Source organism: Akebia trifoliata, chromosome 11 (assembly GCF_017979445.1).
Source record: "Akebia trifoliata isolate Shusen 1 chromosome 11, ASM1797944v1, whole genome shotgun sequence".
Taxonomy (NCBI): Eukaryota; Viridiplantae; Streptophyta; class Magnoliopsida; order Ranunculales; family Lardizabalaceae; genus Akebia; species Akebia trifoliata.
The window spans coordinates 16,046,377-16,118,465 of NC_141385.1; the positions used below are offsets into that span (position 1 = coordinate 16,046,377).

General features: G+C 33.6%; 1 protein-coding gene across 3 annotated transcripts; it reads left to right on the forward strand.

The window, feature by feature from the left end:
- Window positions 1-15,866: 15,866 nt before the first annotated feature.
- LOC147391046 (golgin candidate 3-like) lies at window positions 15,867-47,778 on the forward strand. 3 transcript variants are annotated; one of them, XM_086459579.1, is made up of 15 exons: window positions 15,867-16,246; window positions 18,616-18,714; window positions 20,282-20,410; window positions 25,010-25,207; window positions 25,525-25,663; window positions 25,759-25,823; window positions 26,312-26,482; window positions 26,662-26,775; window positions 29,405-29,548; window positions 31,400-31,696; window positions 31,815-31,880; window positions 34,819-35,017; window positions 37,302-37,360; window positions 46,660-46,839; window positions 47,354-47,778. In XM_086459579.1, the coding sequence occupies exons 1-15, from the start codon at window positions 16,037-16,039 to the stop codon at window positions 47,666-47,668; spliced, it is 2,385 nt and encodes a 794-aa protein (XP_086315705.1). In that variant the 5' UTR covers window positions 15,867-16,036; the 3' UTR covers window positions 47,669-47,778. The 3 variants fall into 3 exon arrangements, with proteins under 3 accessions (XP_086315705.1, XP_086315703.1, XP_086315704.1); XM_086459577.1 differs by lacking the exons at window positions 46,660-46,839; window positions 47,354-47,778 and having other exon boundaries at window positions 15,868-16,246; window positions 26,306-26,482; window positions 34,819-35,037; window positions 37,306-37,360; XM_086459578.1 differs by lacking the exons at window positions 46,660-46,839; window positions 47,354-47,778 and having other exon boundaries at window positions 15,869-16,246; window positions 34,819-35,037; window positions 37,306-37,360.
- The last annotated feature ends 24,311 nt before the right edge of the window (window positions 47,779-72,089 follow it).

Genomic DNA, 72,089 nt, shown 5'->3' on the forward strand with positions numbered 1-72,089 from the left:
TGTGGTAAATTGGGATATAAAGGAGAACAATGTTTGGGTCAACGTCAGTTGACTAAGGATGTGTGTCTCAAAAAGATGCTAGACAAACCAATTGAAGGAACAATACGGCCATCAGGTTTAAATAAAGTTGATAACGTATTCGTGCCATCCCGAACAGACAAGACTAGCGATCGGAAGTAAGAGATGGTACAAGATTTACCACGATTGTAAGACACGCCACTAAATCCAAGAAATGAGGAAGCGTTGGACTTCTTCGCAAAAGGGAAATACTATTTCACCTTAGAGACCATTACCACAAGGTCGTGCCTTTGAAGAATAAGAGAATTCCCTAGCCCAAAGGACAGGTAAATCCAATGATGTGGTTGTAGAATTTTTAACGATTACGTCTATCAAGATTTGGGGACTTTTTCGATCTGATTGAGGTCAATAAGTGGATTTTGAAGACTTGAGAGACTTTGAGTGTCATGTAGTGCCAAGAGATCAGTGGGTGACGGTGATTACATTCTAGTTGGACGAGGATGCTAATCATTAGTAACATTTTGAGATGAATGTATTGGGAGATGGATCGTTTGAGTGGGTAAACTTCGAGAGGATATTTCTCGATAGATTTATATTCGAGATTACTCGAGAAATCAAGAACTAGGAGTTTTTGAGATTAGTGCAGGGTAATCTATCGATTACCGAATATAATATGATGTTCACTAGGTTGTCACGATGTGCGTCCGAGCTTATCTTGACAAATCTGTAAAAGGCCCGTAGATTATTTAGAAGACTATAACCCTACCTAAGGGCCAAGAGATCGATGATTAAGACTACCAATTATAGAAATACGGTAAATCGAGCTTAAAGGATAAAACGAGAGGAGATAGAGTTTCAGACCTTCAAGGGGTAAATGAGTTGACCTTAGATTTCTTTTCTTCCCAGATCAGATCCGGCCAAGAGGTCGATGTATTCGAGGCTAATCTTCCCCGGATCAGTGTATCCACAATATAGAACTCCTCCACTATCAAGTTGTAGAGTTTTCCCATCACTAAGTTAGAGAGCAGTTGAAGCTCCAATGATGCCAACAAGGCCAAAGGAATCAACAAGGTAGGTTCAGAGCCTACAGACCCTAGTCTTCCAACTACCTACTCCACAGAGATCTATGAAGACAAGATCATTGACATTGTTACGCGTTTGATCAGGTGGGACATATCAAGAAAGAATGTCCTCTATCACAGGCGCAAGTAAGAGCTATAACCAGGAGAAAGTACCTATCTCCAACGAAGTTTTGGAAGACAATTTCTAATTATAATGTTAGAACGTGGAGTTTTCCCTTTGATCAATTAGATTTGTATAAAAAGATAATGTTATAGTGAGTACTGCTGATCGATGTAATGTGAGTTTTAAAATGTTTAGTTGTTCATCCCTGGCTATATGTACCAGTTAATCGTAATTTCTTATGTAAAACTTTGACTATTTTAAAATGATTCAGTATGCTTATTCGTTCATGTTAGGAGGGGTTATTGGCAGAAATTGTTTGTTTCCCTACTGGGTAACCTTTGTTACTCACCCTTTCTTTCTCCATTTTTTTAGTTTCAGATCCGAAGTTTGACGAGGCAGATATAGAGCACAAGTGAGAATCATCTAGTTGGTCAGATAGACAACTAGAGTCCGTCACCTGGTAAGTACTAGGACTATACCCCCTAGTGGTGTCAGTTTCTCCAAGTAGTCTTATGAATTTGTCTTGAGTGTTAGGAATTCTGTTAGAGTGAGGAATTTTGTATAATCCTGTATATAATTTTTCTTCTTCCGCACTCTGATCTATCGAACAGTATTAGACGTATATAGGCTTCCGCTAGTATTATATTTTGTTTGTTATATGCAGGATTGTATGTCGTTTATCAGGTGCAGGTTGAATCGCCTTGGAATGCTAACATAAACAGAGAAGACCATGCCGAAATTTCGAGGTGCCACCTCGTACCTTGAAATCTGACATGGGGATTTGTGTTAGTGTTCGGCGGGGCGCCACAGTTTCCTTGTTTAAAATGAAGACTGAAAATCAAATGGATAGAGGTAAGAAAACAAGTATCTAGGAAGACACATTAATTAATGATCAGTCAATGTAGTGAGTTGTAGTTTTTAGATGGCAAAAATAAATTTTTTAACTGTATTTGAAAATTTATTTTTTCCTATTTTAGTATAAACATGAATCTTAATTCAGTGACAAACCATAACCCAATTTTAGCAGGTTCAGATTAAATAGGGGAGATACATTAATACATAACATAATTTTTGAATGTACATGAGCGAGCTTCAATCCTCACTGCCATCCACCCTGCCATCATCACTGACATCTATCCTATCCTCATTATTACTTTAAATAAAAATTACAAAAAGTAAAAATGTCTATTCTAGTCCTCAATTTCTAATTTATCTAATTTTTCTTTCAAATTATTGCAAAGTTTTACAATATTGTCACAAAGGTCTTCGATCTTTTTTTCCCTTTTGTAATTTCGTCACCTGTTTCTATGTTTGTTGATGCATTAGTCTTCAACTTCTCATCCCACATGAAAAAATCAAAACCATTTTTTTTAACTGAAAAAGAACTCACATAAGACATAATTTGAGAAAAAAATTTCACTTTAAACTACATGTTGATTTAGTACAAATAAAAAATCACTTACAGTTGATTTAGGACAACAATAAATTTTTTTTCTCTTTATTGTCATTTTTATTTGATGTGGTAGTTATTAATTTGCAAAGTCTACACCCACATCTACACCATTTTAATTTATCAATCAAAATCCAATATTCACAACTATTGTCATTTCCAACCTGAAAGAGACAAACAAAAAAATTCATAAAGTTTTTAATTATTTCTTACCAAAGCGTATGTTTAATAATTAAAGCTTACCGCATTTGAAAATTTAAGATAATGATGATTATGATTTTTGAAGTTTCAGAAATAAATACTTGACAAATTCCTTTTCCAAAAATACATGAAATTTTTATTTCCATCGATATCCTAAACTCTTGAGAAGATAATATGAAAAGAAAGAAAAAAAAAACAAAGAGAGTTGGGTAAGCATCATAAAACACTAATCAATATGAAAAATTAAAATGAAATATTACAACTACTAAAATTAATTTATAACATACAAAGCAAGAGTATAACCACCCTAAAAATATAAATCTAGTAAAAAAAAGTAATAATAAAAGTTGAGGTGCCAATAGCAACTTTCAAATATAATAGTGTAAATCGAAATAATGCAACGCACCTAATGAACTTATATTGGAATCAAAGCATTCAACAAGTTTCAATATAAAAACTATCATTAAAATATAACATTGAGTCATTGACATCTACTAAGATCAACAAAAAAAAAAACCCAATGTCCTTATTTTTTAATTGACACGTACGAAGAATTTACATGAACAAGTTATTTTCAAGATTCTAACAAACAATTCAAAATAGATTACGTTTTATTATTGAACATTTATGCTTCAGTTGGTGTATGGGAAAAGATGACAGATTTAAGGAGGTTTATGAAGGAAAAAGGATTCCAAACATCACCCAGTTGTAGTACAATTGAGTTGAAGGGTGAAGTCCATGAGTTTGTTATGTATGAACTAAAGCTATATATATATCTTTCGCCTCTTTAGCATTCAAAACCACATCGATCAATAATTTTTATTTTTAGAATCACATCTAAATTGAAGATAGAACTCAAACATTAGAATCTAAAGTCTATCAAATTAACAACAATATAAACAAAAAAATGAGATTCTAAAATTCAATTTTAGTTTTAATTCGATGATCATCATTATGAAATGTAATTCGTAATTTAAAGAAACTGAAATTGAATTAATATTTAATATCAGAGATTTTTTTTTTGTTTACTAATAATTTTAGTTAAATTTGAGTAAAATTAATAATACAACAGAAAGAACCCTAATTAAATCACATGAGAGATGAGGGTTTGTCGAGATGAAAAATTTATTACCAACAAAGAAATGAAAAAGACAAAGTTGAGAAATGAGGGTTTGAAAGAAATGAAAATTTTCTTACCAGCAGCGGAACGATGAAGACGATCAAAGTTCTATCAAGTCACCATCGCCCAAATCAAGTTGCAAAGAAATGAAGAAGACAATTGAAGAGTCGAAATGAGTCACCGTCTGTTGTCAAAAGAGATAGGGAATGCGAGTTAAAGAGATAGAGGGGTGAAGAAGAAACTACCTTCTTTGTTTCCAACAGATAGAAATGAGAAGAGGAAGAGAGTATATACGGGGAGGTAAAAATAAATTTACAAATTTTATTTCTTAAGAATCAATTGTAAGAAAGAGATCGATCTTGATGAGGAAGAAGTTGTCTTCATCTTCGAAATGAGAAGAAGAAGAGAGTGTGTATGGGGAGGTAGAAATAATTTAACAAAATTTATTTCTTTAGAAACAATTGTAAGTGTACAATCAATCTCGACCATAGATCTAAGTTTAATCTGATGGCCTACATGAGTTGTAGAGATATAAGTCAAAATGTATGTATACGGAACGCGACCATATATATATATATATATATATATATATATATATATATATATTCAAATAAAATTATTTTTGTTCATTAGAAAAATGGTCATAGAAAACCTATAAAGAGTAATTTATTGTTATATTTTTGGAAGCAACAAATCAATTTAGGATAACATTTGATGTCCTATTCTCTTTAATATTATGAGATACCTTAGAGAGTAACATAGCTTGTAAGACTAAGAATTTCTCCTTTTATTTCTTAGAAAACAGTTGTGTGTGTAAAGACGATTTTTGTATAGAGTAAAGATAGTCGATGTTCATATGTGTTGCTTCTTGATAGGCTTAACCGCAAGGAGTTTGTTCCTAGACTAGTTAGTAATCATTAAAAGTCTGTAGTCGTCAAACGAATGATCAACATAATTGGTTTAAATGTTTCAACCTTGGTTAATGGCCAATTCTGAGCAAGATAAATGATTACCCAATTGTGGTAGCAGTGACTGTCCACAAAATCAATAACAAATGATGAGATGCCACATTGCAAGGAGTTTGAAATATCGATTAGTCATGTCGAGATTGTCGTATCAGCGTGTTCCTTAATCCTTTTATCAATTCAACGCTATGTGTGTATCATGTATATTTTAATTATATGCTGATAGATAGATGTTTATATTTTGAAAGCTTGTTAAAAATGATAACAATATATTTGATAGAATTGATAGATTGATAATTATCTAAATTGATTTACATTTTCTTTTATCCTTATTTGAATTCTATGTTATATCCAAACTTCCATGATTTAAATTTCAGTATGTTTATTCGTCGCATGTTGTAACTAGTTATCAGAATGGTAGATATCATGCCGAGTAGCTCCCATTACCCATCCTACTATTCACATTTGGATCATAAAACCTTAGGGGAGTTAGTATTTGAGGAGAAGATTTACAAGGAGACACTAGAATAGACTATATGGATAAGCAGTTGCCTCCGTCAGTTTGAATAGTTTTAGAGTTTAGTAGTTGTTTCCTTTTCGTGTTTCAGTTTGAGACACTTATGTTAGGGTACTGTGTGCCATTTTATTTAAGTATTTCTTATTAGTTATTTTTATATGTCAGACTTAGAGTCATCAATTTATGATATCACCAGATTGAGGATCATTGATTATTAATTGATTGTTAACTTTTTCGCAAACTATTATTTATTGATTTTAATTAATATTTTTGCTGCGTTATAACTATTAAATGAAATTTATTTTGTTATTATTATATGTTATTATAGGATGGGTTGGTTAATCATACCTCTAGATTCTAACACTTATTGATGGGAATTTGTGTTAGGATTTTGGGGTGTGACAAGTTCTTGGTATCAAATCAATCGTAAAGTTTATTTTCTTACGATGAGGCAATCATAACAATTCATTTAGAAACACATCGGAAAAATCTTAAACTACTAGAATATCTTGAACAATAACTAACAACTCTTTGTCTGCTTTAACATTGACTAGTCAACTTCGCAATCATTCTTAGATTTTTTCAATTCCTAAAAATTGAACCATATGATTATTAAATCCATTAAATTTAAATTTTATTGATCCAACGCACTGAACGTGACTGTTTTAACATGATAATCTACATGTATATGACATGCCGCTAATCAATCCATACCCAATATAAAATCTCTTAATTTCAATACTATCAAACTTAATATCATTTCTTGGTCTTTTATCCTCATTATACAATCTGTGCAAACTCTATATGTGTGACGCCCCGCCAAACGCTAACACAAATCTCAATGCCAAAACTCAAGGTAGTAGGTGACACCTCGAAATTTTGACATGTTAGCATTTCATGAAACTCAAAACCTAATAAACCAATAGATAACAAATCCTATATATAAAATTACGAAAATGAGATAACGGCGGAAGACTAAATATAACTAACACGTAAGTGGATCAGAGTGCGGAAGTTTAACAATATACAGGATTACAAAAATATTCTCACTCTAACATAAACCTAACACTCGACCCCAAAATCTATATACCTCCTAGACGAAATTGACAACACTAAAGGGTATATCCCTAGTGCTTACCATGCAACAGACTCTGATTGTCGATCTGACCGACTAGGCACTCCTTACTTACTGACTCTACACCTGCCTCGATAATTGTAAGTACTGAAACTAAAAAAAATGAAGAAGGAAAGGGTGAGTAACAATGGTTACCCAGTAAAGAAGCAAGCAATTTCTGTCAATAACCTCTCCTAACATGAACGAATAAATATACTGAATCATTTTAGCATATGCAAATTTTTATAAAAGAAATTACGATTAACTGGTACATATAGTCAGAGATTAGCAACTAAATATTTTAAAACTGATATTACATCAACTAACAGTCTCACTATAGCATTTTCTTTTTATACAAATCTAATTGATCAAATGAAAATATTAAACTTGCATTTCATTTTATATATTAAAATAAGGCAATATATACATAATACACATGGTGGAGTAGTGGAATTAGAGAGTTGAGATTCACGACTGGGTCGCTCCTAGTCGGGACATGATGTTACAATTCTTTATTGACTTTTAATTCTTGATTTTCTGACCGGTTGCTGCATTTACCACGTTTGATTAACCATTTATCCAACTCAGGCTGGTCGTTTGACGTAACCATAAGCAATGGGTCTCTTTTCGATGTGTCAGAACGTTCGACTACTATAAATTATTAGTAATCACTGACTAATCATCTTCATCTATGCCTATCAGACGTGCATGTGATTCCCAAATATACAAATCATTTGTATACGACCACCTTTACATTACAAGTTTACTAATAAAGATAGAGAGAAATAAACCCGGATTCCAGTTGTGACTCCACTCTCATACGCGTCCCATACCACTTATAAGCTTAGTGGTCCCTATAGTACATCCCAGGATAGTACATCACTCCGAATGATATGACACACTATCCCTTCAGGCATTTATAGACTCTTTAACAGCTCACAAAATAGTTACAGATATATATATATATATACATATATAATTTTTATTTGAAAACAAAAGAGAAATTAACAATACAAGATTGAGAATGGATATCTAGTTTCCTACCATGCAAGTATGACCACCGGCTTAAAATAAATAACAGAACGGAAAGGTAAACAGCGCCTCACTCTAACAGAAAGTAAATAAACATCCAACCAGTAACATTATCCCTAGATATCCGGTTACCAACCTACACACAATACAACAACGTAAAATGCAAACATCACCCCTCGGGTGTGACTCTGACATTTTACCGTTTCATACATTTTTTTCTCTTTTTTTGAGTTTTTACCATTTTCAATATTTCAAACAAAATATCCACTTTCTGATATTCATCAACTCAATTTGAGTTCATTAAATATTAAAATTATTTTTTCAACTATGAAATTCATTTTTATCAATAACATTGAAAAAAAATATCAAAATTTAGATCAAAACGAGGTCCGAGTAGTGCATAGGACCAACTGACGGAAATAACCTAGTTAAATATCCTACCCACATATATTTTTATTATAAAATACAGTTAAACATATCAAACATGCAAGTTCTAGCATGAATTTAAATTAACAAAAAAAATTCTATATTTTTGAAAATTTACCACCAATTTTTAATAAAATCCTAAATGCAATTTTCACAATTTACGATTACTAATAGAAATTTAGAGTTCCTTACTATTTCTATATAAAAGGATAGAAGCGCGTGCGCAAAAATTGAGGGGAATGGCACGAAAATCGAGACGGTTGATTTTTAAATCTAACCCAATGATTTTAAAGATCTCGACATCGTCGTCTTTTCTCCATTCTGCGATAGAAGACGGTTTAACCCTGAAATGGATGAAATCTGAGGTCGAAGTTACGAAATCCCCGTATATATATATATATATATATATATATACACGATTATTTTTTGACGATACATGGTGAAAAAGACGAGAAAACGGAAGGAATTTGAGTGGATTTTATAGATGTCAAGGCTGCGAACGTTTCTCCCTTCTGTGTCGAAAGTCAACGGCGAGCCATTTGTGAGAGATTTGAGTTTGAAGATCGGTTAAAAAAAAAATCGTTAATGTTGCGGTTGTTTGGAGGAGTTGGGGAAGAAGATGATTAAAAAAAAAAAAAAAAAAAATTATTTATATAAAATTTGGGACGAAATCGGTATTTTGCTTATTGTTTTGATCAACGATAACTTGACCGTCCGGACTCCAAAAGTGACGAATGAATGCTTTATTTTACCTAATTTTTCATTCCGGATCTAATGGTGTAGTCAATTTCTATAAATTCTATCTCTAACAAAAGTTTACATTTTTTGCCTGAAGTGACCCCTAAAATTAACGTCATTTTTATTTTTGATGATAATTCGACTTCCTGATCTCCAAAAATGATAAATAAATAGTCCATTTTCTATAATTTCTCGTTATGAATCCAATGGTATGATCTAATTTTAAAATTTTTTACTCTAGCAAAAAATTATTATTTTAGCCTGATCCGACTCGATAATCGAGGATTTTACAACTTCTCTGTTCGGATTCGCATTTGAGCGTGCTTATAGGTATGTTTTTCGATCATTTTGAATCCAATGGTGAGGTCAGATTCCATTCATGATCAGAAACATCCTAAAATTTTATCCTAAGTCCCACTTTCAAGATTTTCTCGAATTTTCACTATTTATTTTTTCTCGATATACGAATAAAAAATTTGGGATTTTACAATATGGTATTATTTTACTTTCCAACGGTGTAGATAAAGATAAAATTTTTCTTGATTATGATATTTTCAATCCTAGTCTTTCTACCACATGTGCAACAATAAACGAATGTGTGAAACTAGGATCTATCAAAACATGCATAAAGAAATTATACAACATGATCATACTTTCAACTACATCCTCGGATGATAAAGCATCATGTTGGGTAATAGCGTATACCCTGGCTTGAAGATGTGTCTTTCTACTCTGTTATTGCAACTTAGGACATTGACCTTTATATGCTACTCCCCTTATCTATGACATCTGATTGCTTCTGTGGCGCCCCGCCAAACGCTAACACAAATCCCCATGTCAGATCTCGAGGTACTAGGTGGCACCTCAAAATTTCGACATGGTCTCCTCTGTTTATGTTAGCATTCCAAGGCGTTCAACCTGCACCTGATAAACGACATACATTTCTACATATATAAATCAAAATATAATACAAGCAGAAGTCTATATACATCTAATAACATACGATAGATCAGAGTACGGAAGAAGAAATTTATATACAGGATTATACAGAAATTTCTCACTCTAATAAAAGTTCTAACACTCAGAACAAAATCTACAATACTTTTAGTCTAACTGACACCATTAAGGGTAATAACCCCAGTACTCACCAGGTAATAGACTCTGATCGTCTATCCGACCTATACCCGCCTCACCTACTGCAAACTCTGAAACTAAAAAAAATAGGAAGGAAAGGGTGAGTAACAATGATTACCCAGTAGGAAACAAACAATTTCTGTCAATAACCCATCTTAGCATGAACGAATAAGCATACTAAATCATTTTAACAATACAAAGTTTTACAGAATAAACTACGATTAACTAGTACATATAGCTAGGGATGAGCAACTAAACATTTTAAAACTGACATTACATCAATCAATAGTGCTCACTATAACATTTTCTTTATATACAAATCTAATTGACCAAATAGAAATACTAAACATGCATTTCATTTTATATATCAAAGTAAGACAATAGATACATAATACACTATAGAGGAGTATTGGAATTAGAGAGTTGGGATTCACGACTGGATCGCTCCCAATAGGGACATGATGTTACAATTCTTCTCTGACTTTTATTTCTTGATTTTGTGGTCGGTCGTTGCACTTACCACACTTGTTTGACTATTTATCCAGCTCAGACTGGCCATTTGAATTTATCGTAAGCAATTGGTCTCTTTTCGATGTGTCAGAACATTCGACTACTATAAATTGTTAGTGATCATTGACTAATCATCTTTGTATATGCCTATCAAGTGTGTATGTGATTCTCAAATATACAAACCATTCATATACGACCACATTTAAATTACAAGTTTACTGGTAAAGATAGAGAGGAATAACCGGGATTCCAGTTGTGACTCCACTCTCATACGCGTCCCATACTACGTATGAGCTTGGTGGTCCCTACCGTACATCCTACGATAGTACACCACTCTAGATGATATGACGCACTATCCCTTTAAGCATTCACAGATTCTTTAACAGCTCACAAAATAGCTACATATATATTATTTTCATTTAAAAATAAAAGAGAAATTAACAATACAAGGTCGAGAATAGATATCCAATTTCCTACCATGCAACTGTGGCCACCCGGCTTAAAATAAATAACTGAACGAAAAAGTAAACAGCGCCTTGCGCTAATAGAAAGTAAATAAACATGCAACCAGTAATATTATCCCTGGATATCCGTTCACCAACCTACACATAATACAACAATGTAAAATGGAAACATCACCCTCAGGTGTAACTCTGACATTTTACTATTTCATACCCTTTTTCTCTTTTTTCGATTTTTACACTTTTCAATCTCTTAAATAAAATATTCATTTTCTAATATTCATCAACTCAATATGAGTTCATTGAATATTAAATTATTTTTTCAATTATGAAATTCATTTTTATCAATAATATTGAAAAAATACAAAATTTATATCAAAATGGGGTCCAAAAGAACACAATTGTGGACGTTTCTCCCTTCTGCGTCGGTCGACGACGACGAGTTGTTTGTTGTGAATCTGAGGTTGAAGTTAAAAAAAAAAAATTTCTTTTTAAAATTTCATTGGCTGTTTTGGATGGGTTGGAGAAGACGAAGGATAAAAAAAAATTTAAAAATTTATTTATATAAAATTTGGGACGAAATCGATATTTTGCATATTGTTTTGATCGACGATAACTTGACCATCCAGACTCCAAAACTGACAAATAAATACTCTATTTTATCTAATTTTTTTATTCCGGATCTAATAGTATGGTCAATTTTTATAAATTCTATATCTAACAAAAATTTATATTTTTATCCTGAGGTGACCCCTAAAATTGACGTCGTTTTCATTTTTGACAATAATTCGACTTTCTGATATCTAAAAATGATAAATAAATAATCCATGTTCAATAATTTTTCGTTACGAACCCAATGGTATAATCAAATCTTAATAATTATTACTCTAGCAAAAAGTCACTATTTTAATTTGGTCCGACTCAGAAATCGAGGATTTTGTAACTTTTCTATTTGAACTCGCACTTGAGCGTGCTTACATTTTAAAGTATGTTTTTGATCATTTTGAATCTAATGGTAAGATCAAATTTCCTTAAAAATGATTAGAAACCTCCTAAAGTTTTACCCTTAAGTCCCACTTTCATGATTTTCTCAAAATTCTATTATTTATTTTTTCCAGAAGATACAAATTGAAAACTCGAGGTTTTACAGCTTCTTTATGTGACTATGATTTTTGTTGTTATTGTTGTGACCTAACCATTTCCCCCTAAGGTCTCCATGCATGTCCCTAGGGTCTTCCTGCTTCAACTCAAGGTCTTCCTTGTTAATTCTACAATGGAAATATTCTCGCATTACTTAATAACTTTCAATGACTCTATCGAAACTATACATTCTATTTTTAGCGCCTAACTAGACTGACATCCTATGTCTATTAAAATAACATAGCATTTGATATCTTCAAAAATCATGAAGATCTAATGTTATGCTCTGATACTACGTCTGTCACACCCCAAAACCTATCTTTGATCCCCATGACTCCATGATAGATCCCGAGCATGAAATATTAAAATTCCATTTATAAATTTGATAAATATAATTAATTTGACAATAGTTCAATTCTATGGTAATAATAGGGGAAACAACTCAACCTTATATATATCAAAGTGAAAAAATCAACTCAAGAAGAGATGATCATTTATATATCAAAAGTCCAAGTACAATATCATTTACTCTCCATAATTGACATGTACAACAAAAAGAATAAGGATAATTATAGTGCAAATATATACAACTATAACTAAAGATGATACAAAATCTCTCATCATACTAACAACTATTACTCATATTTAATAAAACTCTAGATTGACATCACCACAAATATCACCCTCTTCGAGCATCTATGAGACAAGTTTCTTATAAATCTTTGATTTAGGGGCATTTGAAATTGGTAATTTGGAGGGTGATTAATTGGGATTATTTAGTAGAAAACTTAGAATTTCTATTATATAATTTTATCATGCTTGACTAATCATATTAAACAATTTATAAATTGTGTAGGTTTAAAATAAATATTAATCAACGATAAGAAAATATGCTAAACATCTTGACATATACTAAACTTGGTAATTTTTACCAAGTGTTTAAGATAGTTTACTACATAACTCAATAGTTAAACAATATAATAACATTTACATGAAATTCAAATTATTACATAATAGAGTGGCAATTTAGAGGTTAAGGAATAAAACTAACTTTTATGATCGATCATACCTATTATCCCTACATTGTTATAACCATCACTTGAACAATCAATATTCATCGTTAATGACTAAAATAAATATTTTGAATCTCAGTAGTGATATTATTCTCTAGTGCTTCCCATACCATAAAGGAGAATATATACCGCTACGGCTATCCTAGCTTAACTTATTACTCTAGAATATCAAGTTAAGTTTTAGGTATTTACTTATTCTTTAATTATGTACAAACAATATATATATATATATATATATATATATATATAGGGTCCCGTTCAGCACCCTAAGTTTTACCACACACTTTAACAAACGTGTTTTGTCTTACATGGGTTAGAAGTTTTGGAGTGAGCTGATTTTTGGTGAGGATGATCTCTATGGTGAGGAGATTATCCTCACCAAAAATCAGCTCATTCCAAAACTTCTAACCCCATCAAAAATGGTTTACAAAAAATGGACGGTCCACGAATTTTCATCGTGTAAACATGGGGCTAAACATTTCGGAATGGGCTGATTTTTGGGGAGGATGATCTTCTAATCATAGAGATCATCCTCACCAAAAATCAGCCCATTCCAAAACTTATAACCCATGTAGGACAAAAAACGTTTGTTAAAGTGTGTGGTAAAAGTTAGGGTGCTGAACATTTCCCATATATATATATATATATATATATATACACTATTTTCTTTTATTTAAAAATAAAATTATAATGCATACCAAATATGTGTGATGAAACCCAGATGTCTCACATTCATGTGTGATCACTTGCATGGCCTAGCCCTTTTGCATATTAATTAAATAATCACACAACTATGTTTTACATGGCAGTGTCCTTTGTATAGATAACGACCTCACAACATGACTTATATGGCAACACCCTTTGCATAAATACTCAAGCTGGGTTTCCTCAACACATATACATACAAATGAGAAGCTCGTTCTTATTATCAATTAACAATACATATATATAGTTTTTTTAAGACTATGTTTTAAAAAAAAAAAAAAAAAAATTCTAAATAGAAAATTGAATAAAAAACAATATATGTATGCATATAGCTAGTAATTAAAGAATTCGAAGTCATCTTAAAGTATACTTGATTAGTGTAGGATATTATTTGCTTAGTATAATCATTATACACAATCTATAAAGTATTTATGTGTCTATATATAACATTTTAACAACTATTTCCACAGATTTTAAACTACTTAGCAAAATGAAAGAAATATGCATAATTTTTCAACATATGATAATTTAAAATTAATTTTTAACTGTAAAACTGAAATAATTATATGAAAAAAGAATATGTCTTTTTACCTTTGGTCACTTTCTGATCCAATCTTAATAAAACTCTACACCTTCCTTAACTTCCTCTGAGGACTCAATTTGATCAAACTGCTTTTTTTTTTTTTTTTTTTCTAAAATCAAAGTTAAAATCATCTTTTTCTTTTAAATCTTCTTATTTAGTTCTAATTTTCTCTTTGAATTTCAATTACTAAATTTCTTGTTTTATAGATTTTATTTCAAATTTGTAGATTAGTTGTTGTTGATTGTTAAAATCAAAAGAAAAAAGTTGTTGAAATTTCCTTAAAAGAAAAGAAAATTGTTATAGAAACATCAATTATCGATGTAAATAGATTGTAACTACATTAAATAGATTGATCATTTTAAACAGATGACATGTCTTACAACATTAAGTTATGAATCATACATGTGTCACATTAAGTTATGAATCATACATGTGTCACATTAAGTTATGAATCATACATGTGTCACATTGAGTTGTGAGTCATTTAACTCAACCCTTTTAACTGATTTGACTTTTTTAGTTCAATTATGAGTCATTTAACTCATCTCATTTACTGAGTTGACTCACTTGAGTTGGATCAAAGATCTTAATTACATTAAAGCTTTCCTTCTTGATATTCAAACTTTTGATTTTGGTGTTTAGATAACCAATTATTGATAATCAAGATCTAAGTGCTTAGTTTACTAGTTTTTTCAAAATATTACTCTATAAAAATCTCAAATTTTGATTCTTAACATGAATCTCGAGTTTTTTGGGTTTTGTGCTGAACTTAGATTTGGCCATGTGTTACAATTGAACCTATGTTTTTCAACTATTCTGAAACTAATTGAGGAATGAGATTATGTCAAAAACATTTCTAAAATAATTTAGGCATTACATCATTATATAATTACATTTAATCTTCAGAATTTGTGATGATCCATTAGATCATCACATTATATGTGAATTTTGATTTATTTAAAAGATTTCTAAAAATAAAATATGAATGAAATTGATATTTTAATATTTTTTTTAAAGATTAAGTCGTAACTTCTAATTGAGTGTCTGTTTCGCAACTATGATATATATGCATTTTGAAGTAAAAAAAAAAAAAAAAAAGGAAATTTGATTACATTTATAGTGTCAAGTTCAACAATTTTATTGTCTTGTTCAACATTTTATCATTATGTTTAGTAATTTTTATTTAGAAAAAGAAACTCATCACAAAGGATCTATCAAGTAGTTTTCCCTAATTTTTTTAATAGCAATCAGGTAGTAATTTTACATTTTAAACCTCGGGATTTGTTCCAAGCCACATGTGTTCACAACTGCACATACTAGAGGTTAATATAAATAAAATAAAATAAAAAAAACTGAGCGCATTTTAACGTCTTAAAGTAGTTATTTGTTTTAATTACACATAATTTATATATGAAAAACCTTCTTTAAGTTTTCTGTCTTATTATTATTTTCAGATCTACCAATATATATATATATATATATATATATATATATATATATATTTTGAAGTTTATTCCCCAAAGAACCTCCACCTTCACTTAATTTCTGAGATTCAATCCAGGTTTTCTACAAAGTTTGGAGAATCTTTTTAAATTGGAGTATAATTTAGCAGGATATCTCTCCGGGAAAGATTTGATCTCACTCGAGTTGAAGGAGATCGAACGATGTGGAACACAATCGCTAATTTCAAAGAGAACCTCAATCAGATCGCGCTTGAGGTTCAGGATGCAGCGGAGGAGCTTGAGATCTATCGATCTGGTTCTGGACAAGATTCTTCGATTTCTGATCGACGGATTTCTCATCGGTTCGCTCAAGCGAAATCTCCTTTGCGTTCCCCAATCGCAAATGGGATCGATTCTGGCTTTAAGGCTGAGGTATTCTTTTTCGCATTTGTTGATTTTATATGATCAAGTTCTTAGGGAGAATTCTGATGTTTTTGGGTCTTTAGATTGGTTAATGTTATATTGTTTGGCATTTGAAATGGTTTGGATTCGAAATTTTCTAATTTGAATGTTTGCATGCGAATTATGTTGAAATATCTGGTTATATGCGTAATTCTGTGAAAAATTGGAGAATAATTATTTATAAAGTAGAATAATTATCTTAATATGCTTGGAAGTTTCTTTTCCAATTAATCGGACACCTAAACCCCATTAATTTTATGATATGAACCCAACCAATACACCAGAATTATCCTGGAACCAAGATCGAGTCCTAGGCAGGCGGACTCAGGTGCCTCAATGCTCCTCCAATGAGTTACTATAAAGGATCATGTCATCGAGGTTTGGAGCTCCAAACTGGTCAAGGTAAGGGTTTGACTTCATCATTGTATTCCAAGCTCAGCATAAGATTTGGGTTCCCATGACACCTAAGGAATCCCCTATGTTTAAAAGGCTAAGCGCAGAGTTGAATTTGAAAAAGAGTAAGAAGAAATGGTTATCTCTATTCTACAAAAGTTGTTATGAAAGTTGAGCGTAAGGTTTCAACTCATAGTGTAGTATGTCCAAAGTTAAGCCCATATCTCTTTAGGGTTGTAACATACAACCACGCCTTGCAACTGACATCTGTGGTGGTGGTTCATTCTCTGGCGGCTTTCACTCTGATACCCTTCTTTAGGTCCCCAGGTAGCCTTTTCCCCAAGTCTCTCCTCATGAGGTTTTAACTCAAGATGTGGTGTTGGCTCTAATATCAAATGGTTCGATACACAAAAAATACCTAAGTGTTAGTGCTGCGAAAAGTATTCCATAACTCAAATACCCAACAAAATGGTTCTAAGTTGGAAAATTAAATTCCTTAGGTAAAATTAACAGGGGTTTTATGGACCCAAAGATATATGGGCTTAACTTTTCGCAAAACATAGAGGGGTGTCTAAATTACTCAAAAAATTAATGATGTGGGGGTGGGGGCAAACAATTTAATGGGGCATGTCTTCAGTTTGAAAACAAAGGGGTACCTCAAATAATCATCAAAACATAGAAGGGCATCTAAATTACTCAAATATTGATTTGGGGGGTGGAGGGTAATTGGAGGGAGCACCACAGGGGGTATGTCATCCGTTTGAAAAAAAATGGTATCTCAAATAATCATCAACAGATTGAGGCGCATCAACATTACTCAAATAATTGGGCTGCAAGTGGGGTGGAGTGGGGAAGCCCCTTCGTGGCTCCCTTGATGATGAGTAGCTCACATTGTTAAATACTTTTATCCTTAATTGTATTTGAAAATAATTCCTTTAATCTGGATTGAGTATGATATAATTAAGGGAGATGCAAGAGAATCCTTTATAGTAATAGAACTGAATGGCTAAATGTTAATGGATGATGAGGGCAGTTAGGGGCCTTATGGATGATTTTAAAAGTCTCTCCATATGTACAATTAGATTAATACTTGATGAGTTTGACCATATATTTGCACAAAAGTTTGATGGCCGGAATGGGCTTTTTGGGTGATCATTAAAGCAGCAATCTCATTGGTGATTTAGCTCTGTGCTAGATGGTTTTACTCTTTCTATTAGGAAAGTTGGGTCCAAAGGGAGGATCTTTTGGGGATGATTTCTGATCCCTGACTATGCGGTCATTTTATTTATACAAAAGAATTGCAATGCTTCTGATGACATGCCAGCTTGCACCATATTCTCAAGGTATTCCTTTCTCATGGTCAAATTCATTACATGATTAAAAGTTGACATTAGGAGTCAATGTCCTGAATTTCCAATCAACCAGATGCATGACATTGTTCTTAGTATTAATAGCCTACTTATTTTAATGGTCTAATCTCCACAGAGCTTCAAGGTTTGTTTTAGGTGGGATCGCTTTATTTTGAGAGATAGGTACTATTGTGTGTGTGTGTGCCTGCAAGTGTGTTTCTTTTGCTCTTGTAAAGGCCTTGATGGATTTTTTCCTTGGTAGGTCCTCCCATCCTCTGTGTCCTGTAATCTTTTTTTATTTTAAGTTAAATTTTATACTAGAAGAGATGGTTCTAAGGGAGCTATGGCGCTGTCTAAATTGTACCGGAACTCATGTGGTTTTGTGGATCCCATTACACTCAAGGATCAGGTAGTTTGTCAGTGGGAGTCTGGGATTTATCTTTGTATTCTAACATGTTGGTGGTTTTGAATAGGGTTGGCTTGCTTGGAATTCCAAACCATTGCATATATTCTTTAGTTATCTGTGCATGCTAGTTTTTTTTTGTTTGGCATGTTAAGGTAAGTGACATTTTTCTTTCGAATCTATATTTCTTATAGATTGAAAAATACCAAGCAGAAATTCAGAGGCTCCAGGCATCTGAGGCTGAAATTAAGGCATTATCAGTTAACTATGCAGCTATATTGAAGGAGAAAGAGGTAGGTTAGTGGAAGTATTTGGTTGATTACTATTGTTTCTACAATTCAGTATGTTCAGGTTCTGTTTAAAATTGTTGACAGATTCTGAATGCCAGTATGTCTTTTTCAGAAGCTTTCTTTCTTTTGATTACGTTAGCATGATGGTTTCGTTTTAGTCGTAGAGTTCAATAAGACATGGATGCCTATTAATTATTAAATGTTTAGTACGTACATATAACAATCATACATGCTCTAGTTTGTTGAATATTTTAGTTTTTTTTTGCTAGGCAAGCGAGATTAGTGGTTAGCATAGTGTTAAATTTTAACATATTTCCACGAAATATTCCCATTTCCACAAATTCGGACACAAAATTTAACGGACAATTTATTTTTGTATATATTAAGGTGGAAATCACCATTCATTTCGCGAAATATTTCGATGAATAGTGAATTTCGACCAATATATTTAACCGACGATTTCTTTTTGTATATATTTCAATGGAAATCACTATTCATTCCGCGAAATATTTTGATGAATAGTGAATTTCAACCAAAATATCAATTTTAAGTATAAGAATGCAATATTTCTGTGGAAATATTTCAAGGAATAGTAAACTTCGACCAAATTATTTAAATAAAAAAAAATTATAATTGCTTTTAGAAAGAACTTGTAAATTACACATTGTATTTACTTCTAAAATATTGCACATAACATTTCATCCATTGCTATATATGAATTATGATTAGGTAGTTATCTTATCTATATTTTAATGTATTCTAAGCTTATTAGTACATCTATATAAGCACATACGCAATTAGCCATGTTTTAATTAGTTGGATACATTAGTAACTTATTCAAAAAATAAGAAATATAATAACACATGAATACAATTTAATAGTTTCTTCATTTCAATGTCTTACATATTAAGTTGTATGTGGTTAACGCAACTTATTATTCTTATTTCCATGTAGCAAAATGTTGTTGTTCTTCAATTTCACACTCCATATGGTTCTTTATTGTATCTTGTTGACTTAATGGGTATGTTTTAATGCCTATTTTATCATTTCCTATAGGGTCAATGAACATATCTTGAATATTTCTATAATTTCCAAAAATTGTATTAATTTCCACACTAATCGAAATATTTCCATTTCAAGACTAACAAAAATAAAAAATAGACACCGAAATCGAAATTTAATACCTTGGTGGTTAGTAACTTGTAGGTGAAGGAGGGTGTTGAACCCAGGACATAGTATCAACACACACAAACTTTAATCAACTTAGTAAGTTGGCATCTTCTGGGTATATTAGGAATTTATTCGTACATATAAAATATAACAATGCATTAATGTAACACTTAATAGTTTGTTCATTAAGAAAATATTTTACATGTTAAGATGCATGTAGTTAATGTGATACTATTATTCTTACATACATGTTGAATATTGTTTGTTTTCACTTTCGGGCTCTCAAGTAATTGCATTTAAGTGGTAGAAAATTGTGCCATCTATAGTTTATAATAATACTATTTAATCTTTTTTAATAAGTTTTTAACATCTTATTTATTATTATTATTTTTTTTAATAGGAACACCTTTCCAGATTGCATGGAGAAAATAGCTCGTTGAGAAAAAATTTGGAGGCAACAAATGTTGTTCGGAATGCATCTAGAAATGAAAGCCTCAAAACGTCGATGAGTAACCCAAATGTTCTCAGGGTAGTCTTTCAAGTGTACTTTATTTTATTAAACTCAAAGAGTTTAGTAGAAAAGTTTTGAAATAAAATGCAGTGAATTTTGTACTCCTTTTGTACTTTGTGCTCTAGGAGAGACTCCTACAGGTTTGTAGGGCAATCAAGCATTAGAAAAATTAGAAAATAAAGTAGACACAGATAAGAGAGTAGAGAGGGAGATTTTCTCAAAATATAATCCTTCAATCACTAGTACTTATCCGCTTTCTTAACTCTTCTGTATCACATGATTTACAATCATATCAAATTTTATAGCTATGTGCAAATATCAGTATATATGGAACTCAAAACCGAAAAAGCCTCGCACTTTGCTATGGTTTTTTGTATATACAGGTTCTGTTGTCTTCCAAGTTCCAACCCATGCCATACGCTAGTGAAAATTCGTTAAAATGACAACATTAGTGTTGATTTGAGTAAAGAAACTCCCATAACAGTGAATCAAAGAAGTGTCCAAGCTTAGTTTCCCCACATTCATAAGAACGACCTTTTTGTTTCCCCAACATAGCCTCAATTTTCATTACGCGTTCATAGGTCCATTGATTTCCTATTAAATCCGTCAATCTTAAATTGATTTTGGGTGAGATTTGATTTTTAGAGTTTTCTGGGGAAAATTGAGATTTTCATAAAATCAATACCTCTCAAATAAACAAAATTTATGGTATTTAACCTTTTCTAAATTTTTTATTAACTTTCACCGAATCTCAAATTATCTAAAATTTATGTGATTGTTTAGCTTAGGTCTATAGATGTCTGTCTGCATGGGATAATCCTAAGAAAAAACAACAAATAAATTTCTTTCCCGACAAGAAAATCATTTCCAAGGTGCACAGGATCATGGTCTGTAGGAAAATGGTTTCCTTGTGTAGTGCACAGTTAAACGCGTAGTGAATTTGAATGGGGGTTTGGGCATTCGTAATTTTGGATTGATGAATTCGGCTTTATTGGGGAAGTGGCTCTGGAGGTTTGGGGAGGAGGGGGAAAGTCTTTGAAGGAAAGTAATCGTCGATAAATATGGGGTGAAGGGGAATGGGTGGGAGAGTGGTCCAGCAAAAAACGCGATGGGATGTAGAGTGTGGAAGGGTATTCTTAAAAGACTTCAGTGCTTTAAGAAAAAAGTGAAATACAAGGTTGGGAGTGGGACTAAGGTGAGATTTTGGGGGGATTGATGGTGTGGGAGTGGTCCCCTTAGAGATGAATTTCCAGATCTTTATGAGTTGTCGTTGAAAAAAAATCAAGTTATCTCGGCATTTAAGACTTGTGAGAACGGTATGACAAACTGGGATTTTGATTTTAGAAGAACTTTCAATGATTGGGAGGTGGATATGTTAGTAAGGTTAATTGTGGCGGTGGAGAATAACTACATACAAAATTTATCAGAAGATAAGAGATTGTGGGCAGGTACGAGGGATGGGAGGTTCACGGTTAAATCTTTGTATGATGGTATTGCATCAAGTAGTGGTATAAAGTTTCCTCAATCTTTTGTATGGGGTGGTAAGATCCCTCCTAAGATATCTTTTTTCCTCTGGTCGGTGGCATTAGGGAGACTCACAACGTTGGATCAGTTAATTAAAAGAGGGTTTATTTCCCCGAATCAGTGTTCTATGTGTGGTTCTTAGGCGGAAACAGTGGATTATCTTTTCATTCATTGTCGGGTGGCACATCACATTTGGTCTCATTTCTTATCTTTATTTGGTACAGTGGGTTGTCTCACTTGTTCCGTTAAATCAGTATTGGAATCTTGGTTGTCTTGGGGAGGTTGTTTCTTGTCTTCCAAGCGGACTCTTTGGTTCTTGGTTCCGTTTGCAATCTGCTGGGGTATTTGGAAAGATCGCAACCGGTGCATTTTTAAAGGGAAATCCCCGATGTTGGAAGGACTAGTTTTTTTTATTTTTGAGTTCATGTTCTCTTGGAGCAAGTTTTACAAGGAATTCAAGGGGGTCTTCTTTGAAGATTTTGTGGTGCATTGGGATAGGGTGTGCTCGTTGTCGTGAGAGTCACTTTTGATCGTGCTTTGTTGTTGGTTGTTTTGTTTGTGCTTGTGTTTTGTTTCTTTCTCTTTGTTTCTTTGGGTGGGTCCTCTCGACCCCCTTGCTTTCTTTTTTAATAAAATTATCTTTATTGATCAAAAAAAAAAAAAAATTTGAATTTTGTTGGGAAATAAGTTCCTATCTATTTTCGTGCGCAAGCATACGAATGTAATATACTCTACGTTTTCTCTTGTTAGGTTCCACCACCTAATTCTTGTGCACCTTTTATTTTCCGTCATTCGCTTTTACCTCTTAATGCAAACATCCATAACCACTAATTTATGTTGCTTACCTAGCATTGGTCAGAAACATTTTCAAGCTACTAAATAATGTCTCAATGTAAGAGAACCCAATTAGAAACATTAAATCGAGATCCTTGAGCCTACTAAACTATTACTAAATTGTAAAGAAATAATCAAATTAAGAGTAGCATATCTCACCATAAATTGGCATCTTCTTGTCTTTTGACCATAGTGACTCTGAAATTAAGAGATATGTCCACTCAGGTTAGACAGTTATGGTCATAACTAAGGTGATTCAATTATACTGAACTAGTGCTACTCTTTTCTCTTTACATTTTGTGATCATGATGACCCCTTCTATCAAAGAGGGTGTACTTCTCAGGAAAGAAAATAGAGAAGAAGAAAACAGAAAAAAGAAAAAGAAAAATAGAAAAAAGGAAAAAAACCATATTCTGATATTTCTTGGATGCATCATTTCAATAGCCTTGGCAGAGTTTGTTATTGTGCTGATGATGCTTCACTTTTAAATCTTTGAGTATACTTGGTGACACTTGTGGATCACAATCACATCTTATTTTCAATGACTGTGTGCTTCAGCAATTATCTTACACTGGTTTGGATTTGTCCATCTTTTCTATAATATTGGCCTTATATAGTGGCATTTGATGACCTAGCAACTGGTCTTTGACAGTTGACCCCAACCTAGTTTTTTTCCCCCAGTTTTTCCGCCCTATGGATGGTTTGAGCAATATTTGTCCCTACTTTAATCTCCCAAAATAGATGGCAGTAAACTGATTCAATTCTGGAGTGGTAGAGACAAGAATTCTAACTAATTCAACTTCTTGAGCCTAATGGGACTTGACTGAAAACAACTTGTATGTAGAAACCAACGAGGTGTATGAATATTAAATAATTGTATACAATCTAACTGTGCATTTACTTCTGTCCATCTTTTCTATAATATCAGCCTTATATGACACCTATTGGCATTTGATGATCTAGCCACTTGTGTTTGACGCCAATCTAGTTTTTGTCATTTTGGCTGCCCTATAGTTTTACAATATTTGTTCCTATTTTTAATCATAATAAAAGGAGGGCATTAAACGGACTCAATTCTGGAGTGGGTCTCATTAGAATTCTAACTAATTTAACTTCTTAAGCGTAATAGGACTTGACTGAAAACTTGTATGTAGAAACATCAAGGTATATGAATATTATATAATTGTGTATTGTATGCAATCAAACTGTGCAATTAGCACAGATCATTGTACCATGTAAATATCAAAGCCTTGTCCCACAGTTTAGAGATATGCATCTTTGATTATTATTATGAAGAGTAAGGAATAATTTTAAAGTTAGCGATCAAATTTTTTTTGAAAGTTGTTACTTGTGTGTAACAAATCACTTGAGTGACTTTTTTCCTCTGGGCCTGTTGGTTGAAGTTTTCCAGGATCCACAATGAAAGGAAACGGGTATCTATAAATTGTCTTTATTTGCAACCACTAGCATCCTACTCTATAATGTGAGTGATGGAGGGAGGCAAATTAGTTATGTTTGAATTTAGAGGGATCTTTTTTGAGGATTTTGTAGCGGAGGGTGAATGTTTGTAACTTAGAGGTGGACTAAGAGTTTTTTTCATTTTCCTTCTTTGATAAGTTGTAATTCTAAGGGTCATCTCGACCCCGCTTTTTAATCTTTTTAATAAAATCTTTAACTTATAAAAAAAAGAAGTTATGTTTGAAATCACCTTGTCAGATTCATGGGTCATATACCAGTCAAGAAATCTGCTGCCCTAGAAGCTTCCCTTCCCAAATCCAAGATCAAAATTTACTAAGAACAATACAAGACAATGGATAGAAAAGCCACTTCTCTCCTTAGTCAATGTTTCATATTAGCAATATAATCAACAACTATGAAATAATCTGAACGATTCTATTTTCTTTAATCTACACTTTAGGAACATGCTGTGCTTATAATGCCATAAATTTAATTATTCTAAATGTTCACTTTGAGATGCCATAGTTGCTTTCTCTGGGGCTTTAAATGTATTTGGTTTCTTCATTATGATATTCTGCAGCTTCTCGAAAATTTTGATTTTTTTTGGAAACTTATTCTATAGCGAGGTTCCTTTTTATTTTATTTTTTCCCCTTTCGGTTTTTGTTTTAGCTGATTTTTCTGACGGGCTACTTTCTTTTGCTTTTGGAAAACATCTCTGAAGATTTTACGACCCTCTTGAGTCCATAGAAAACTCTGAGTTTGGGTTAGGTCTCACTGATTTGTGCTTGGAATCTTTGTAGGGGTCAACTGACCAATCACCCAGCAGGCAGTACAGGCTTGCAACTCAAGTAAATAACCGTTCTATTGGAAACCACACACACAAAGGCATTGTCTCTAAACAAGATGCATTAAGCAATGGGAGCTCCCATGCTATTCAATCTGATGGAATTCAACATCATATGGATCCAAAAGATGCAAATTTTCAGGGGAATGACAAGGTAAAAAGATATTTTTTTCCTGTTCTATCCAGTGTTTGATTATGCACTGTGGTCTATGATGGATTTCTTTTGTTTGGATCCTCATCTACATATATTTTTGTACATTAGTCAGTCTTACTCTTTTCATGTCAGATTGATCTTGAAACTATTGTTTGAATCTCTTAAGAAATACCTTTTGTGCTATAGGTGCATATTATTGACATATATTGTTGCATGACATACCTTCAACGTTCTTTCCTTTGTCCTCATTAAGATGCAGTTATTTTCTATATTTTTCCACGGATGGACTTGGTAATAGATTTATAAATGCCTTGCAGGTGCTTGCTGGTTTGCTAGAAGAGCACAACAAATCCTTGGCTGCAATGCAAGCTAAATATGAGTCAGAGATAAAACAATTAAGGATGGAGCTTGACAAAGAACGTAATAATTTAGCAGACGTACAACTAAAGTTACAAGGTATTATTTGTGCACCATGAAGATTCAGAGTGTACTGGCTTATCGTTTGTTATGTTTTATTTCTTGTCTAATCCTTTTTTTTTTATTATCTGTAGAGGAACATAAGTTGAATGAATCTTTCCAGAAGGAACTTCATAGTTTAAAGATGGACAAGGATGAAGTAAGTTTTAACTTGATACTCCTGAACTTAATTCACATAATGGTTCTGGCTGGTACTCTAGTCATGTTAAGTTTATGTTCTTAGGATTATAATCTATGTTTTATGCTTTTATATTGATACTTAGCTCAATTCTTTTTATTTTTTTCTCGGACAATTAATGAATGACACATTCTTTATAAAATCGAAGTTCTTTCTGATGTATTTAAATTCTAAAGAAGGTTTTTATTTTTTTTACATGTAAGGATAATTTAGTCATTTCACAATGGTTTGGAGAAAAACCCAGTGACTTGTACAAATTTACTAATGGTCTGAATTCTAACATAACCCATATATGTAATGTGTCTGTGTGAGGAATGCCACACTTTTAGCTGTCAGCATTTTATAATTTCATCCATGCATTTAAGAATTCTCTCAATCATGCATAATGACACCTCTATTTCCCCCATCTTTTGATTGTCCTGTATGACTGTTTGCCTTCTACGTGGCAGAACCCTAGGGAGATGAAAGCAATACAGAATGAATTGAATGATAAAATATCAGAAATAAGAAGACTGCAATTGGAGTTGACCAGAAGGGACAGTGAAGAAGAACAAAATGAGACTTCTCAGAGTTTAAGAAGAGTAATTGCAACCCTAAAGCAAGAGAACGCCAATCTTGAGGTTGACACCTGTATTCATTCCAATGTTTGTTTGTAAAATGTATTAAATTGTATACTTTCAATTGATAAACTCTGTACTTAAGCTTCCCAATTCAATATTACAGTTCTTTATATTTTACAAATATTTTTAGATATCACGGTACCCTTAAGCTGCTCTCTGACATTATTCATCTGGTACAGATGGAGAAGACAGAACTCGAGACAGCCTTGAAATTCAGTGCAAATTCTTCACCTGGCAAAAGTTGTGCAGCTGATTCAGACCCTTCAAATAATCATTCAAGTAACTTAAATGAGGTAGTTCTTTTGTAAGTCATTACTTTATGTGTTATATTCAGTGTCACCAAATACAAGTTTGGGGCATTAACCTTTTGGTTTTATCTTCAGCATGTACTATTTTGCTAATTGACATGTTTTCTACTCCCTTCAATATATAATATTTATGTATATGTATTTTTTGAAAGATATAGTGTGGATTATATTTTTATATAAAATAAAACTGGTGGTCAACATGACCAATCATTACAAGAGAAGGGCCTTAATCACTTTTAAAATGAAGTCCCATCTGAACCCATCTGAAAAGGAAACCTTGAAAGAAAATACCCCTAAAGTCAAACAATTTATACTGGAAAAGAAACAAAACTAACCAAGGGTGGTTATAATTACTTCTTGATGCGATTGCTCCTTCCCCTTCAAAAGATTTGGTTATTCCTCTCCTTCCAAAAGACTTTAACACACAACAAAAGTGGTTAGAAACCATAGTATCCTTTCTCTCTTCATGTGAGTGCCAACTTTCAATCAATGATAGGACTGATCTAGGGAAGCAACTGGATGAGTGGAATCGAGAAATAAAATGAGCCTAAAATTTCGAATTGATGAAGAGCCATGAAGAAAGGCATTCTTCACCTCAAATTGATGAAGAGCCCAATTCTAATTGGTTACAAGGGATATGAAAACTCGAATATAGTTCATCTTAGCCACTAGAGCAATGTCTTTGAATGACCCACTCAATACATCTGTCTAGCTCTTGGCAATTAGTTTGGTTTGTATTGCTCTACTGAACCGTTTGATTTGTACTGCATAGTGGACACCCATTTATAGCCTAATGGTTTTTTTCCCCTTGTTAATTCTAGATCCCAAGTGTTATCCTTCTCAAGGATAACATTTCTCTGGTCATGACATCTGTCCATTTAGGTTGAGAGAGGGCATCTACAACGCTGTAAGGAATAGGCACAAAAGGCAAGGTTCTCACTCCTTTTTTATGGCAATTGGAAGATGGGAATCATCGACCAGAGTGGTAGAAAGAACATTACTTGAGTCAAGTGGATCACAAGAGGTCTCTTGGCAATGAGTGATTTCAAAGGGTACTTTCCTTCCATGTCTCAAGTACACCTATAACTCCTTTGATTGACCCTGACCTACAATATCCCCTCATCACAACTTATTCACAAGCTCCATCCTCTCTTGGATAATCCCGTAACTCCTTTTGCTGAACCTAGCTTACGATATCTCCTTTACTCACAACTCCTTCACAACACTATTATCTCTTGGCCCAACTGCTCCACCCCAACATAAAAAAAGGAGAATAATGGGAGGTTGATCAACTACATTGATATGGTTCCGCTTGGGGAGGACTTGGGGGATTGTAGGATTCGGGAGGGATTGCAAGATGGGTTTTTTTCGGTGAGATCCTTTTATCATCCGCTTGCCCAATCCCCTTGTTCATTTTTTTCGTGTGGCTACAGTTGAATACAGAGGTTCCTTCTAATGTGTCATTTGTCATTTGGTCGGTGGTGCTGGGCAAGATTTCTACTTCGGATCTGATTATTAAGAGAGATTTTCCCTCAGCTAACTTTTGCCCCCTTTATAAAAAGAATGGGGAGTTAGTGGATCACATTCTTATTCATTGCTCAATTTCGCAATATGTCTGCACAATTTTAATCTTGTTAGGCATTGTTGGGTGTTTTCCTTATCCAAGAGGTCTTTGTTTCTCATGGTTGGATCAGGGGTTTTTGTTTGTAGCATCCAAGAGGATTCTGTGGAGCCATACACCATTTGCAATTTCTTGGGGTCTTTGGAAGAGGAACAATTGTATTTTTTGAGGACAAGGAGTATTCCTTGCATGAAAACATCATTTCAATCACAAGTCTATTGTGTTTGTGGGGAAATCTTTTTAAAGTGGTGTTCTTTGAAGATTTTTTTTGTTAAATGGGAGTGGGTTTGTAATTTACCCTTGATGTAGTGGGTCGTGTTCTTGGGGTCCTTGTATTGGGCTGGTCTTCTCGACCTCCCTTTCTTTTGCTAATAAAATATTTACTTATCAAAAAAAAAAAAAGGAGGAACTTGAAGAGGGAAAAAAAAAAAGACTTCTCTTGACGCCTATGCTTCTCTTTAAGAAAATACTTCAAGTTGGAAAAGAAGGAACTTGTTCAAAGAAAGAGAGAAGGTGCTATGTTGCTAAGTTGGTTAAAGTCTGCGAGTGTTGATACCACGACCTGAGTTCAAAACCCTCCTTCACTTTCTAATTACTAAGAATTAATCTCGTTGGCCTAGGAAATAAAAAAAATTCAAAGAAAGTGACGTCCATGGAAACTAAATGTTTCAAGTAGGGGGATGATTGCATTTGTAGCTTTTTTGGATGGCAGAATAGCTCAGGAAAATGCATTTATGAGCCTTAGGTTACACCTGCAACTCTTGCTGCTGAACTAACCTTCAATATTTCTCAAACAATGGGAATGGATGTCCCTGGTGTCACAGTTATAACAGCCTTCATTTCTTTACGTCATTATAAATCATGGTTAAGCATGGTCTTCTCTAGCACAATTGGAATCAAGAAAATTTATTTTGGTAATCATTCCTTTGTGCTGTACTTAGCATAATAATGTTCTTCTTATACTTTTGTAATGCATTTTTTTTTTTCATGAAGGTTGAGTCTTCTAAAAGTTTTCCTGAAAAGGAAGAAATGGAGCTATCCATACAGAAATTGGAGAAGGATTTGAAGGGAACGCGTCGAGAAAGGGACAAAGCATTGCAAGAACTGACCCGGCTCAAGCAGCATCTGTTAGATAAGGTTGCTCTCCTCAATGTTTTTGACTATCTTTCAAGCTGAATTAACTTCTAACTTTTATAAAGCATCGCTCAGATGTGGCCTTGATTGGTGCGAGACAAATTGCCTCATTAGAACATGTAAATCTAGTTTATGTTTTATATGATGGAAAGATGTGATATATATATAGTGGCGTTCGGAGGCCCTAATGAGAGCCAAACATTTTTTCAATGTATGGGTTAGAAGTTTTGGACTAGGCTGATTTTTTGTGAGCATGGTCTCCTCACCATAGAGGTCATCTTCACAAAAAATTGGCCCATTCCGAAACTTTTAGCCCATATAAGACAATACTTTGGTTAGTAATTTGGCTGTTGAACATATATATATAATATTGAATCTTTATCTTTTATTCATTTTTATGCTGCTATATTTACTCTAGTTATACATGTGTTTTGATGGAAAATGTGATTGGTGGTATCTATTTTTAAATCAGATGCTTGTACATGATTTGTAACAATAAAAAACAATTGATCCACTGGATGTCTGTAGCATGTTTTGACAGTATTTCCCTTATATATTGATTTTTTAACTGACTATATGTACCAGTGCATGCTAAACTGGATTTTCACATAATTTTTCTCATCTGTAAGTATATGATAAATATCATAGGATATGCCGTCAAGTATTATATAGAAGTAATTCTTGGTTCTAAATAGTTTACAACATAACATTGTGTCAATGAATCCTATTTTTGGAGTTATCCAAATTTAATACTTGATACAGTTCAGACTCACTACTATAGTGGGGGCATGTTAATTTTGAAAGTTCTTATAAACTACTTACTCACTTTTTCATTATTCTAGGTATCTTCATGATACATTTTAGATTTACAAATGAAATTTGAGATCCAACTAAAAAGTGAATAAGGGACTCTTTCTATGGAAAGAGAACTGCATAAAATTCCGGCAACAATCGAAAAGTATCTCAAAGAAAAACCTTTCGTTAAACACTCTTAGACATTGTTAATCCTCTTCTAATCTTAGGCATTCACTCCTTAAATGCTAGCACTTTATTTGAGACCCAATTTTTATTTAAAACACTTATTTTTTACCTAAAACATAAATTAACCCATGAGTGAACCTATTGAATAAATGGAGTGGGCCCACACAACTCCATATGGTGGCTTTTAAAATCCCCCCTTATCCTCCACGTTCTGAGTCCTCTTCCAACTCAACAGTTACCTCAATGCACGTACCTAACAAGGAAAGTGTGGCATATGTCTTCTGTCAAAATTAAAAAGAGTTGTGCTAACGCAATCTTTAACTTCTTATGCCCTTTCCTCAATCTCCATTTTTTTTCGATAAATATACAATTTCATTAAAAGATAAAGAAAGCCGAAGTTACCTCTGCTTCATTTTGTCTACAATCATGTGCTCTCACTGAACAGTGAAGTTTTCAAAGCGAAACACCCTGAATTCTTGATACATTTTGCACCAATAAAACCATAAACCATTAGTACTTAACCTCCCTTTTCCAACCATTCTTTGCCAAGCATGTTTTAAGATTCGTAATGGGTGCAGTTTTCTGGTACATGCTTTGAAATTTGAATTGTTAGATCAAGAACCTTTCCCCGAGCATCCAGACTGAGTTTTACTTTATGCATAATGATGTAAATTGTTCACTACTCGCGTTGGAACTCCTATGCCTAGATTCAAGAATTTCAACTTTCATTGGTTTCTGCATTCATATCCCATTGGCATTGAATGTGCTAGATGCTTTGTGGAATCGTCTTGTGCGCTTCTTAAATGTATCTTGTCCTTCAAATATTCTGCAGTCGAAATTGAAGATGGTTTCTTCTACTACGATATTGTCTAGGAACTCGAGGAATCAGATAAAATGGATGAGGACAACAAAATTATTGAGGAACTTCGAGCGAATTGCGACTACCAAAGAGCTCAAATATTACATTTGGAGAAAGCTCTAAAGCAAGCAATAGCAGGTCAGGAGGAGGTTAAGAAGATTAACAACAATGAACTTCAGAAGTCAAAGGAAATGATCAATGACCTCAAGCTAAAACTTGCAAGCTGTATAAGCACAATTGATGCCAAAAATGTTGAACTTTTGAATCTTCAGACTGCTCTTGGCCAGTACTATGCTGAAAATGAAGCCAAGGTAAGCTTAATATTTATATATTGTGCTAAATCTAAATTTGTAGAAGGGATACATGATCCAGGAGTTGTGATTATGGTATTCAATGTTGATTTTTTTATTTTATTCCTCATGTGCATAGGAACGCCTGGAAAGAGATTTAACTCTTGCAAGAGAAGAATCAGCTAGACTTTCTAAATTGCTGAAGGTATGTTTCTCACCTTTTTTTTCCCCAGGTGAATATGAATGCCTTTCATTGTATTACTAGATCTACATCAAATATATTTAGTGCACCTGACTATGCATGTGGGGGCCCGTTTATATTTTCCTATAGAAGTGTTTTTTTTTTTTTTTGGATCAGTACAAGTTGATGTTTATGTATAGAGAGCAAAAAAATAATTAAATGTATAGGAGGTCGAGGAGACCTTCCTAGAGCCTGTCGAAACTATGAACCCAATCGTAATTAACAGGAATAGCAACACTAATCTTTCTCCCTTCCTCAATGATGTCCCATCCAAAACCAAAATCTTCAAAGGAAGTGCCTTTGCATTCTTCAAAGCTTTTGTCCAGCTAAAAATAAATACTTAATCCTGGATGGATCTTCCTTTCTCCCTCAGACGCCTGTATACTCTCATTCCAAAGACTGGAATGCACTGCATATGATAACAGTCTCCAAATAATTTGCCCCCTGAAATGAAAGCAGTTATGAATCAGCTACCCAAAATATGAATGGTCCAACATCCCTAGCAATAGGACAGTGTAAACGTAATTCTCAGATTCATTAAAAATGATTGTTTCCTACGGTTGATTGTGGTATATATGTTTGTTATGGCCCGTAGATGCCACTGCAGAGTTTATTTTCTTGTCAGGTCAGGGTTTATGTGGTTTTATATACTAATACGCTATAATGAAGCTTAATGACGAGCTCCAACTTCTAAGGGTCATGTATAATTTGTAGTTTAGAAGACAAGAGTACCAAACAGCAGCCGCAACCAATCCAACCAAAGTTTCTGCATAATTGTGTGATTATTCTTGAAGATAGTGTTGGCAAAAAATGTGGCTTCCTTTCCTCAGGCTCTTCCCATAAACTCCAACATGCCATGAATGGGGAGAAGACACTCCAAAGTAACCTTTTAGAGCCTCTAAAACAGAACCGCACTCACTCCCGACAAAACAACGAGTGAATGTACTGGGCATACAACCCACTAACCCAAACAGTTCCATTACCTTGGTCCACGAGCACTGTGCGAAGGGGCGGTGAATAACAAGAGGATTAGCCAAATCCTCAGATCCCTTACACATGTTTGGACTTGGAAAGCTATGAGTAATGATTGGATCCATGGTTAGGTTTCTTCTCTGAGCCGCACACCAAATAAAGAAAGCAATCTTCGAAGAAACTTTAGGACCCCATATAGCAGCTGCAGAAAGTGGCGAGGGTTGAAATCTCTGCTCTAATAAGGAAAAGTGGAACGATCTAACTGAGACTACTTTTCAATTCCCAAGCCAACTCTTGCAATCTGCCTCATCTAATCTCAAAGGAAATGCCTCCACACCATTTGTCAGCGATTCCACTGCCATTACTCCCCAGTTGCTAAAGTTTCTTTAAATGCCAAAGTCCCATGAAATCGTACTCCCTTGCCGAACTAAGGGAATTTATAGGGAGCCTTTTCTTTTGTGACACCTTGTAAAGTTGAGGAAATTGTGACCTGAGAATCTGAGAAGCAATTTCTCACACCACACATCTTCCCAAAAATGGATTGTCCTCCCTGATCTCACCTGGAACCAAACACGTCTCCTTAAAAGCAGGTAAGGACCTAAGAATCCCTTTCCAAACCATAGGATGTTCTAGCAGCCCCACTCTCCCTACTATTTTTATTAATATCAAAGATAGCCGCCACAACTCCGAATCTCCACAACCACTTCACCTATCCAATTTCACCTCCACACTTCTCAGCATTGAGAACGACACAAAATAGACCGGAATGTATAACACCTTTTCCAGGTCAATTTAAATCACTCCCACCTCACCCGACTTCAATATGGAATCTATACACTTATTAGAAATGAGCATCCCTTCCAAAATCTGTCTCTCTTTTACAAAAGCACCTTTAGAAGACCAATGATGCTTGGAAGCATCGATTTCAACCTTGTGGCCAACATCTAGATAATTTTATAGACCAACCCAACCAAACTGTTAGGCCTCAAATCTGCAATATCAAATGTGCCTTGGGGATGGCTTGTCCGCTTGATCTTAAGGCTTGGAGTCCAATGTTGTTGTCGGAGAAGATTTTTTTTTCTCCAGAGAAGGCCTTGTGACCTTGTTTTTATTTGTAAATGGAGTCCTAAATTTCCTGAGAAAATAATTATAGACATAAGGTGATATTGCTATAATTATTTTTGATATTTATAGACAGGGTGATATTGCCTTTCCAATTATACCATGTATTTGATGGGTTTGGTTATTTGGTCTAAAGGTCAAATTAGTCTATTCCAATGTTAGTCATTTAAGTACTTTTTGGTTGGCTTTCTCCATCTCTTTGGCTCTGGGACTCATGGCCACAATATTCAACTCTTGTGCTGACCCGTTTTTAATGGGTTTTGTGGGCCTGATTATGGCGGCCCTAAGTTATTGGGTATGTGGGCCCAACACCGATCTTTGATCACTTGACATATTCAAATTGTGGGTTTTATTGCTAAAACCTAGTATCGGGCCATGGGATGCCCATTTTGGATGTTTGGGGCCCATTTATGGCTTCTAGGGTCTTTACGTGATTGAAGAGGGATGTAGGGTCCTTATTGTAATTTGTGAAATTTTGGTGTCTACATATAACTATAATTGAAGTGTTAGTATTTCAAAAGTTAAAACCATACAAGAGTTTTTTTTTATAAGAAAGAATTTTACTAATAAAGTGGTCGAGATGACGAAGTAACACAGAGAAAAGTTCTGAACAAACATGAATGCAATAATATAAACAAACTCTGATAATTTCTTTTTCTATTATTGGCTAATTGCTTCTTTTCTTTATTTTCCTAACCGTAGTGCTTTTAACATGGGAGCATTGTTGAGCTTTTATGCAATTTAAACATTAAGATTTGCTTCTTGAAATTATTTGGGTGGAAAATTTACTGTTTTTTGCTTTGATTAGGATGCAAATCATGGGGTGGAGATGTCAGAACAAGAAAAGAAAGACATGTTGGCTAAGCTTTCACATATGGAAAGAATGCTGTCAGATGGTAAAAGCACAATACAGAAACTTGAGGGAGACAATATAAAATTACGCCATGCTCTTGAGCAGATCATGACAAGGCTTAATAGGATGTCGATGGATTCTGATTACTTTGTGACAGGTTAACCACTTTGACTTGTGAGATATAATTTCTTTCTATTCTACATTTGGATATGTTTTTCCCATCTTTTTATGTACATGAAACTAACACTGATACATGCATTGATGTCCAAACTGTCACCGACACAATGTCAAACACTCTGACTGCGCCTTCCTCCAAATCCTATGTGTTGACAGATTCTTTATAGTTTATGTCATATGTGGAGAGATTTGTTCTAGATCTCAACAATATCTGAAAACAAAATGCTTAACTTTTAAAGATTTCTTTGATAAAATGTGTCATATGTGTTGGACACAACAGTGTCAACGTGGCAAATTCTTAGAAAATGGAGTGTCCTGTTTTACATACCATTTGCAAGTGAATTTAAGTTGGATGCAATAGTTCCACTTTGTATATTACATATTGCCATTGCATTTAGGCAAATAGAGTGACTTTGTCTGATTATAATTTCTTGTCCATCTGTGATGCAATTAATGTCCTTGGTAATATTAAGTGTAAGTGGAAGCAAGGTTCAAAGTCTTGTTCTGTTTCAGAATGCTTAGGATGAAATATTCTAGTACATACCTAGAATAAACAATACTGTATATCCAAAATTCAGAAAGTATTGCAAAATTTTGGTTGTTTCAGAATGTATTGATATGTTTCAAGAAACATACCGAAACATATTGGTACCTACAAAGGAGACCCATGTGATCTCCCACATGTAGAGATCTAGTGGGTTGAAAAATTTGGAAGAAAGAGCTACATACAATGGTCTATTTAAGAAAAGGGGATCATTTTCTCCCATTTGAATTCAATTGAGAGAGATTAGTGCGTTTCTGCTAATCTACTGCTGACTGCCGTTTAGACCCATTCACCCCAGGTTTCCAAGGCAGCTGCCATTTGGCGGATTTTTAGGGTCCAAACACAAATTTTAGCTCATCATAGGGCCCAAAAGGGGGTCATAGGCCCAAAAAATGTGCCATGACCAACTGACCCTATCACTATTCCAACCATAAATTTGTAACTTTATTTTTGCATCAAATGCAATGTTTCGAGGCATAGAGTGATTGTTTTGGAATGTCACATAATTTTTTTAATATGACAATATTGAAACCAGGGCCTTCTATAGTGCATTACCTCTAGGGAATGTCCTAGAAGGAAGGGATTGACATGTCTGATTAGGATTCATGTTGGGTGGAGGATTTTTACACCAACTGCCAACCTGACACAACACCCCTCCATTATTCGAACTTGTGTGAAGTAAACACTGCATAGTAGTTAAAGTTTGTGTCGATTCTTGTGGAAATGGAAAGTTTTCAGTATATTTTTCGTAATTTAAAACTATAGATCATTGCTAACGTTCATTTAATCATTTAAAAATTTTGATTCTAGCATTATCATGCATAAAATGATATGTTTTGAGGTACATAATGCTTGTTTCATAATGTCGCAGGACATTTCTAATACATATCAATGTGAAAAATATGATATTTAAATTAAACTTTCATTTGATCACTTAAAAACGTTCTATATTTTGTTTATGAATAAAAATCAGCATTTTTTCTCTTTAGGTGCAATAGTGCAGAATGTATTGGTACATTCTGAATATTTTGAAATGTATCCCAATGTTTTGGTTATTCTAAGTAACAAAACGAAACTACATTTTAAACCTTGTCTGGAATTTGTGTTGATCCCAGATCTCAATCCCTAAAACCATGCTACTTTAGGATGTAACTAATTATTTTCCTACATTGTATTATCTTGAAGGAAATATTATATATACCATTTATGTGATGCATGAGCTGATCTAAGACTGACATTCAGCCTACATGGGACTAAATGGGGTCCGCAACAAGTTTTCAAACTCCATGGGCCTACTTGCAGTGTAGACTTTGGCCTATCATTCATTGCTCTAAACTGGGTTTTGGCCCACTCATTCAGCCCATATGTGGCTGAATTTGCAGCAAACTTCAGTTCTTGTATTTCTGACTGTAATCTCCCATATGTGTGTTTTGGCCCATCAAGTTTGACTGTTGGGTAGTCTTTGTCTTTGCGTTTGCCTTAGAATGTAGAAGAATTTCTATTTGGGAAAAAAAGTTAAATTAGGAAATTACTGTAATTCAAAGTTCAGTACTTTGGGCCTTATATTTATATTAATTTGAACTTTTTTCTTATTGCCTTGGTTATAGTTGAAGATGGGATTTGGTTTTTCGGAAAGTTCCACATTATATCAATGTTATTTTCTTCTTTTTTTCCATTTAAATGAGCTAAACTAAACAATTGTAACGATTGACTGTCTGCAGGCGAATTGTCATCAAATTATTGGTGACCTACTTCCAGAGAAACCACAGCACAGAGGTAAGATATTGTTCATCACATGTGAAACTTATTATGTATCAAAGATTTATTTGAAGAGGAATACATGCTCAATGACACGAGAGAGAGAGAGAGAGAGAGAGAGAGAGAGAGAGAGAGAGAGAGAGAGCCATCCTTCATCACGTGAGAGAGAGAGAGAGAGCCATCCTTCATCACCTTCACGTGCAGAACATTTGGGGCCCACATTTGGATGGATTACACCCAGGAAATTTCCTGATCCAAATATTTCCAAATTGGATGATCCCAAGGTGCTAAGTATTCAACCTACTTCATTATTTAGGATGGTCAAAAAAATATGGAAATGTTCTACAAAAGAAATTCATAGATTAGGTGATTCAGATCATGCTTTTAAATCTAATTTTTCTGGTTAACTCATAAAGGGAAATGGCTCGAATCCCACCACCTAGCCTTTCTCTACTTTTGAGATATCCTTTTATTACATTCTTGAGAAACACTCATAACCTAAGATGGCCAGATTCAGATACTAATAAGGAAACACATATGAGAATCAGGGATACAAATTTTATTTTAAAATCCATAACATGGATACCAAGTATCCTGTCTAACATCTTAATGCTGTGCTTTATTTATTTAGCTTTTCTTGGCTTAGTATTATTTTTTGTTAATTTTACGAGTCAAATGTGAAGAAATTTCTAATAATGTATAGTTTTTGTTTAGCAAAAACTTATCATATATTATATGGCAATTTTTGTTGTACAAACAAATTATTGGGGCTTGAGAAAATAACCAACATAATAAGAAATAATAGAATTGTAATGAAGAAGTCCTATTTTTACGAGTATTTGATTGTGGAAGTTTCTATAAAGTATCCAATATCATCATTGGTATTGTATTGTGTCGTATGCTACGAAGTGTTCGTGATGGGGACATCAAAGTTTGAAGAGTAGATTTTTGTTTTTATTTAGTTTTCTGTTTTAAGACTTTATTTTTATATTTTTTGGACTTATTTTCATGTTTTATTGGCCCGTGGTCTTAGTATAATATTTAGGGGTAGTTTGGTAAATTTAGTTTATATTTTATTTAAATTTATAGGGGTTGGAAAATTAGGGGAGAGAAAGTTACGAAATTAGGTTATTTATTTGGTATTTTAGTTTGATTAGGATTATTGGATTTATTTTCTTTATATATACATTATATTAGGGTTTTATTTTTAACAAAGAACTGATGAGTAAATAATGAGTTTCTTTCATGAATTGAAGTGAGTTTTCCACCATTCTTGGTGTGATTCAAAGAAACTCCAGGTGTGATTCCAAGTTTCTATCCTTCTATACTAATTTTTTTTTTTTAAATCTTATTTTTTTCATTTTTTGATTTTCTTTAAATGTTCTTTCTTGTTCTTGATTTTCTTTTCTTTTAATTTTTTTGAGTTCTTGAATTCTTGAAATCTACAAACCTTAATCATTTTCATAGTCCCTTAACTTCTAATCTTTACCTTATAAACCTTAACCTTAGCCCTTTCCTTTAACATATTGAAAATGTCGTAATTTACAAAACTTTGCATATTACATTTCAATAGCCAAGATATTGGAAACACCTCCTTTTTAACACTCCCTTTTTTTTTTCTTTTAAATCCTTACTCAAATCCCTAACCAGATCCCTAATTTTCTTATTTTCATCTTGAGGCAGGACCGTAAATGTTACCCTAGGATGATAAATCTAAGATCAGACTAAATTAACATAAGCAATGCAAATATAAATCATTAGCTTATACATTCATGGATATGCAACAGAATCCAAGTGATAATCAAAATAGTCCTAAGGTTCATTACAATCTCACAACAATAGCTATTCGAGTACTAACAATACGTTCCAATGGAAGACAAGTCTTCGTCTAGCTTAGGGTTCAGTTAGATGTTCAAAACAGATTTCTAGACTCAATTTTAATGACAAAATAGCCAAATAAGTGGTATTGATTTATGGGGGCAGCAAGTTAACAATGTTTGGAGAAATTGTAGGTTAAAAAAATAGAAGTTGATTAGGATTTTGGGTGGTAAGGAATAATGTGGTTTGAATAGGGAAGGGTTAGGTCGGGTTTTTATGGGTATTAGGATTGGGTTTCAACGGATAAGGGAATGTTGATAGGGTTTTGATTTATAGGGTGGATTGGGTAGGGTTTATGAATGTTTTAGAGGTTCAAAACAGAAATTTAATAGAGGAAGTGAGAAAGAAGATGTTAAGAAAAAAAAATACTCACCTCAATTGAGAAATCGATAGAGAAAATAAATGTTATCTTGGACTCACTCCAAAATGGCCTTACAACACATCATTAATGGAAATATCAAAGCTTTAATTTCAATTTTATTCATTGTTGCAGAAAATTACAGAAAGAAACAAGTATTTCTAATGTTCTCTAAACCCTAAATCTAATCTCAACCATCCCACTAAAATAAGGAGATCCAATGGTTGTAAATAAAATTTAAAACAACTTAAATAAAACAAAAGCAAAAATACCATCTATGTCCCAATCCCGTAACTTTCTCTTGAATTTTCAGTTTATGAAAATTCATTAAAAAATCAATATAAAATTAATAAATTGCCTCTAAACACCTATACTAGCATCATAGGCTAATAAAACAAGAAAGTAATCTCAAAAACTCATTCTAAATACTAAAATAACTCATAAACATAAATTAAATAAAAACATGAAATATGATGACCCAATAAGATTCCAACGGTGCTCGTCATAAACTTCACGTCCATACTTCGTCCATCCACAATGAATCTAAGTGTCTTTTTCTCCTTTGGAACACTCTGAAGGGTATGCCTGTGATGTCCCCATCAACTCCCCTCGGCTGAGAAGAACTCTCCTTTGGTGAGATAGAACTATGATACCTCTCCAATATGTCTAGATCAATCCGCTGTAATTCTGTCTCTGTAATCCATGTGCTATCTGAATCCGGTCTATTTCTCGACTTGATGAGGTATTTTTGATAACTTCCATGTCTGGTGGAAACCACTTGATGATTCAAGATATTCTCTATTTTTTCACTCATGTGCGGCAAAGTAGGTATTGGAGGTAAAGACTGTGAAAGTTGGAATGGCATGTATTGTGGTTCAAGCAAGGGGTCAATGGCTAAACAAGTAGTAAGTCTAGCAGGATCAGGTGAAATTGGTGTTGTTTGGGTAGGATCAAGGGTATGAATCAAGTAAGGATTATTAGGTACAGATGTTGGGCTATGAAAAGGAGCTAAGTCCTCCACATTGAAGGTCTGACTAATCCTAGTGTCTGTCGGAAGATCAATGTAATACGCATTGGGACCAAGCCATTTGAGTATTTTGAATGGGCTAGCACTGTGGGCTTATAACTTCTTCTCAACTCCTTGTGGGAATTGCTCAAGCCTTATGCGAACCATTACTGAATCACCTATTTGAAACTCTTTAAACCTACGATGTGCATCAATAGATAATTTATATTGTGCATTGCTCATATTATTATTTTTTTTTTTATCTCAGAATGCAATTCATGAGTGCGACGTACAAATGACTCTATTGACTCAGAAGGCCTATGTGATACTGCCATGGGTATAAGATCTATAGGCTTCCTAGGTTTATAACCATGTACTACTTCGAATGGACTCATGCTTGTGGTCCTATTAGTGGAATTACTATATGCAAACTTAGCTATGGACAGTAATGAATCTCATTATCTAACATGCTCTCCTACTAATTACCTCAATAAATTTCTTAGACTCCTATCGATAACCTCAGTTTGACCATTTGTCTGTGGGTGGTACACTGATGAAAATTGGAGCCTAGTGTCTATCATATGCCACAATGTCTTTCAAAAATAACTCATGAATCTAACATCTCGGTCAAACATTATGGTCTTAGGCAATTCATGTAAACGAACTACCTCCTCAAAGAAAGTCTTTGCTATGGTAGATGCATTAGAGGTCTTAGAACAAGCAATGAAGTGTGCCATTTTTGAGAAATGGTCCACTACCACAAATATAGAATCATGCTTCTGAATAGTCTTTGGGAGGCTTAGCACGAAATCCATGATGATGTCTTGCTATGGGGAATGTGGCACCGGCAAAGGGGTATACAAACCCGTGCTTTGCTTATTTTGTTTTTCCAGTTGACATGTCTTACATTGAGTTATAATCTTTTAGCTACGTCAGTACAAATGTTTACTCTTGAAGCAACTCAATCCACTTGGCATGTCTTGGGTTTAATTTCTTCTGGGAGTTGAGGTATCTCAGAGCCTCATGATTTGAGAACAAAACGAACTCTTGTTGCAATAGGTAATGTCTCCAATATTTCAAGGATTGGACTACCGCGTAGAATTCATTGTCCTGGGTGGAATATTTTTGTTTTGCATCATTTAGTTTCTCGCTAAAGTATGCAATCGAGTGATTTTCTAGGCTCAGAATTCCACCAATACCTGCCCTTGAAGCATCACAGGCTACTTCAAAGACTTTTGAAAAGTCAAGAAGGCACATGACAGGAGCTTTAGTCATCCTTGACTTGATCTCCTTAAATGCCTTAGTTGCGGCATTCGTCCATTTGAATTCCTCTTTTTGTATGCAATCTGTAATAGGGGACATAATGGAACTGAATCCTCTTATGAACTACCTATAAAATGTAGCTAAACCATGAAAGCTACGAACCTCATGAATGTTTCGTGGTTCATGTCATTTCAATATGGTTGACTTTCTCGGGATCTGTAGACATCCCGTTAGAGGAAACTATGAAACCTAAGAAGATAACTTAATTGGACATGAACGAACACTTCTTGTGGTTAGCATAAAGTTGTTTTTTTTCTAAGCTTACTGCAGACTTGTCTCAAGTAGTCTAGGTGTTCTTCCTTAGAGTGGCTGTAAATCAAAATGTCATCAAAGTAAATCACTAGGAACTTACCCATAAAGGGTCTCAACACCTGCATCATGACCCTCTTAAAGGTGCTCGAGGCGTTAATTAACCCAAAGGGCATGACTAACCACTCATACAAACTATCCTTCGTTTTGAAGGCAGTTTTCTACTCATCCCCTAGGCGAATGCGAATTTGATGGTTGCCCTTTTAAGATCTATCTTTGAGAAGATAGTGACACCTGCCATCATATCCAATATATCGTCGAGCTTCGGTATTAGAAACCTATACTTGACGGTAATATTGTTGATTGTTTTACTATCCACACACATTCGCCAAGAACCATCCTTCTTAGGTGTGATGAGGGTAGGCACAACACAAGGACTCATACTCTCTTTGATGAACCCTTTTTATAAAAGCTTGTCAATTTGCTTATTTAATTCTCCATACCTAGTAGGGTTTATTCTTTAATATGGTAAGAAAATGGAATTTGAGTTAAGCTTAAGCGGGATATGGTATGAGTTGATACAACATTTGTGTAACTCCTGCTATCTAGAATGACTTTACAATTCTTCTCTCCACACTTAGTGTAAGTATGGAAAATAAAACTCCTACGCCAATCATTTGTTTTATTCTCCTGTGTTAGGGCACCTAACCACTAAGACTCTTGAGACCTCATCAACATACGGGGCATGCTTAGCACAACCCAAGTGACCATCAGGGTCGTCATAACCTTCCTCGTCACTAGCCCCAACTTTAGGATTATGTACTACTTCATCAAGTCCAACCTATTTGCCTTCATCCTTTTCTGTTTCATCTATCAACAATGCTTTGTTGGTGTCTCTAAAAGGGCACTGGTATGCATGGTGTCCATAACCGTGGCACCTATAACATCTTTCTTTGTCATCTCCTTGTTGACGCTCACCGCTCACCAACTATAGCTTTTTCTTTGTCATTTCTAACATTGGAAGTAGTGTCTGTCTGATTCTTAGGTGGCGGATTTCCTGGGTTAGGTCTGGCTCTAGGAGCAATAGGTCGAAACTCTCGGCCACAAGGATCAAATCAATTGATTACTTGCTGTTTCAAATACTTCTCTAACTCTTGCACTATCTGATAGGTGTGATCTAAGGTGCTAATGTCATGGGGAATGTGTTCTTTTTGGAGCTCAGGACGTAAGTCCATCCTAAATTTAGAGAGTGTCACACGGGGATTTTCATTGACATCACATCGCATCATGTATTCATCAAATTTTGCCATGTATTCTTTGGTAGTCATAGATCCCTGGCGAAGTGCTTGCCATTGATCTAGAAGTCTCTTTTGATGGGACAAGGGAAGATATTTTTCTTTGAGCTTCTCTTTCATCTCAGCCCAATTGATAATGGGATACTCATCAGCTCTCTTAATTCTACGTTCAACATTAGTCCAATAGAGTTTGGCTTGGCCCACTAATTTCATTTTGGCAAACCTCACTCTACGACCTTTAGACATTTCATGCCACTCAAAAAAGTGGTCCATGTTTGATAAAAAAAAAGAAAAGCCTTTGGGTTAAGTTGTCCATCTAAGTTTGGGACCTCAATCTAGATGCTACGCATGACTCTATCATCGGGATCATAAGGATCCCAAATCTCAACACGCTGTGGTGGAGGTAATCTACCTCGTCCTCTACCTTGACCTAGATCTGGATCTTTACCTTGACCTCTAATATGGACTTCAGTGTCATCTAAGGCATCAGGGTTGTTCTATAAGGTAGACTCCAAAACGGTCAAACGAGCATTGATATCAGTGGTATTTTGAATCACACGATTTGAAAAGGTTGTTACTACTTGGGTAAGCTTGGCGAGATCCCTTTCGAGATGGTCACCCTTAACATTATGAGTGACATATGCAACCTAAGATTATGGTTTCCTAGAAGTTAATGCCATGCACAAGGTAATCTCTATGAATCCTAATCTAAATGCGTGACAACAAGAACCCTAAGTTAAACCTAGTCTCTGATACTAAAGTTTATGCATGACCGTGAATGTTACCCTACGATGATAAATCTGAGATTAGACTAAATTAACATAAACAATGCAAATATAAATCATTAGCTCATACATTCATAGAAATATGCAACAGAATCCAAGCAATAACCAAAATAGCCCTAAGGTTCATTGCAATCCCCCAGTAATAGCTATTCGAGTACTAACAATAGGTTTCAATGGAAGACAAGTCTTCCTCTAGCCTATGATTTCAGTTAAATGTTGAAAACAGATTCCTACACTCAATTTTAATGCAAAAATAGTCAAATAAGTGGTGCTGATTTATGGGGCAACAAGTTAATAACGTTTGGAGAAATTGTAGGCTAAAAAAAAACGGAAGGTAATTAGGGTTTTGGGTGGTAAAGAATGATGTGGTTCGAATAGGAAGGGTTAGGTTAGGTTTTTATGGGTATTAGGGTTAAGTTTCAACGGAAAAGAGAATGTTGATGGGGTTTTGGTTTATATTGTGGATTGGGTAGAGTTTATGGATGTTTTAGAGGTTCAAAATAGAAATTTAATAGAGGAAGTGAGAAAGAAAATGTTAAGAAAAAAAAATACCCACCTCAATTGAGAAATCGATAGAGAAAATAAATGTTACCTTGGACTCACTCCAAAATAGCCTCACACCACACTATTAATTGGAATATCAAAGCTTCAATCTCAATTTTATTCATTGTTGCAGAAAATTACAGCTAGAAACAAATATTTCTAATGTTTTCTAAACCCTAAATCTAATTTCAATCATCCCACTAAAATAAGGAGATCCAATGGTTGTAAATAAAACTTAAAACAACTTAAATAAAACAAAAGTAGAAATACCATCTATGTCCCAATCCCATAACTTTATTTCTCTTGAATTTTCAGCCTATGAAAACTCGTTAAAAAATCAATATAAAGTTACCAAATAGCCCCTAAACACCTATACTAAACATATTTATCCTAAACACTAAATAGACTCATAAGTATAAACTAAATAAAAACATGAAATATGATGACCCAATAAGATTCCAACGGTGCTTGTCATAAACTTCACGTCCATACTTCGCCCATCTACAATGAATCTTAGTGTCTTTTTCTCCTTTGGAACACTCTGAAGGGTATGCCTGTGATCTCCTCATCACATCTTCTTCCCTCACCCGTCCTGCATCAGTTCGGGTATCATAGCTCCTTACTCATCTTACTATGTAAACAACCTTTTGAAGAAAAGCAAGATCTATGGTGTACATGTGAAAGTCTTTGGCATTGAAGAAGATACGTGGAATAAATGGGAAGAGGGGCAAGTGTTTCAGCAATTTACTGTGCTAAATGTGGGCATAATGGGAAAAGGGAGAAGAATAGTAATTTTTATTAGGGCAGTCACTGTATTTTTATTTTAACTTGGGTGTCAAACAAAGTCTTTATTATACTTACTCATCCTAGGTGGTTAATTGCATTGGATGTTCATTTCCTTAATGGGATTAGATCTCCATGCATTGGCTGTAGTTTCTAGGTTCGTGTACCTTTGTACATGCACATATTTGGTAGAAAAATATGCAACATCTTTATGTAGCTTTGGCCTTGACAGCAAAAGGATTGATTTGTGTTTGGATCCATCCATTTATGAAATATTTGAATTTTGTAAGCTTTTAAGCCCTCTTTTGAGTTCAGAATTATAATGGACGTTTAGCCCTATTTCTTTCTATGTTATATTGCATGATGCTTTAAATTGCTCCATTTTATAGCTTGATATCACTCAAATCTTTTCAACCGTTTACAGTTGGTTGTAGTTCAGCCGGGGTACTTGTTATCCAATTCATCCAATCTGAGCTTACATCAACATTTCGTCAAAGTTATCTTAGAATCAGACTTATGCTCATAAAATCTCATCTTCATATACTTTGTTTTTGTAATTCATAATTATAAATTATAATTGAAATACTAAGTTTAGAAAACTATATTCTGTGGAAATGGAAATATTTTGGAAAAGTCTTCAATTGATGTGGAAATGAAAATATTTCTGCTTATTTCTTTCTAGTGTCATTGGTTTGTTATATTTTTGGTGTAAACAGTTTAAGGAGTTCAGAGGGTTGTTTTTTGAAGACTTTTGGTTTAGGTGGGAGATTGTTTTTAGGGAGAGAAGTTAGTGTGTTTCTTTGTACTGACATCTTGTCCTCTTATCAATAAATTTACTTACCAGTAAAAAAAAAAAAGTGAAAACTTTCATACGATGGTTAGGATTAGAAGTAGGGTCAGTTCTTGATGTTGGTTCTCTTTTATGGTACTCATCAATTTGCAGACTCCAATCACCTTAATGTGGGTCATGTATACAGCTAAGGAGATCAAGGATGGTTGCTTCTCCCTGTTATCTTGTCCTTATGATTTTCTCACCTGAAATACAATGTTTTACTTGACACAATCAAGAACTGATTGCCAAATTTGGAGATCACCAGGTTCTGGATCTTATGGTTCGCATGCTTGGGTTCTCCGAGGAAGACAAGAAAAGAATAGGTGTTGCTCAGAAAGGTTCTGGTAAAGGTGTTGTTCGGGGCGTCTTGGGTCTACCTGGACGCTTGGTTGGTGGCATCTTAAGTGGAAGCTCAACAACTGCTCATGTACCATCTGATAACCAGGTTAGCTTTTCATATTTGATGATTCTGGTCCCAATCTCATGGGCACAATTTCCTTTACAGATATCCTAATCCGTCATCACATTAATGGATTCAATTTGGTAGTGACCATAACATTTGTATTCCTTTTATGTTTATCTCTTCTCATAACAGTCAGATTTAGTGATCTTAATAGTCTCTCTTTGAACACAATTGCAATGATAGAAGATGATCAGGATTTGTTCATCTGATCCAAATTGTTGCGATAAGTCTTTGATAATGATGATGAATAGTCTCTCTTTGGCTCATAATTCCAACCTTTACATTGATCATAATATTTCCTCTGGTTCCTTTTTTAACATCGAACTTGCACATTTTTATTCTAATTGGAACCACAGTTTGCCTTCATTGCACATGACCTAACCATCTCAATTGACTTTCCTTGGCTTATCACCTATTGTGGTTATTCTTACATTTTCATCAATGCGTTCTTTTCTAATTAAATCTTTGTTTATATTCACACCCATTTTTTTTCCAGTCATTTTCAGATCTGTGGGTTGATTTTCTTCTCAAAGAAACTGAAGAAAGAGAAAAAAGGGTATCCGCAGAAGCTAATGCCTCTAGTGGTACACCAACGACTACAGGGATTGCTCCTTTATTGCCCAATGATTATGGAAGAACAAGTGCTACTCCTAGTTTTCAAAGAACAAATCCATCTGTGAACATGAGTCCCCTATCATCTATGCCGCCTGAACATTCAGACATGGAGTTTTCAACGGTTCCTCTTACGTCATCGGTCTCTCCATCCTCAGAAAACAGTTCTCGAATCTCAAGGCTTCTTCCGAGATATTGAAACATGTAATTCATCTGAGGTACATATTCTTTGTGGGTGTTATTAGTTGTGTATTTTTCTTCTTTCATTCGTTCATATGAGAAGTATCTTGCATTGGTTGTTTGGTATCACTCTATTTTATGGTCAGAAAATGGTTCGAGTAGCAGTCCCAGAGAACATGATAGATAGATGGGTTGGTTCATATAATCTGATCACCGTGATGGGGGTAGTGGGTCCACATCAAATTACTGGGCCACTCTTAAGGACACAATTTCGGCATTAAGGACCAAAACCTCAAGGTTGCAGACTGGTGCTATGGGACGGGCACTTAAGAGTGAAAATTATTCCTTTCCATATATAAAGTCCTTTTTTCTACCTGAAAAAAGGATACCATTTTATTTGAAAATCACATTTAGGAGCTATCAATGGACTTGGCCCACCTTAGATTGGGCTTTTTTTTTTTTTTTTTTTTTTTTTTTTTTTTTAATGTTGCCTGTTATATAAGTAATCATGGTTCAACTCTATCTGAGGAAATTTTTTTTTTAATTTGTAAACACTAATCCCAAATATTTGAGACCGTACATGTGGATCCGCAAATGAGTTTAAAAAAAAAAGTATTGATGTAAGATTATGACCTTTTATTTTTTTAACAGATAATTTAAGTAAGGTTATTATCGAGTTGACTTGCCTCATCTCTAATAAGATAAACCCAATGAATTAAAATATAAAATTATTTATAGAACTGGTGGACTAGAAAATACCTACTCATTATATCATATATTAATAAATTAGTTATTGACTTGGGTCATTTTTCAATTAACCGATTGGAAATTGGACAAGTGATGGTAAATTTTTTTTGTTACATAAATGATTAAAGCGGGTAATTTTCAGATGTTTGTACCTTGTTCCATTTAAATTCAATATTTAGCTTTACTGGGGACAATGCCTTGCTCTTGGTATCAAATTGACTAACCTAATAAGTCCTCTCATCTTGGATGATATAAATTATTTCACTCAAGTTTGCCATGTTCGGTGCCAAACATTTTTTGTAAATCACTTTTGATGGGGTTAGAAATTTTGGATTGGGTTGATTTTTTGTGAGGATGATCTCTACGGTGAAGAGATCATCCTCACAAAAAATCAGCTCATTTTGAAACTTCTAACCCTAGTTTACAAGTTGAAGAATCATGGACCGTCCAATTTTTGTAAATCACTTTGATGGGGTTAGAGGTTTTGGAATATGCTGATTTTTGGTGAGGATGATCTCCTCATCATAGAGATCATCCTCACAAAAAATCAGTCATTCCAAAGCTTCTAACCCATATTTTGAAAAATGTTTGGTACCAAACTTGGCAAACTTTAGGGCTGCTGAACTGTCCCTTTTAAATAATAATAATAATAATATATATATATATATATAGAAATGATAATCATTTTCTTTAGAAATTAAGGTGGATTACCCATAAAATCTTTAGATCGTATATAATTAAAATTATTTATTTATCAGAAAAACATAAAACCTATTTGGATCGATTAAGTTTTACTGATTCAGTCAAGGCATGTGATGGTCAATACCCATTGTAAATCCTGCTTATATTCATAAAAGAGACCAAAGATGACTCAAGCTATGAGACAAGATGAAGTACTGAATATTAAAAGAAATGAGGTAGAAACTGATAAATTTGGGTCCAACTCAAAAGCAATTGACAATGAGTGGAAGTATTAAATTGTGCTAAAAAACAGCCCTCTTTTTGATAACTACTTATGTGCAATCGAATGGTGGGTGCAGCATTTCAAGTCATTGAGTTCACCTTGTGCTTGTGGCAACCAAAAACATGGGGGGGATTTAGAGGACAAAAACCTACAAACTCAACAAAATATTTTTTATTGTTAAATTTAGGAGTTTGGTAGGACGTCAATTTTCAAAACCTTGGATCTAGCAAAAACAATTATTACAGTTTTATCATTGTTGAACATGATCATCATGGTTATCATTTTGTGCTTTCATGTTTTGGAAAGAAACATCTTTTTTTTTTTTTTTTTTTGGCAATTAGTAAAAAAACATTTTTGAAGAAGAAAAAAAATGTTTAAAACACAAACTTGATAAATAGAAAACAAGAGAAAAAAAAAAATGAAGCGATTGGCAACAAAACATTTTGAGGAAGAAACATAAAATGTTTAAACAACAATTTAAAAAAGTAACAAAAAAAAAAAAAATATTTCAAAAAAAAAAAAAAAGTAAAGTAAAAACAGATTCTAAACATACAAAAGAAAAAGAAAAAATAAATTAACCGTTGGAGCGTTTGGGGCTTTTCCATTAGTGGTCACCCTTGTTAGCAATCTCTTGTTTAATTCTTGAAAATTTTACAAATTTTTTATTATTTTCAATGAAAGTATTATTTTTCGGATTATTGAATAATTCACGTATTTTTACATCTTTTGCGAATTTTTATAAAACTTGATAAAAAAAAATGCTATTGTAACTTGTTGTATATTGTAAAGTGTAAACTTGTAAGTTGTCACGTGTACCACAAGTTTGACTTTGAAGCAATCATGCTTCAAAATTTTGGAGGAATCCATTATTTTAGGTAACAAATGTACATTTCATCTTTAAAAAAAATAATGATATGTCCCTTTACATTTATTTGATATTACACCCTAATTTTTTAAATTGATGATTATCTTTTGACTTTGATCATCTTTTATAAACCAATGGAACAATAACCTCAATGCCCTCCTTATCACTGCAATCACCATTATATCATCACCTTCACCATCACCAATTTTATTATCACCATCACTAGTAACATCACTATCATATTAACGAATTTTTGAAATGAGACGGATATTACATATATGAAGCATATGCCACATATTTTTTATTTATCAAATTTTAGACCGAAGTTTTGCAGTCGAAAATCAAATAGAACTCGAATTTTTTCAGGAATATCTTTTGCCACATTCCAAATTGCTAACAAGGGTGGTGGAATGTCATCAGTTTCAAAACACAGGTTGGTATATCTAATATTCAAAAAAGATAGGGGCATGTTTAAATCACCCAAAAGAAGAGGCTGCCCCAATTTCTTAAATTATTTATCACACCCCAATTAAAGATTAAAACACACTCTTCAAACATTACAAAGGTTTGGCTCAAATTATAATCTCAACATTATAACACTCATTCAAACAATTTCAGTAATTATTTACAATTATATGATTGGACTCATATAAAATCTTAAATCCAAAACATAGAAATCTAGTGAAAAAAAAACATGAAAAGTACTAAAAGCAATGCCTTTCTGTAATTACTAAAATTATTAAATTCATTTTTGGTAAAACAATGTATATTAGCACATTAAAACTTTGGACAGTCCAACGATTACTAAAACGTTGAGCTGGCCAACGACTTACTTCATTTTTGATCATTTTTGAAAAATAGATTTTTTTTTTTTTTAAATAGTAAATTATTTAACCATATTTTAGTATTTTTACAAAAAGAAAATGAGAGAGTTTCTATTGCCAACTTTTACTTATTCTCAACATTTCATTTAGTTTCTTTATTTTTAATTGGGGTGTAAAAGTAAAAGAAATAGGGTGCCAATAGCAATTTTTCAAAATAATATAGAGAAGTGTTGCCCTATTTCTATGAAATGAAACATTCAATTCCAAAAAAAGAGAGAAACCAGTTATTGTTTTTAGCGAAAATTATTTTTAAAAAAATGATATATTATTTTATAATTATTAAAATAATAATAATGCTTGAGAAATGACCAAAAATGTAATAAATCAACGGTCGAATAGTCGGTTTTCAAAATCAATGGTTGAACTGCCGATTTTTTACCTAACTTTAACCACGTACCCAAAATACCCTTCATTGAGATCCGACAATTAAAGCATCAATTTTCCTATATATATATATAGGGGCGGTTCAAGGGCCATATGTAAAAACATATGAAAAAACAATGGTTTTTCAAAATAAGGGTTAGAGGTTTTGGATTGAGCTGATTTTTTGCAAGGATGGTCACTATGATGAAAAGATCATCCTCACAAAAAATCAGCTCAATCAGAAACTTCTAAATCCATCAAAAGTGATTTACAAATTAGTAAGAAAAATTGACAAAAAATCAACTGTCCACATTCTAAATCATTTTTAATGGAGTTAGAAGTTTCAGATTGGACTGATTTTTTTTTTCCAGATGATCTTCCCATCATAGAGATCATCCTCACAAAAAATCAGCTCAATCCGAAATTTCTAACACATATTTTAAAATTTTATTAATGTTACATTGTTTTTACATATGTTTTCTCATATGGCCCTTGAACCTGACCCTCTATATATATATATAATAAAATAATATATAGGGTCAGGATCAAGGGACATATGAAAAAACATATGTAAAAACAATGTAACATTAATAAAATTTCAAAATATAGGTTAGAAGTTTCAGATTGAACCAATTTTTGTGAAGATGATCTCTATGATGGGAAGATCATCCAAAAAAAAAAAATTCAGTCAAATCTGAAACTTCTAACCCCATTAAAAGTGATTTAGAATGTGGACCGTCGATGTTTTACCAATTTTTGTCAATAATTTGTAAATCACTTTTAATGGATTTAGAAATTTCAGATTCAGCTGATTTTTTGTGAGGATGATATTCTCATCATATTGACCATCCTCGCAAAAAATCAGCTCAATCCAAAACCTCCAACCCATGTTTTGAAAAACCATTGTTTTTACATATGTCCCTTGAACCGCCCCTAGATATATATATGTATATATATATATATATATATATATATATATATATATATATATATATGAGTGGCGTTCTTTTGACAAAATCCTAGACAACATTCTAGACTAAGCATTTTATCTTATATGGACTAAAATTTTTGGAATGAGCTGATTTTTTTGTTAGGATGATCTCTATGACGAGAAAATCATCCTTAAAAAAAAATCAACAAGTTCTGAAATTTCTAACCCTAGTTTATAAGATGAAGAATTGTGAACTGTCAATTTTTTTACCGTTAGTTTGTAACCACTTTTCATGGGATTAGAAGTTTTAGAAATGATTGAGTTTTTTTTTATGAGGATAATCTACCGACTATAGAGATCATCCTCACAAAAAATCATTTCATTTCGAAACTTTTTAGTCATATAAGATAAAATTTTGTCTAGAATGTTGGCTAGGATTTTGGCTGTTGATCCCTTCCCTATATATAGGGTTGGGATCCGTTGACTCTTAGAATGACTCATGAAAAAAACACATGATCCCAACCCTTTAAACACAAGATCCAATGGTTGAGATACATGAGTATCTTGATAATACAAATCTCAGAGATACTTAGCCTAAGGATAAATCTCAATTATTGGATTTTGCATTTAAAGGGTTGGGGTCATGTGTTTTTTTCATGAGTCGTTCTTAGGAGTCAAGTGATCTTGATCAATATATATATATATATATATATATATATAGATATATATTAAAGTAAATATATATTAAATTATAATATAAAGTATAAATTATATATTATTATCTATAACAATATAAAAAATATAGATTAAATTATAATTAATATTAAAATAGGATTTTTACATGTTTTTTAATCAATTGATTTCTACATGTTAATATTTGTAGACATGAGAAGTTCATCTTAAAACTTCAATGCTACGTTGTTGGAGTCGTCACCATTTTTTTTTTTTTTTGAAATGGGTGTGAATGAACACCCGAAATGTTTTTGAAATTGATTTTTTTTTTAATCATTGTAGTGACTTTCATATATGAAAAATGTGTGGTATACCTAAAATCTAGGTAAGGGAGTCCGGTTAGAAGATGGGGGAAGTTTTAGGCACCCCATCCTTTCCACCAAAGGTGTTTACCTTGCTTGGCCATTCTTTCTCTTGTAAAAACTTTAAAAAAAAATGCATGAGAATGAATGCTAGAGTGGTGTGTGCATTAAGTGAGATGTTCCTTTGAAAAATGGGTTTTGATTTAATATGACATCAGGGGCATCCTGTGGAAAAGGATGACCCATGTATCCACATTATTTTTTATGAATATGAATATTGGTTTGAACTTTAGAGAGATTCCATGATGGAGTTTCCTTGAGGACACAACCTTGATGCATATATACATGGTTAGAAATTTAGGTGGTGTTTGTTACTGCTTCAAAATGTGGATCTCACTGCGTTTGCGGTGAAAAACTGCGGTTTGCTCTTTAATTACCGTTAGGTAAAAACGGCGTTATGAAATTGCATTTTGAAACAAAAATTTGAGAAGCCCATATGAGGCACTTTTTTATTCACGTTTGCGGGGGAATTAATCACCGAATAAATGGTTCATGTGCAAATATGATTTTGCCCTTGCCCCTTCTCCCTATTTTCTTCGATAGAACCTTTCATAGACAGAAGCTTCACACCTCTCGATCTCACCTCTCCCTCTCACACACCTCTCTCTCTGCTTATTTTCTTCTCTTCTTTTTCGAGAAACATCTCACACAGCTCGCACAGATCTGCGTGAATCACAGATCTTTCATAGATCTTTCTCTCTCTTTCTCTATCGAGCCTCGCACAGATCTACGTAAACCAAGGAGTTCGACTTTGTCTCTTCTCTCTCGACAAACAGTTGAATCAAACGGGATTTTTGGTTCGATTTTTCTAATCCTATAAACATAGAAATTTTGGATTTTTTAAAAATAAATTTCAGGGTCTACTTAATTATAGTTTTGTTATTTAATGTCTTCTCTCTTGACAAACAACTGAATCTCTTCTCTATCGACAAACAACTGAACCAAACGAGATTTTTGGTTCAATTTTTCTAACCCTATAAACATGGAAATGTCTATAATTTTTTTTAAAATCAATTTTAGGGTCTACTTGATTATAGTTTTTTTTATTTAAGAAAATTTTAGAATTTTTCTTTTATCAATTTATTTAATTTGGTTCGATTTTTCTAACCCTATAAATATGGAAATTTCTGAATTTTTTTATATATCAATTTTAAGGTCTACTTGATTATAGTTTTGTTATTTAAGCAAATTTCAGAATTTTTTTTTATCAATTTTATTTAATTTGGTTCGATTTTTCTAACCCTATAAATATGGAAATTTCTTATTTAGGGCCTACTTGATTATAGTTTTATTATTTAAGCAAATTTCAGAATTTTCTTTTATCAATTTTATTTAATTTTGTTCGATTTTTCTAACCCTATAAACATGAAAATTTCTATATATATATATATATATATATATATATATATATATATATATTATCAATTTTATGGTCTATTTGATTATAGTTTTGTTATTTAAGCAAATTTCAGAATTTTTTTTATCAATTTTATTTAATTTTGTTCGATTTTTCTAACCATATAACACATGGAAATTTCATTATTTTTTTATATCAGTTTTAGAGTCTACTTGATTATAGTTTTGTTATTTAAGTAAATTTCAGAATTTTTTTTTTATCAATTTTATTTAATTTGGTTCAATTTTTCTAATCCTATAAACATGGAAATTTCTGAATTTTTTTTTTTTATCAATTTTAAGGTCTACTTGATTATAGTTTTGTTATTTAAGCAAATTTCAGAAATTTTATTTAATTTGGTTCGATTTTTCTAACCCTATAAACATGAAAATTTCAGAATTTTTTAAGGTTTACATGATTATAGTTTTGTTGATTATAGTTTTGTTATTTAAGCAAATTTCAGAATTTTTTTTCTCTAAATTTTTTTTTTGTAGGGTTTGGGTTTCGTAAGGGAAATTAGATTTTTGGGAAACCCATTTTCTTGACATGTTTGGGGACCATCCCCAATTACCTCTCTATTTGGTCTTCCCTAGATTGTGACATTGGTTGATGATTACAAATGGATACATTTGGGTATCTCTTATGCAGACCAAAGTATTTTCCTTCTTTAAGATTTTTTCATAAAATGGTGTACCCAATTTGATATAAAAGTTAAAAATCCTCCGTTTAGATAATGGGGAAATCTAGATTGTGGGGCAACCTAATGTCTTTGGGTGTGTTTATTATTTACATATTCATAGTTGAATTAAATACTTATACATTACAATGGTCAGCTTCAAGAGTTTCTCAAATTCCAATAAGGAATGGATTCATAATGTTAATATGATTCATAATGTAAGATTTTCTTGAGTAAGGACTGGATTTGAGCTTTGAGCAAAAGAGTCTTTTGTTGGATGTTTTAAAATTGTGATGGCTTTTTTTTGAAATTTGAACTGAATCATGTTTGTTTGATGTTTCTGTTTCGTGGTGATTGTCGTTAATTGAGTTTTAAAGTTTGAATCTTTGAATCATGAGTGTTTTTCTTTAATTTACACATGCACACGCATACACACACACACACATCAATTATTGTACTCTATACAGTCAAAGATTGAGAACACAGGGATCCTTCACCGTGGGACTAAGAACTGTGCGTTCTTCTGGCTATCTATAGGATAATATGGTATTGCCTCCTAGTTTCTCTCTTTGATTATACATTGTGCAAAAGTCAAAATATATGTGTGTTTTTCTTTAACTTATAAATTGTGTTTTCTTTAATAATACATTGCCTCTCTTTGTTCTATTCCATACACTACTGTTGTTATTACAATTAACAGATGGAAGATAACAATTCAAAGAATGTGAAAGTAGATTGGACACTTAAACAACATAAAGTTTGGGTCGAGATTTGCTATGAATTAGTTAAAAGGGAGAGGAGACCACATAAAGTACTTGATAAGATCGGATATGAAACCTTGGTGAAGGAGTTTAAAAAGATTACTGATGTTTACTAGGATAGATGGCAAATGAAAAATAAGTGGGATAGACAAAAAGGACTTTGAGGATGTTGGAATAAGATTTGCACAAATACTAGAGTCTCTTATGATGTTGAAACCAGCATATTAGATGCAAGTGCGAAGTGGTGGGATGAGTGGTTAGAGGTATTGTGGCGCCCCGTCGAACGCTAACACAAATCCCCATGTCAGATCTCGAGGTACTAGGTGGCACCTCGAAATTTCGGCATGGTCTCCTCTGTTTATGTTAGCATTCCAAGGCGTTCAACCTGCACCTGATAAACGACATACAATCCTGCATACATATACAAAATATAATACTAGCGGAAGCTTAAATACGTCTAATAACGAATGAAATATCAGAGTGCGGAAAAATAACCAAAATACAGGATTATACAAAATTTCTCACTCTAACAGAATTCCTAACACTAAAGACAGAATCTATAAAACTACTTGGGGGAATTGACACCACTAGGGGGTATAGCCCTAGTACTTACCAGGTGACGAACTCTGGTTGTCTATCTAACCAACCAGATGATCCTCATTCGTACTTTATACTTGCCTCGCCCAGCTCTGAATCTGAAACTAAAAAAATATAGAAGGAAAGGGTGAGTAACAATGGTTACCCAGTAGGGAAACAAACAATTTCTGCCAATAACCCCTCCTAGCATGAACGAATAAGCATACTGAATCATTTTAAAATAATCAAAGTTTTACATAATAAACTACGATTAACTGGTACATATAGCTAGGGATGAGCAACTAAACATTTTAAAACTGACATTACATCAATCAACAGTACTCACTATACCATTTTCTTTATATACAAATCTAATTGATCAAATGGAAACATTAAACATGTATTTCATTTTATATATCAAAGTAAAGCAGCAGATACATAATACACAATGGTGGAGTATTGGAATTAGAGAGTTGGGATTCACGACTGGATCGCTCCCAGTCAGGACATGATGTTACAATTCTTCTCTGACTTTTAGTTCCTGATTTTGTGGCCGGTCGCTGCACTTACCACGTTTGGTTGACCATTTATCCGGCTCAGGCTGGCCGTTTGACGTGACCGTAAGCAATGGGTCTCTTTTCGATGTGTCAGAACGTTCGACTACTATAGATTGTTAGTGATCACTGACTAATCATCTTCGTCTATGCCTATCAGGCGTACATGTTATTCCCAAATATACAAACTATTCGTATACGACCACCTTTACATTACAAGTTCACTGGTAAAGATAGAGAGAAATATCCCAGATTCCAGTTGTGACTCCATTCTCATACGCGTCCCATACCACGTATGAGCTTGGTGGTCCCTACCGTACATCCCAGGATAGTACACCACTCCGGATGATATGACGCACTATCCCTTCAGGCAGTCACAAACTCTTTAACAACTCACAAAATAGTTACATATATATATTATTTTCATTTGAAAAACAAAAGAGAAATTAACAATACAAGGTTGAGAATAGATATCCAGTTTCCTACCATGCAAGTGTGGCCACCCGGCCTAAAATAAATAACATAACGGAGCGCCTCGCGCTAACATAAATTTAAATAAACATGCAACCAACAATATTATCCCTGGATATTTGTTCACCAACCTGCACACAATACAACAACGTAAAATGCAGACATCACCCCTCGGGTGTGACTCTGACATTTTACCGTTTCATACCCTTTTTTCCTTTTTCCGATTTTTACAATTTTCAATCTCTTCAATAAAACATCCATTTTCTGATATTCATCAACTCAACACGAGTTAATTGAATAGTAAATCATTTTTCTAACTATGAAATTCATTTCTATCAAAAACCTCGAAAAAAATACAAAACTTATATTAAAACAGGGTCCGAGCGGTGCACAGGACCCAACTGGCAGAAATAACCCGATAAATATCCTACCCACGTATAATTTGTTAAAAATACAATTAAACATATCAAACATGCAATTTCTGGCGTGAATTTTTAAATAAGATAAGAATTCTATATTTTCGATACTCACCACAAATTTTTAATAAAATCCTAAATGCAATTTTCACAATCTACGATTACTAATAGAAATTGAGAGTTCCTTACAATGTCTAGGCAAAAGGATCAAAGCGTGTGCGTTGAAATCGAGGCGATCGGCACGGAAATCAAGATGGACCAAACTTCAAAGTAGCTAATTTTTGAAATCGGCCGGTGATTTCGAAGATCTCGATGTGCTTGTCTCTTCTCCCTTCTATGGCGAAAGACAGTTTGACCCCGAAATCGATGAAAACGGAGGTCGAAGTTACGAAAATCTCCGTATAAAAATACGGCTGATTTTTGACTATACGGGGTGAAAAAGACAAGAAAACGGAAGGAATTTGATTGGGTTATATAGAGAATGAGGCTGCGGACGTTTCTCCCTTCTACGTCGGAAGACGGTTTGACCCCGAAACAGACGAAATTCGAGGTCAAAGTTTCAAAATTTTCGTATCCAAATACGGCTGATTTTTGACGATATCGGGTGAAATAGAAAGTGAAACAAAGAAAGGTTGGGTGGTTTTGTAGAGAACGTAGCTGCGGACATTTCTCCCTTCTGCGTCGATCGTCGACGGCGAACCGTTTGTGAGAGATCTGAGGTGGAAGGTCGAAGAGAAAAAAATTTCGTTTCGTATAAGTCTCGGCTGTTTAGACGCATTGGGGAAGATGAGAGAAAAAAAAAATTAAAAAATATTATTTATATAAAATGTGGGACGAATTCGGTATTTTGCCTATTGTTTTGATCGACGATAACTTGGTCATTCGGACTCCAAAACTGACAAATGAATACTCTATTTCGCCTAATTTTTCGTTCCGGATCTAATGGTATAGTCAATTTCTACAAATAAATGACAAATAAATTTTCCATGTTGAATAATTTTTCGTTATGAATCCAATGGTATAATCGAATTTTAAAAATTATTGCTCTAATAAAAAGTCACTATTTTAGCCTGGTCCGACCCGGTAATCGAGGATTTTTCAACTTTTATATTCGGACTCGCATTTAAGCATGCTTATAGGCTAAAGTATATTTTTCGATCATTTTGAATCCAATGGTGAGGTCAAATTCCATTAAAAATGATCAGAACAAGGTCCTACAATTTTACCCTAAGTCCCACTTTCAAGATTTTCTTAAAATTCCACTATTTATTTTTTTCTCGAGATACGAATTAAAAATTCGGGGTTTTACAGGTATATTTTTGTGTTACTTCCTTCTTTTATTTATTTAAATTTTTTTTGTTTCTTTTATATATAATTTAAAATTTTTATTTTTTAAAGCATCATCCAAAAGATGTAATATTCTGATTGAAGTCCTTGATGTTTGCGAAGCAATTGGATTTAATTTTTGGAGACACATACTACTGGTAGCTGGATGTAGTCGTCTGCATTTGGTACAATGCTGAAAGTGCCCTCGATCCGCGGGGTGCGCGGATCTGCTTTTGACCTTTGAGGTTTGGGAGTCGCCACCTAGTTATTACGGTCTAGGAATCGAACATTGACTCTAAAAACAAAGACAACTAATCTACGAAAAAAAAAGGTCCGGGGATCACGTTACGGGGTTGGAAGGTGTTAGGCACCAACCCCGCCCGGCCAAAGCTGGTCTCTACTAATTTTCCAAATAAATTACATTGCTAAAAAAACCTAGATAAAAAAATATCAAGAAATTATACCTTTCCGAAGACAACTTTATCGTTTCCTCAGATCTGACAGAGTAACTCCTTGTTCAGTATTCCTTGCTTCGGTCTGTCTCCGGATCTGATTTCTGATCTCCGATGCGAGGTATCCCTTCCTTAGATCTGGATTCTTCGGATTTATTTATGGATTTTGGGGGTGTTTTTGAAGGGCTTCTAAGTGTTTTTTGAGTTAAAATTGAGGTATGGGTGTTAGGTAAGGAGTTGTGGCATCAAAATTGAGGTTTATGGGAGGTTAGGGAGGCTTGTTGACCTACTTCTCTTAGGATTTATGATTTGATACGAAAATAGGGTGTGAGGACCCCTATTTATAGATTTTTTTAAAGGTTGATTTAGATAGAATTAGTGTTTAGTTAAAATTCTTTTAGTTAGAGTTGTATTTTAGTTAGAATTGTTTTAGGTAGAATTGTATTTTAATTAGAATTGTTTTAGGTAGAGTTATATTTTAGTTAGAACTCTATTAAATAGATTTATTATTTAATTGGAACTCTATTAGGATTTTGACTTTTTGTCTTATTTGATTGACTTTAAGATTTTGATTTTAGTCTTAATTCATTGACTTTAATATCTTGACTTTAGTATTAAATTAATTGACTTTAATTTTGACTTTAGTCTTGCTTGATTGACTTTAAATTTTTGGAGAACCCCCATTTATTATATATCTTTAATTCTTTGGACCCCCAAATGGAGGGGTCCTTAAAGAAATATCTTGCGAACCCTCAACAATTTTGCTTGAGAGCCTGATTGACCGATTTTTTTAGTTCAAAATTTTAAATTAATTTCATTAATATTTCACTTTAATTATTTAATATTTTATTTATTAATTTCAAAAATTTTAATTATGAAAATTATGAAATTACCGTTTTACCCTCGAAGAGGACCTTTCGCGTTTTAAGTCAGTTTTTTTTGTTCTAAGATGTTTTAGAATCGATTTTTCATAAGGAATTCGATGGAAATATTGGTTTGTGTCATTTATGAAATTTTTTGCGTGAAATGGTAGTGAACTTTATGAGGGGCATTTTCGTAATTTTGTTAAATTTTGCTAAAATTAGTTAAATGATTTATTTGGTTTCGATTTATTATTTTATGTGTTTGAATGGGTTTTCCTAAGCGTAATGTAGGCTCTGGGGATATTTTGATAATTTGGTCATTTTTTAGTGATTTTTATCGTGAAGCTTCTTTTTGTTTGAAAAATGATGATTTCTATGTTTCTAAGGTCATATTTTCCTTGTGTAACGTGGTTTCTACAGTTTTGTCAGTTCGAGATACCTCATCTGGATTTTTGAAACATATCTGGTAACAAAATATAGCAATGGAATAAACATCCATCATTGGGAATCATTGCGATCGGGTTGACGAGTTGATTAATCAGGCGAGTGCAAAAATGGGGTGTCTACAGATGCCCCTCTTTGGCAAAGGGTTGAAGAAAACTAGATAGCAAATCTATTTTAGTAGACAGTGCGATATCCGAATGCCAAAGCTAGTAACAGTTCATTTTGCAGCCTGATTTAGTAATTCGTCAGGATGTTCGGATCCTTGAGCGTAAAACTCTCCCCAAACTAAAAAGTTATCAGGTCCTTGAGTACAAACTCTCACTGACATGTCAGATCCTTGAATTTTAGAAAATTCTCCTTGACTGATGTAACAATTGTGCAAGTGTGTGACTTAAAACCTAAGATAAATTTCAAAGAGTTTAAGTTGGAACTGAGTAAAATCTAAGCATAATTTGAGCATAATCTAAGCATAAAACTGAGCATAGACTGAGCATAAATGAGCATAACCTGAGCATAAACTGATCATAATTTTGAGAAAACCCTCGGCGGTAATTGAGCAAAATCCAAGATGACCCTTGGTAGCAACTGAGCAAAATCCAAGATAATCCTTGGCAGCATCTGAGCAAAATCCAAGATAACCCTTGGTGGCAACTGAGCAAAATCCAAGATATCCCTTGGCGGCATCTGAGCAAAATCCAAGATAACCCTTGGCGGCAACTAAGCAAAATCCAAGATAACCCTTGGCGGCAACTGAGCAAAATCCAAGATATCCCTTGGCGGCATCTGAGCAAAATCCAAGATAACCCTTGGCGGCAACTGAGCAAAATCCAAGATAACCCTTGACGGCATCTGAGCATAGTTCTGAGAAAACCCTCGGCGGTAACTAAGTATAATTCTGAGAAAGCTCTCAGCGGCATCTGAGCATAGTTTCGAGAAAACCCTTGGCGGTAACTGAGCATAATTCCGAGAAAGCCCTCGGCGGCATCTGAGCATAGTTCCTAGAAAACCCTCGGCGGTAACTAAGCATAATTCCGAGAAAACCCTCGGCGGTATCTGGCTGAGTAAAACTGAGACTAAATGAATAAATCTGGGAAAGAACGATTGAAAATGAATTTGAAAAAGAGGGGTTGAATCTGGAAATTAATAGATCTGGGACAGAATGAATGCCCTATCTCCTACATGTGAGATCCAAAATGCTTTTGTTTGAACCTCAAGGTTTTATCCAAAAGTTTTATGAATTTAAAACCTGAGTTTTTATTTCTTCTGAACCTCAAGGGTTTTTCGAAAAACTGTTATCAAGAGGGTAACCTTAAGTTTGGGGTTCCCATTATCTTTTAGGATTAACATTGCTCAAAAACAAAAATATCCCTAGTTTAACAATAAACATGGCATTGAAGATAATTGAACGCATCATTAAAAAATGCCCCTGGTATAAAGGGGGAAATTACATATTTAGAGGAAAAAGAAAATGCCCATTGTATGAAGGTTTGAAATATTTGATTACCACAAGCGCAATAAAGACTTAACTTTTAATTTTGATTAATTCTATTGAATGTTTTGAGTCAGGCTCAAGAGAACAAAATTATTTCCTTTCGAGACTCATCCTAGAATTCACCCTTATCTTCCTTGGTTAACTTGGGGAAGTAAGAATTTTCAGATCGATCGTAGACAAGATACTTGTGGCTTCTGAGTCTATGCCTGGTTTAAGCTAAGTATTGAACTTGAATATTCGGACTTCTGATGTTTCAGCTCGGACCGCTCTCAGCTTGGGATTTTCTTCTGTTTTTCTTTAGTGCTCTAACTTTTGCCTAGATCGTCTTTTTAGGTTTTCAATCTATCGAGCTTGCTCTAGCTTTTGCCTAGATCGTCTTTTCAGGTTTTCAATCTAGCGAGCTTTTTTTTTCTTCTTGGCTCTGATTGTTGTCAAAGTTGTCCTTTTAGATTTTCAACCTTGCGAGCTTGCCTTAATGTTTGCGTAAGTCGCCCTTTTCGGATTTTCAACTTAGCAGGCTTCATAATTTTTTTATCTTTTTCTTCTCCTCTGAACTTCTAAAGTTATTGTCTAATCATGCTTTGCTATCTTCCTTGACTTTTTGCACGGTACTTAGGAGGACTTTTATCGGTAAGCTTAGGACTGGATATAAAAAGAAAGGGATTTTGAGGCTCAAAAACCCAAATGCCCCTTGTGTGGCATTTCTTTTACTTTGCCTTAAATTTTCTTCCCCATTTTGAAGATATTTTTCTTTTCTTTTGAATTTTTTTCTTGATTCTTTATTGTGTGGGGAAATAATTTTTTTTTTTTGATATGGTCGGGCCTGAAGTAACTTCTCAGGTTGCCTACGTACCCCAGAATTTTGGGATCAGACCAAAACGTAGTTCAAATTTTTCCCTCCCCTAGGTTAGGTAATCAGGCTAAGAAGTAAAAAAGTATAATTTTTCTCTTTCTGAACATGCTGCAAAGGGGTTGAGAAAGGAGATAATAAACTAGGTAGTAGGAAAAATTGATTCGGTCAAAGATGGCTTCCTTAAATGTAGTACTGTTTGATTTGGTCAAGGTTGGTTGGTTCTGATAACTGGATTCCATCATGATCTTGAAACCTGACAGCTTTTCATGGTAACATTTCCTTAATGATTGAATCTCTTCAATTGGATTCAAGCTTCCTCCTATGATCGAGGAAGAGTGCTCAAAATTTTTTTTGGTAGTCTGATGGTTAGATCCCTGACTTATAGGTGATGAACTTTGACTTTCTTGTCAAACATGTGAATGACTCCTCTCCATTGGCAGACCCAATCTGTTTCTAACAATTGACTTCCAGGATTTTCCCTTTTAACCGGTAAGATTGCTTTTTAGATCATACACTAGAGTGACTCTAGTGGAAGACTGTATTGAAGTGTAATATGTTCATAACGCGAATGGTAACTTCTCTTACCAATCTCGGTGTGATGTGTGATTGACACATTTTCACGATGATTGTCTTGAGATTTTTACTAGCTGCTTCAACCGCTCCATTAATCTGAGGACGATAGGGGGATGATTTGTGATGCCGGATCTTAAACTTTGAACACAGAGTAATCCTTGCCTTTGAATTATAATCCATCATCAGGGATCAATTCAAATGGTACCCCCATATTGACTGATAATATGTGATTTGCAACTCAATATGTAGTGAGGATAGCACTGATATATTTTATAACATCTCTATCGATATTTTCATCTCATCAAGCGAGTATCTATTCCATGTTGAACAACACCCAAGCTTGCACCTAACATATCCTCATAGGCCCAAGCGAACAAGTCTTTTGAAAATTCTGAGAAAATTCATTATCCCCTTGTGTTCCTCTAGGGATAAGATGGTTTCTATTTGAATCTCTTTAGGAATTTATTTCTGTTTCGAGGTCAATGACCTTTGCTTTTTTGAGCCCGACTCTTATCTTCTTGTTCAGGAGAAAAATATATCTTTGAAGCTAGATTATTAGTTAATTCGTCAATGCGCTCGAGGTATTCAAAAATTTTCTTTATCCAATCAAATTCAGAAGGGGCGATAGACATCTCTATAGACTTGACAAATTAACTTGACTCAGTAGAAAAAGAGTAGACTCGATCTAAAGAAAATATGACATTGAAAAATGGAATCGAGCTAACTCAAATAACTCATGAAAACTCAATACAACTACCCACAACAGGCTTGATTATGACTGAGGACTGAGACATTTACAACCAACAAGATTGAGGCACGGTGATTTCAGGGAACAACGAGGCAATATTGAGAAATTCTGAGGTTATTTCTAACTGTTGACTTGGTACTGACGTTTTTTTTAACTGATCGGACTTACAACCCTAGCTAGACGATGGACGATTGAGCTTAAGTATAATGATAACCTTTAAACCTCATTGAAGGTGAATTTAACCAGTTTCAGTGTTACCCCCTTGATAACATTTTTATGAATCTTGAAATTTTATTGAATTCTGTGTACTAATCCATTAAACAATTCATCCATTCAATGATTATTCAGAAGGAAAATAATTTTATTGAACTCTTGAAAATTATTGAAAATTTTTATTTTTATTGAATAATAATTTTCACAAATCTGATTTCAATAATTTTTCATGCAAAAATAGATCTTTTGTAAATAAATTTTCTTTTGAAAAATATTTTTCTTCCTCTTTTTTTGGAAAACATTTTCTTTTAGAAAATATTTTTTTGGGAAAACATTTCCTTTTGGAAAATCTTTTACTTCTGGAAAATATTTTTCCTGGAAAATATTTTTTCTGGAAAATACTTTCATTTTGTAAACCATTTTTCTTCTTTGAAGATGGGTTGGAATCCGAATTTAGAACATAATTTAATTTCCATTTGAATTTAAATGGCTCGGCCCATCATGATTGTTGGATTGAAATGGACTGGGTCATTATTGTAAAATGATGGATTCTTTATTGGGTCGGTGCACCCATTTTAATTTTCAAAATCAAATTTTTGATCCTTGAGGACAACCATACATTCTTGATCTCATCATTCATATACATCCATTTCATCATTCACATGCATTCTGATCTCATCATTCACATACATTCATATCAATCGCAAAGTCTCATAAGATTCAATTCAATGAACAACCCAGGAACTCCCACGATAAGTTCGAGTCGTGACCTACAGGGAAGGTTTCTAGACTCTAAGCTTACTACATGCAATGCATTTTTATCTGGCCACCCTTGCCCAAATACACCTATATACCTCTCGATACGTGGTGACTTGGTTTGATATACCGTATAGGTGATAATCTAAAATCTCAACTCACTTCTCTGAAGTCAAAAACAGCCAGTTTGATCTCCAGTTGAGAGGTGGCGCACAATGCTGAGCAAGGGCACACTTAAATACCTCTCGTCTAGAATAAACGTAGTCTATCCCCCTCGTACAATAGGGTACAGCGGGGCAAGATCTCGCTTAGGCACCGATTTTGACCAAGAAGTGCAATTGATATACTTAGATTATCTTTTACATACCTATGGGTACGAGTCAAGAGTTGTAGTTTTCATAAATGGTTTGGCATCCCACGAGGGGACCGACCACGTACTAGTACTACGTTGGCAATCGGGACATATGACTGTGTGGCTTACAATAGGTCAAAGGCTCAGGTTGCTCCAACTTGGGTGCATCAATATACCTCTCAGAATCACCTAATCAGACAGTATTGATGCCCCAGTTTGATATACTCTAAGGTATGTGACTGTAGTTGTGGTTTTCATGAATGACATCGCATCTCCGAAGAGACCGGCCCACGCACTAGTGCCACATTGGCTATATAGGACGTGTAAGTGTGCAAAATAGTAAACGTGCATGTGGTGTGTGCAAAACAGGGTGGGGTGTGCCCGGGGCCTTTTTTAAACAGATTAAGTCATGGGTATAATTAAACCATACAAGAGAGGATATTAAATCATACAAGTGCAGACATACATTGATCAAAAACATATTCATATAGTTCAATTTAAGATTTAAACATGCACATCTCCTGCATACATCAATTATGGTAGATCAATCAATGAGTACAACATATAATAATCAATTAGATCCAATCATTATAATAGACACATTTTTTGTAATTTTATGGTCCAATCAAGGGTTGCTTTGGGTGATCCTAAATAAATCAAGATTCCAATAGAAGTTACATTGATGATAGAATGATAATTGTTGAGATGAGGAGCGATGAACCCTCTTTTTTTTTTAAATTAAAAAAATAAAAAACTAGAAACACATCACAAAAGAAAATCAAAGAGAAAGATCCTAGTGCAAAATGAGCTCACTCTCAGGAACATAACTGTGTTAACACTAGATAAATTTGGATTTTCTGTGACTTAGGAAAATACAATTTGAACTTGCATCGATGATATCTAAGGCTCCTGATAACGAAATCGAGTGAATTCAGATTCTAAATTAATCTACTCGATGGGATCTAGGTTTTATTAATAGGTGCTCAGACCTAATTCTGACTAAAATGTTATGTAAAAACGTTTTAACATTGCTGTCCCAACATTCATTCAGCAACAATTCCAGATTTATATATTGAACTTGCATCGATGATATTTAAGGCTCTCGATAACGAAAATGAGTGAATTCAAGTTCTAAATTAATCTACTCGATAAGATCTACATTTTATTAAAGATGTCCAGACCTAGTTTTGACTAAAATATTCTATAAAAACATTTTAATATTACTGTCCCAACCTTCATTCAGCAACAATTCCAGATTTACATATTGAACTTGCATCGATGATATCTAAGGCTTCCGATAATGAAATTGAGTGAATTTAAGTTCTAAATTAATCTACTCGATGGAATCTACTCGATGGAATCTACATTTTATTAATAGGTGCCCAGACCTAATTATAACTAAAATGGTTTGTAAAAACGTTTTAACATTGCTGTCCCAACATTCATTCAGCAACAATTCTAGATTTATATATTGAATTTGCATCGATGATATCTAAGGCTCTCAATAACGAAATTGAGTGAATTCAAGTTCTAAATTAATCTACTCGATGAAATATACATTTTATTAAAGATGCCCAGACCTAGTTCTGACTAAAATGTTCTATAAAAACGTTTTAACATTACTGTCCCAACCTTCATTCAGCAACAATTCCGGATTTACATATTGAACTTGCATCAATGATATCTAAGGCTCCCGATAATTAAATTGAGTCAATTTAAATTCTAAATTAATCTACTTGATGCGATCTACATTTTATTAAGAGGCGTCCAGACCTAATTCTAACTAAAATATTCTGTAAAAACTTTTTAACATTGCTGTCCCAACCTTCATTCAGCAATAATTCAAGATTTACATATTGAACTTGCATCGATGATATCTAAGGCTTCCAATAACGAAATTGAGTGAATTCAAGTTCTAAATTAATCTACTCAATGGGATCTACATTTTATTTAGAGGTGCCCAGACCTAATTCTAACTAGAATATTCTATAAAAACTTTTTAACATTGCTGTCCCAACCTTCATTCAGCAATAATTCTAGATTTACATATTGAACTTGCATCGATGATATCCAAAGCTCCCGATAACGAAATTGAGTGAATTCAAGTTCTAAATTAATCTACTCAATGAGATCTAAGTTTTATTAATAGGTGCCCAGACTTAATTATCACTAAAATATTTTATAACAACGTTTTAACATTGTTGTCCCAACCTTCATCATTCCATCATTTTCATATGTCAATTTGAATATTTCATTATTTAGGGATCATCAAAAAGTGATCCTTAATGGGACAAAAATACAATACCCAAAATCATTCACAATCAAACCATAAAAATAAATAAATAAATAAAATAAATCGAACTAAATAAAAAAAAACTAGGTCATCCTGGCAATCTCCCATACTTGGGATTTTTCAAGTCTGATCCTCAATAGTCCCCAGTGGAGTCGCCACTGAAAGCGCCTCGATCCGCAGGGTGCGCTAATTCGCTTTTGACTTTTGAGGTTTGGGAGTCGCCACCTAGTTATTAAGGTCTAGGAACCAAACTGACTCTAAAAAAAGGTAAACATTACTAATCTACGATAGAAAAAAAAAAAGGTCTGGGGATCACGTTACGGGGTTGGAAGGTGTTAGGCACCAACCCCGCCCAGCCAAAATCGGTCTCTACTAATTTCTCAAATAAATTATATTGCTAAAAAAATCTAGATAAAAAAACATCAAGAAATTATACCTTTCCGAAAATAACTTTATCGTTCCCTCAGATCTGACAGAGTAACTCCTTGTTCAGTATTTCTTGCTTCAGTCTGTCTCCGGATCTGATTTCTGATCTCCGATGCGAGGTATCCCTTCCTTAGATCTGGATTCTTCGGATTTGTTTATGGATTTTGGGGGTGTTTTTGAAGGGCTTCTAGGTATTTTTTGAGCTAAAATTGAGGTATGGGTGTTAGGTAAGGAGTTGGGACTTCAAAATTGAGGTTTATGGGAGGTTAGGGAGGCTTGTTGACCTACTTCTCTTAGAGTTTATGATTTGATACGAAAATAGGGTGTGAGGACCCCTATTTATAGATTTTTTTAAAGGTTGATTTAGGTATAATTGTATTTTAATTAGAATTATTTTAGGTAGAGTTATATTTTAGTTAGAACTTTATTAAATAGAGTTATTATTTAATTGGAACTCTATTAGGGTTTTGACTTTTGGTCTTATTTGATTGACTTTAAGATTTTGACTTTAGTCTTAATTGATTGACTTTAATATCTTGACTTTATTATTAAATTAATTGACTTTAATTTTGACTTTAGTCTTGCTTGATTGACTCTAATATCTTGACTTTAGTCTTCCTTGATTGACTTTAAATTTTTGGAGAACCCCCCTCTATTATATGTTTAATTCTTTGGACCCCCAAATAAAGGGGTCCTTAAAGAAATATCTTGCGAACCCTTAACAATTTTGCCTGAGAGCCTGATTGATCAATTGTTTTGGTTCAAAATTTTAAATTAATTTCATTAATATTTCACTTTAATTATTTAATATTTTATTTATTAATTTCAAAAATTTTAATTATGAAAATTGTGAAATTACCATTTTGCCCTCGGAGAGGACCTTTTGCGTTTTACGTCGGTTTTTTATGTTCCAGGATGTTTTAGAATTGATTTTTCGTAAGGAATTCGATGGAAATATTGGTTTGTGTCATTTAAGAAAATTTTTTGTGTGAAATGGTCGTGAACTTTATGAGGGGCATTTTCATAATTTTGTCAAATTTTGTGAAAGTTGGCGAAATGATTTATTTAGTTTCAATTAATTATTTTATGTGTTTGAATAGGTTTTCCTAAGCGTAATGTAGGCTCTGGGGATATTTTGATGTTAGGGGTATTTTGGTAATTTGATCATTTTTTAGTGATTTTTATCGTGAAGCTTCTTTTTGTCTGAAAAATGATGATTTCTATGTTTCTGGGGTCATATTTTCCTAGCGTAGTGTGGTTTCTACAGTTTTGTCAGTTCGAGATACCTTATCTTGATTTCTAAAATATATCTGGTAACAAAATAAAGCAATGGAATAAACATCCATCATTGGTAATCATTGCGATCGGGTTGGCGAGTTGATTAATCAGGCGAGTGCAAAAATGGGGTGTCTACAAATGTCATCTCTATCAACAACCCAGCAAGATAATCTTGATGCGGATGATCTAGATGATGTCATGAAGACTTTGCCCCCGGAATCTCAAATACCTTTAGACTTTACTCCTTATGATATTGAAGAATATGAGGAGGATGCTACGCCTATTGTACCCCCACCCACAGACCCTATTCGACGCAGAAGTAGCGATAGTCTACAACCTCAGGGTCGTAGGCAGAAGATGACTACTGCTATGCAAATTGGTCAGTCATTGGAGAAGCTCGTAAATACAGCTCATAACCATACATCTACTTCTAGCAATCTCACTCTTGTTAAGAAAAGCACTACTTAAGAGTCAATCGACTTCTTAGACCAGCTAACAGATGTAACCCCCAACGGTGATCTCTATCATTTTACTTTGAAGATGTTTATGCAGAACAAGCAATTCACAAAGATTTTTTGTGGGTTACGATCAACAGAGATTTGTCTTAGATGGTTGGAGAGTGAGACGACTGATTATCTGGCTAGAAAAATTTTTTAGACATTTTTTCATGTTACTTTTATATTTATGTTGATTTTATGTTGCACCTGTAGGGTGCAATATACTTTGGTTACTTTTTGCACCTATAGGGTGCAATATACATTAGTTACTTTTTGAATTAATATGATGTAATATGCTTTGTTAGATGGATATATTATTTTTTGTTGGATGTATATTATATTTTCTATTAGATGGATATATTATTTTTTGTTGGATGTTTATTGTAATTAATATTGTAGATGATGAGTTTTGTTGTATGTAATGGATATCATTTTTTTGTGTTTTCTATATTGTGTATTGTAAGTTGGGTGTATATACCACTAATATGAATCCATAAACAAGTCAAATGGATTCAGATGTTGATACCACAAATACTATTGATACGACTGATACCATCGATTCAAATGGTGATACCAGTAATACTGTTGAGTCAAGCATTTTAAATATAACCACGAAAGGAGTCGTCTTAGGTTCTTTATTTTATTGCGAGAATTTCTTAGATAAGAAGGAACATAGTAATTGTCAGTACAAGGGGATTGACTTTGTGCGGAGAACACTGAATGATAATACGACGTGTCACTCATTATTTAGAATGGAAAACCATGTATCTGTGAATCTATGTTCCATTTTGAAGGATCCGGGTCTACTAAAGATACAACGATATCTTACCATTCAAGAAAAGGTAACGATGTTCCTATTGATAATATGACATAATCAATGACAAAGATAAATTGCAGATCGTTTCGTTCACTCACTTGAAACGGTTAGCAAGTACTTCAATATAGTTCTTTTGACGATTGTGAACTTGTTAATGTCCTTAATTATACCTCTTGATCTCAATGAAGTCTCTCCACACATCCGTAACAATCCTCATTGTTTATCCTATTTTAAGGTAATTTCTATATATATATATATATATATATATATATATATATATATATGGGTCACGTTATTACGACCCCCTTTGCGACACACCTTTTTGTCTTATATGGGCAAAAATGTTTGGAATGAGCTGA

Excerpts from the sequence above, each read along its gene's own strand:
- LOC147391046 (XM_086459579.1), top strand. The coding sequence starts at position 16,037 with ATGTGGAACACAATCGCTAATTTCAAAGAGAACCTCAATCAGATCGCG. Across the intron at positions 25,208-25,524 it reads ATTTTCAGGGGAATGACAAG|GTGCTTGCTGGTTTGCTAGA; the intron begins GTAAAAAGATAT and ends AATGCCTTGCAG. Across the intron at positions 25,664-25,758 it reads CGTACAACTAAAGTTACAAG|AGGAACATAAGTTGAATGAA; the intron begins GTATTATTTGTG and ends TATTATCTGTAG.